Source organism: Ochotona princeps, chromosome 2, assembly GCF_030435755.1.
Source record: "Ochotona princeps isolate mOchPri1 chromosome 2, mOchPri1.hap1, whole genome shotgun sequence".
NCBI lineage: Eukaryota > Metazoa > Chordata > Mammalia > Lagomorpha > Ochotonidae > Ochotona > Ochotona princeps.
Window position 1 is genome coordinate 131,456,823 of NC_080833.1, and position 70,454 is coordinate 131,527,276.

General features: G+C 53.7%; 1 long non-coding RNA gene and 2 pseudogenes across 1 annotated transcript; all 3 read left to right on the forward strand.

The window, feature by feature from the left end:
- Positions 1 to 3,033: 3,033 nt before the first annotated feature.
- On the forward strand, positions 3,034 to 8,025 carry LOC131479625 (uncharacterized). The gene is made up of 3 exons (XR_009245015.1): positions 3,034 to 3,176; positions 6,386 to 6,499; positions 7,424 to 8,025. It is a non-coding gene; the product is annotated as an uncharacterized LOC131479625 (long non-coding RNA).
- Positions 8,026 to 22,939: 14,914 nt separating this feature from the next.
- LOC131478283 (SH2 domain-containing protein 5-like) lies at positions 22,940 to 27,632 on the forward strand (annotated as a pseudogene).
- Positions 27,633 to 29,984: 2,352 nt separating this feature from the next.
- On the forward strand, positions 29,985 to 53,652 carry LOC101533074 (kinesin-like protein KIF17; annotated as a pseudogene).
- Positions 53,653 to 70,454: the final 16,802 nt, after the last annotated feature.

Here is a 70,454-nt window from a genome sequence, read left to right on the forward strand (position 1 = left end):
AAGGATTCTTTTTTTTTTTTTTTTTCCTTTACAATCTTTACATAGGTAATTAGGGTAAGGTGGTTCAAGAGCTACAGGAAATTGGGTAAGACTATTATTTCCACTTGGTTTTCTTCATGTATCTGAGGTAAAGGGGACTATTGAGGGAGAAGCCCCACCCAGTCTCCCACCCATCCCATGTCCCTGATGTGAGGTGTGCTCCGAAGGTCTTGCTCAAGTGGTTTTGATAGTTCAACACTTATGAATTGCTGCCAGTCTCACCACTCCAAGCACGATGAGGTTGTTGAACTATTCACTGATTGACATAGTCCATCATATAGTCTCCATTTGTCCAGTTTTTCACTACCAACATATGGCTGATGTGGTTGGTTGATTAAGTTGTTCTCTCTTCTGTCTTTTCATGGCTAGGGTTCTGAGTCCAGTAGTTTGATTGGGCTGATCCCCAAAGAAACTTTGTCTGAGGTGTTCCCAGTGTAACTTTGATTTCCAAGAAAAATAAGTAGATCTTAAAAAAAAGTATAAAATTGTCCAAACAATACCCATAATTTTAGTGTCTACTTAGTAGAATTTGATTTTACTTTACTATGAAGATTTTTTTCAAGGATTTATATTTGAAAAAAGAGAGATCTTTCATCCACTGGTTTAGTCTCCAAATGGCTGCAGCAACCAGGGCTGAGACAGGATTAAGTCAGGAGCTTGGCGCTTGTTCTGAGGCTCACACATGGGTGTAGTGGCTCAGCATTTGAACCATCTTCCACTGCTTTCCTGGTGGCACTGGGAAAGAAACTGGTGCCCATATGGGGTACTGGTGCTGCAGGCAGCAGCCTCACATATTGCATCAAAAGTCCGGCTTTTCTTTTTTAAATGCTAAAGCACAGTTTAATTATGAGAACTGCACACCTGCCATCCCAGGCGAGAGCTTAGTGAAGCAGGGAGAGCCCTAGCTGTGTTCAGTTTGCAGTCCTTAGGGGTTTAGGTATGAGTCCCCTGGTGTCCTCCCGCCTCTCAGGTCTGGAATGTCTTTGCTAGGTAGAAGGGTTCCCTGGGGTGGGATAGTTACATTCCGTCCAGGAAGCCCCTACAGCCCTCTTGATGGTGCAGGGCAAGTGAGATTCCTCTGAGCTGCCTGGAAGACTGGGACCCGCCCAGCTGGGTTATTGAACTTGCTATATAAATGTAAAGCTGTTTCTGACACGTATGTTATTGTCATTTAGATAGATTCTGAGGTTCACAAAACCTCTTAACTAATGTATTTTTGCTTACTTTAGAATGTTTACCGAAACATCTAGTTTCACTTTGAAATCAAGTCAGTTTTAGACTGTATGCAATTTAGGTTATTGATTGAAGCTCTGAAACAAAATACTTCAGATAATCTTCAAAAAAAGGTAATTTTGAAGTCTTTTTACGTGTGTGCAATATGTATATTTTAATGTTTTAAAATAAATCGCTGTTATGTGTGAAGCCTGACACCAGGAAGGGGTCTGATGGAGGAATCTGAACAGTTCTTCTGACGGGACACTGACCCTACAAATAAATGCAGGAAGCATGGAGGTAAACAACCCAGAAGAGGCTTTGGAAAGTGACCTACTGTCATACATTTGGCTCGGGTTGGGGGCAGACCAGGCTGAGTCAGTTCACGTCATCCACTGGCAAGTCCGAGCGCTGGAACTGTGTGGGGGTCTGGCAGGTTCGGTTGCAATAAAAACAATACAAAACACAAAATAACAAGGCGAAATGGCTTGTGCCAGTAGGAATGCAGCACCCAACCAGCACACCTCCCACTGGTTTAGGTGAGGGACCAGTGTGATGGGCAGAGCCAGGAAGGACTGCAATACTCATTGGTTCCAATGGAGGTCGGGGCTGAGAATAGAACCAACCCAGGGGTTACAACCATCAGCTGATTGGGGTGATGGACTGTGGCGGGCACTGTGCTTACTAGTACATGTAGGAGCCTGGACTGGGAACACCTCATAGTTTCTTTGGGGATTCCCCTGAACAAAATGGAGGAATCAAAACATTGATCAAGAAAAGATGAAAGATAGAGTAGATCAATCAACCACCTCAGCTATATGTTGGCAGTGAAATACTGGACAAGGGGAAACTCTAAGATGGACTATGTCAATCAGTGGACTCTGCACCAGTCTCATCGTACCTGGATTGTTGCTGATGATATGTTGGAGCTTCTAATTGATCGGGGTGATGCTCTGCTGACTCTGCCTTCAAACCTGAGAGGGCCTCCCTAAGAGGCCGTTGAACTTGACTGGACAGTGGGATGCTGCACTCTATGTATGGTGTGTGCTTGTAATGAGGGAATCCCAATGGAACTTGAGCTGTGGTTATGCATCAAGGTGAAGGAATCCACCATGGGGGGAGGGTTTGGGGTGAAGGGGGGAGAATCCCAGTACCTATGAAATTGTGTCATGTAATACAATATAATCAATGAATAAATAAATAAATTGCTGCAAGAATTGCTATCTACTTTGCAAACTAGTTTATGTAAGATACATGCAAACCTGTGTATATATATATATTTAACGTTTGATTGTGCATGTAGCTCACTGTGGACTAGTTCATGAAATCTGTATTAACCAGATATTTTAAGAGATGAATTTGGATATTGGCCTTTCCAGGGTAGCTGGTTTTGAGACACTGTATCACCATTAAATATGCTTTTGATAAATGTATGTCTGAAAAAATTGGTGAGACCTTCAGAAGCCACAATATTTTTTGTTGGTGTATAAGGAGTTATATATGTTCATTTTTGTCAATGCTGTATGGCTCTCACACCTCTTTAAATGAGTGGAAGACAGCACTGATTTTGTGTCTTGTTAGCATGTGGTCCCTGAAGCTGTGTGGGCTGGTGTTTGCTCACATGGGAAATGAGAAGTGCATTCAGCAGCCTTCATTCTAATTTCACTATTTCCTAGTTTGTGGTCACTGAATTAATTTCCTTTGACTACGAAAGATTGACTTGGCATATGTCAGTTAATGTGAGAAGACAGAACTGGTTGAGAGAATGATTTAGCATGACTAGTTAGACAACGTTGTTCTATTTTTTGTTCAGTGCATTTGCTGAAGAAAACTCTACAGAAATGTGAAAAGAAGGGGTGAATGGAGCAGATCTCTGGAAAAGGATTCAGTGGCACCTTCCAGCTCTGTTTTCCCTATTACCCCAGGTAAGCACTTTTAATAGGAAGCATTGGCCATGGTGGATTTAAAGTCTGATTTTAGGTTATAGGATTGGTTTAATTTATTTTACCCTTATTGCTGTTACACACAACTGGAAGTGTATGACAATGAAGACTCATTCAGACAATATTGTTTTGAAGCAGAAGGTCTCCATATAAGGACAGGAGAGGGGACAGGTAACTGGACAGTGCGTTAAGCTGCTGCTTGGGATGCCCACATCACATCTGAGTTTCTGATTCAAGTCATGGCTTCTCTGCTTCTGATCCAACTTTGTGCTAATGCAGTCCTGAGCAGTAGCAGATGAACATTACACAAGTGCTTGAAACCCTGCCACCCCATGGTAGAACCAGATGGAGTTCCGTCTTGTTGCTTTGACCTGGCCCGCTCCTGCCGTTGAGAGCATTGGAATGAACCAGCAGACAGAAGGTCTCTGTATAAGCACATACAAGCATGTGTATACACATTCTTTATCCTGCCTTGTCTCCCTCTAAATGAATTTGAAACAAAGACTAAATTGGAGTTTTTGCTGTCCTATCGAGTTTACTAGCCAGTTGTTTTTCAAATGAAGCACTCGATTGTTGAGATTCTTGGGCAGTCATTTTGATACTCATATCTTTAAGTGATAATGACAGTAAGATATTGGAAAATTACATGTATGCTTCAGGGCCTGTACTGTGGCGTGTTACGCTAGGCTTTCACCTGAGATGCCAGCACCAGTGTAAGTCCCAGATGCTGCACTTCCCATCCAGCTCCCTGCTTATGGGAGAGCAGCATAGGATGGCCCAATTCCTTGGGCCCCTGCACCCATGTGGGGGGCCCAAAAGAAGCCCCAAGGTGCTGGCTTTGGGTTAGGTCATCTCCGCTATTGAGGCCATTTGAAGAGGGTACCAACAATGGGAGATCTCTCTCCCCCTGCCGCCTCCTTTGTGTATCTTTGCCTGTGTGATGGTTCATTGACTAAATCTTCATCTTGCAAGTGTCAATCCCATGTGAATGTCAGTTCATATATCAGCTGCTCCACTTCCCATCCAGCCCCCTGCTTGTGGCCTGGGAATGCAGTCGAGGATGGCCCAAGGCCTTGGGACCCTGCACCCACATGGGAGACCCAGAGGAAGCTCCTGGCTCCTGGCTTTGAATCAGCTCAACTCTGGCCACTGCGGCAACTTAGGGAGTGAACCAGTAGACATGAGGTCTTTGTCTCTGTCTCTGCTTGTTTCTACAAATCTGCGCTGCCTTTCCAGTAGAAATAAATAAATCTTAAAAAAAAAAAAAGAAAAGGACAGAAGGAAAGTGTCTTAATGTGACTACAGAATATTAACTCATACTTTAACGGGAGAAAAAAAAAGGATATTAGGGCACGGTGTGGTAACCTATTGGCTAAAGTCCTCACCTGGGATACACTGGGATCCCATATGGGCACCGGTTCTTATCCCTACTGCCCCACTTCTCATCCAACTCCAAAGCCTTGGGGGATCCTGCAACCACGTGGGAAACCTGGAAGAAGCACATGGTTCCTGTCTTCAGATTGGCACAGCTGTGGCTGTGGGAGTAAAGGCACTTGGGGAGTAAACCAGCATTTGTAATAAATCTTTTTTTAAATGAAATGATATATATGCTTTAAATGACTAATACCAACTGGGGAGAATGTTGACTGCTCCCAGGAAGCCTAGCTCTGCCTTCCTTAATACTGGAGAGGCTTCCTTGCTTCCCTCCCTCCCTCTCCCTCCCTCCTCCTCCCACCCTTCTTCCTCTCTTTCTTTGACCTTTCCTTCTCCCTTCCTCCTTCCCCCTCTTTCTCTGTCACTCTGCTTTTCAAAGATTAAAATTAAAAACACAAGTTCTTGGGCCCGACGGCGTGGCCTAGTAGCTAAAGTCCTCACCTTGAAAGCCCTGGGATTCCATATGGGCGCCGGTTCTAATCCCAGCAGCTCCACTTCCCATCCAGCTCCCTGCTTGTGGCCTGGGAAAGCAGTCGAGGATGGCCCAATGCATTGGGACCCTGCATCCGTGTGGGAGACCTGGAAGAGGTTCCTCGTTCCCGGCTTTGGATCCGCGCGCACCGGTCTGTTGCGGCTCACTTGGGGAGTGAATCATCGGATGGAAGATCTTCCTCTCTGTCTCTCCTCTCTGTATATCTGACTTTGTAATAAAAATAAATCTTAAAAAAAAAAAAAGAAGAAGTTCTTGCCAAATTGCTCTTGAGTATTTTTGGTGTATGAGGGACTCTTCAAAAAGTTCATGCCAAACTAATTGGGAAAAAAAAATTACCTTGTGAATTTCAGATTGTAAGAAATAAAGACTTTGAGGTCCTTACCCAGAATTGTGAAGGCAAAAACTGTATACTGAAGTGTCGACTGTTACCTGGCTTATATACCTTCCATGGTTATGTGCTCAGTGTCTCACAGTGTTGGACATGTCAGGAATTTGTAATTGGTTACTAATTAAATAGTAAATTACATGAAATGGTAGGAAGAAGACAATGAAGGCTAGTCTGCAACTTGTCAGGATTTGTCCTAAGTTTTAATGTGTGTTCAAAATAGGTGAAATTGGGGCCAGTGTTGTGCATACAACCACCACTTGTGCTGCCAGCATCCCATGGGAGATGGAGTGGCTAGTTTGAGCCCCGCTTTTCCTGCTTGCAGATGCTTGTGGAAGATTGCATTTGATGACCCAAGTGTTTTGGCTCCTTCTACCCAGATAGGAGACCAGGATGGAGTTCCTGGCTTCTGGTGGCTTCAGTCTGGCCCAGTCCTGGCTGGTGCCGGTATCTGGGGAGTCAGTCAATTATTGAAAGAGGTCTCTGCCTCTCCCTGTGACTCTGTCACTCTCCCTTTCATTTACTTTTTAAATTATTCATTTATGTATATCATTTTATGACACAGTTTCATAGGCTCTGGGATTCACCCAAACCCTCCCCCCACGTTGAGTTCCTCCACATTGTTACAGTTCATAACCAGTCATGATTCCTTCATTGTCGGCATGTAGCATGTGGAGTGTCACTCTCCCTTTTAAATAAATAAACAGATCTTTTTTTGGTGAAAAAAGTTGTTTATCGTTTGTAACATGGCATTTGTAACCTAACATGCTGTTTCAGAGGTAGCTGGGGTGGAGTGGGCTGTGTCCTGGGTGGGGCAGGTGAAGCCTACACTCTCCCCTGTGTGGACTGCTGGCTGTAATGGATTTTTGTTTATTTCAGCCCAGGGGTTCTGTTTCCAAAGAAAGAGCCAGAGGATTCTGAGGATTAGGATGAAGATGACGATGAGTCATCAGAGCATGACTCTGAGGATGAGCAGCCGCCACCTAAAAGAAGGTGTGGGTGTGTGGAAACCCTGCGTGGTGTGGGGAGGAGTATGGGGGCTGCAAAATGTTCATGGGAAATGACAAGTTTATTTGGATGCCAAAAAACATTGAAATCCATGTGTACATTTTTCATGATATATATGAACTTTCTGAAGTGCCACTGTGGAAAGGGTTCAGATAGAAAAGTGTTTTTTTTTTTTAATATTTTATTATTATTGGAAAGCCGGATATACAGACGGGAGGAGAGACAGAGAGGAAGATCTTCCATCCGATGATTGACTCCCCAAGTGAGCCGCAACGGGCCGGTGCGTGCCGATCCAAAGCCGGGAACCAGGAACCTCTTCCAGGTCTCCCACACGGTGCAGGGTCCCAAAACTTTGGGCCATCCTCGACTGCTTTCCCAGGCCACAAGCAGGGAGTTGGATGGGAAGTGGAGCTGCCGGGATTAGAACCGGTGCCCATATGGGATCCTGGGGCATTCAAGGCGAGGACTTTAGCTTCTAGGCCACGCCATCGGGCCCAAGATAGAAAAGTGTTTTAAGAGCTCAAAATTCTCAGGTTCTTTGTGTGACATTGAAATTTATCTTCTCTGAAAATACAGAGGCTCTGAGTATAATGAAACTCTCACTGTGTAATAAACCTTTCGGTTAAGCCTCTCTAGGAGTATACATTTGTGTATATACAAAATATGTTTGAATGTATATATTTATACTTTGTTGAAAGAAAAATAATCTGAAAATGAAATTTTGCATAGATTTCCATGAATTGGACTGAATTTTTAAACAGTTTTACTGAAGTCACTAGGAAGTATTTAAGTCACATTGCCATCATAGGTGCTGTCTACTGTGTTGTGTTTCTTCAGAGCACCTGGCTGTCCTGGCAGACTGAATTTCTGCTTTATTAAGTCATTATCTTTACTTTTTTGTTCCTGCAGATTGCAGAAGAAAACCCCAGCCAAGTCCCCAGGGAAGGCTGCAGCCATGAAACAAAGGGGGTCCAAGCCTGCACCTAAAGTTCCAGCTGCCGCATGGGCGCGAGTGAGGCCTCTGCCCAAGAAAGCCCCTCCAAAGGCCAAGACGCCAGCCAAGAAAGCCAGCCTCCCCCCCCCCCCAGTCACTAAGAAACCCGCTGGTGGCTCTTCAAAGAAGCCTGCAGCCAGAGCAAGAAAGGAAGTGAAACTGCCTACTAAAGGCAAATCTACCATGACGAAATCTTTCAGGACAAAAAAGTAAATTTTATAGGAAATAAGGGTATCATGATGGAATTCAAAATCTTATTTTCTAAGGTCAGTGTGCATTTGTTTTAGTTTTGGTGTTTTTAAAACTACATTTTCCCCCTCCTCTCTGAGCATTATGAGAAGGGGACTATACATAACACACGGAGGCATTGGCTAGCTTGAGGTGCTGTTCTCAGTGCCTGCTCTTGGAGTCATTTTAATTCCTGCAATAATCCTGGACTTTATTCAACCATGTAACCTATATTTGCCCTTTGTTGCTCCCCTTCCCCAGACTTTTTTTATGGGCAGCTTGGCGCTCTCCCCCCTGCCCCACCTTCTAGTTTTATGTAAACAGTTGCAACAGTTTTTATATTTGTAGAAAGCATCAAGATCAGATGCGAGCCTGTGCTAGAAGTAAAAACAGTATAGCACTGACAGGCCTGTTGACCCTCCTGCTGAGAAGGCTGTGTTAGAGCCATAGTGATCTTATTTATACAAACCACTCCACTCATCCTTCCTCTCCGGCCGTAAATACAGGACATGTTAGCTTTGGAAGTAAGCCAAAAGTGAAGTGATCTCATTTAATTTGAGGACTGGCGGCTCCTGGGGGCCACTCTTGACACTGATTTTCTAGGTGTTTTTCACAGAGCCTAGTGTTGTATTCCCTGAACAGCAGCACACAGTTTCTGTACCACTTGGTTTTCGACTGAAGGGGAAGTATAAGGCTGTATTGAATCTGTGATTTCTAGTGTCACTTGGTTACCAAAAATCAAAACATAGAAATCTTGATCAAATGTTTAAATATATCTTTTAATATTTGGAGCATGAATTGTCATTTCCTGTTCACCTTTTTTATAAGGAAGTGTTGGAGAGTTCCCTCAATGCTAATATAGAAATGTTAAATGGAAAAGCAAACAATTTGCTAAAATAAACTAGATTGGAGATTCATCTCTGGGTTTTTCCCCTGTCTTCTTTCCAAGGCATTTTTGATATTAAGCAAGTGGCTTCTTTTTTGAGATATTAAAATCAGATAAGTAAATGAAGCCCTACTACCTACCCCTTTCTTACTTGTATTTGTTTCAATATTGTGAAATTGTGTTAAGTAGTACTAGCTTTCTACCTGGAGAAATTCCAGTGTCTGGTTATCATTTATCCGCCCTGTGGCACTTACTATTTTAATTGTCTTAAACTTTTTACTGTACATCTTCTGGCCCCGTGAGTGCTACCAGAGACAAAAGGTGTTTGTTTCATTTTCATTCCACTTTCATTGTCTGCTGGGATCCCTTCTGCAGCCTAAACTGTGGGAAATGGACTGAAGAAGATTGGCTTAAATTCCATTGAAATCATGTGTGATCCCATCATGAATTATTGGAATTGTGTTGCACGTAGGCAATCTTTCCTGTTGTAAATCTTCCTTTTTTTAAATGTACATATATTTTGAAAAATATGAATAAACATGACATTTTAAAAGCTGCTGACCAGTAGCTTATGTTTTAAGGTTTCTAGTGTTTCCCCAGAAGTTGCTAATATTATTAACCTCACTTTAAGTTTTACATTCCTTGCGGTGGAATGTTTTGCTTTACTTTTTAAAATATAAACTCTGGTTTATTTGCTTTTTTAAAATCCACTTATTAAGACAGTGTTTCTTTACCTTTTTTTTTAAGAGTTATTTATTTTATTACAGTCAGATATACAGAGAGGAGGAGAGACAGAGAGGAAGATCTTCTCTCCGATGATTCACTTCCCAACTGAGCCGCAACGGGCCGGTGCACACATATCCGATGTTGGGAACCAGGAACCTCCTCCGGGTCTCCCACGCGGGTGCAGGGTCCCAAGGCACTGGGCCATCCTCGACTGCTTTCCCAGGCCACAAGCAAGGAGCTGGATGGGAAGCGGAGCTGCCGGGATTAGAACCGGCGTCCATATGGGATCCTGGGGCGTTCAAGGCAAGGACTTTAGCCACTAGGCCACGTCACCAGGCCCCACCTTCATTTTTAAGAAAAAATTTGTATTGGAGAAGCCGAGAGAGGATGGGTGGGAGGGAGGCCTGTCATCTGCTGGTTCACTCCGTAAGTGGTCACAATGGCCAGCCTGGTCTGAAGCAAAGCCAGGAGCTTAGAACGCCCTCGGGCTCCTCCCACACTTGGGTCATTTTCCACTACCTTCCTTGGCGTGTGAGCAGGGGGCTGGATTGGAGGCGGGCTGGGATCAAATTAGTGTACTCTGATATGGAATAGGTGTTGTTGAAAGGAGCAGCTTACTTTGTTTTATCACAATACCAGCCCTGCTTGTGATTTTATGTATGTGTTAACAAAGAGCAGGACTGGAAGTGGAACAGCAAAGGTGTGAAACCATTGTCATTATCTGATGCTGGCATTACCAGGATAAACAACCTGCTACACCACAATGCCAGTTCGGAGTCCTTTTTTTTTTTTTTTTTTTTTTTTTGATTTGTTTATTTTTAACTGTCAAGGCAGATTTACAGAGAGAAGGAGAGATTTTCCATTTGCTGGTTCACTGCCCAAGTGGCCACAAGCCAGAGCTGAGGTAGCCCTAAGCCAGCGGCCAGAAGCTTCTTCTGGGTCTCAAACGTGGGAGCAGGTTCGCAAGGCTTTGGGCCGTCCTCAGCTGCTTTTCCCAGGTCACAGCCAAGGAGCTGGAAGGGAGTGGAGCAGCCAGGGTAACGAACCGGTGCATATGGAATTCCAACGCGTGCAAGGTGACGACTTTAGCCACTAGGCTGCCACGCTGGGTCTAGAATTCGTTATTTTATTGGGAAATTATTTCTGATCTGTTGGATGCTGATTGCTTAATTGGAAGTTTTCAGAAATAGTTTTCTGGGGGCCCGGCGGCGTGGCCTAGTGGCTAGGGTCCTCACCTTGAGCGCACCGGGATCCCATATGGGCACCCGTTCTAATCCCGGCAGCTCCACTTCAAATCCAGCTCCCTGCTTGTGGCCTGGAAGGGCAGTCGAGGATGGCCCAAAGTCTTGGGACCTGGAGGAGGATCCTGGTTCCCGGCTTTGGATCGGTGCAGCACCGGCCCGTTGTGGTCACTTGGGGAGTGAATCATTGGACGGAAGATCTCCTCCCTGTCTTTCCTCCTCTCTGTATATCTGACTTTGTAATGAAAATAAACAAATCTTTAAAAAAAATAGTTTTCTGGGTTTTTAAAAGATTTACTTATTTGAAAATCTGAGTGACAGGAAGAAACAGATCTTTCTTCTGCTGATTCACTCCCCAGATAAGCACAACAGTTGGGCTGCGCCAGCTGAAGCCAAGAGCTAGTAACTTCCTTGGTCTCCCATGGGTGCAGACACCCACATACTTGAACCGTCCTCCACTGCCTTTCCTGGCACCGTCACAGTATGCTGGATTGAAAGCAGAATAGCTGGGACTAGCATCATCACTCCGATAGAGAATGGTGGCTGTGTAAGCCTTGGTTCAATCTACCTGCACAACACTGGCCCGTTTCATATTTTCTTCAAGGCTGATAAAAATCCTAAGTCCCGCTCTTGGACTGGCAAACACTGGAGCGCTATGGACAGTGGTTAGCAGTTTTCTCTTGAGCTGTGGACATTGTGTGAGGCGCTCATGACGCCCTCTTCTGGCCCAGCAGCCCTGTGACTAGTCCTGGGGAAGAGGAAGGGCATTGAAGCACAGATGGGGCAGGCACCCTACAGTGATGAAGCTGGCACCTGGGGCACTTCTTTCTGTGCTGGAGTCCCTGGGTTCCAGTTGCAGCTCTGCTTCTCATTACAGCTTCCTGTTGATACGCATCCTGGGAGCTTCAAGTCATGCCTTGGTTCGCTGATACCCAGGTGGGAGGCGAGTTGCAGGCCATTAGCTTTCGATTTGCCAGTTCTAGGCCATTGTGGTCTCTGGAATGAGCCAGTGGGTGTTCCTTTGTCTGCTTGTCTTGCTCTGCCTGCCTGCCTTTCTTTGAAATCAACAGTGAAAATACTTTATGAAAAAAAAGAAAGAAAAGCAAAGGACAAGCCTGGCGGGCACCGTAGCCTAATGGCTGAAATCTTCACCTTGCATCCACCAGGATCCTGTATGGTGCAGGTTCTTTATCCCACCTTCCCCATGTCCCTTCCAGCTCCCTGCTTGTAGCCTGGGAAGGCAGTGAAAGACAGTTCAGAGCCTTGGGACCCAGAACCCACGTGGGAGAGCTGGAAAAGGCTCCAGGCTCCTGGCTTTGCATCAGCTCAGCTCCGACTGTTGCAGTGACTTGGGGAGTGAGTCAGCAGATGGAAGATCATTGTCTCTCCTCTCTGTAAATCTGATTTTCCAGTGATAGATGAATGAATCTTAAAAATAAGTATGTATAAACAAGAAAAGGAAAGGACTTGGAAATGAAATTGCATACTCAAATTTATTAGTATGAGTGTCTTTTAAATTTTAACATATTTAAAAACACTGTCTTGACTGTGCTGTTGAAATTAGGTGTGAGATTACTGAGAAGTGTCTGGACTGCCCTTACTCCTGAAGGACATCGTCCAGATGCCACGGCTGCCCTCAAATCCTGTCCTCACAGTGGAGTCACCCTCAGCGTGGGAGGGGGCAAGTTTACGGGACGCCAGCACATGCATGATCTTGTCCCCCGCCCGGAGCCACGATGCGTGTCTCAGCTTTTATCATCCTACTCTGCACTGTGGACTTGGCGTTGCAAAAAAGGCCATGGGGAATTCCCAGTGAGGACTGTCAGATGAGTGGGTTGTTTGGACGTGCTGTTGCTTCGTCAGGATGAGCTGGAAGTTGGAAGTCCTGCTTGCACACTCACTCTGCAGGGAATCTTTTTTTTTTTTTTTGAAGATTTATTTATTTTATTACAAAGATACACAGAGAGTAGAGACAGAGAGGAAGATCCTCCGTCTGATGATTCACTCCCCAAGTGACTGCAATGACCAGTGCTGTGCCAATCCGAAGCCGGGAACCAGGAACCTCCTCCAGGGTCTCCCACGCGGGTGCAGGGTTCCAAAGCTTTGGGCCATCCTCAACTGCTCTCCCAGGCCACAAGCAGAGAGCTGGATGGCAAGTGGAGCTGCCGGGCATTAGAACTGGTGTCCATATGGGATCCCGGGACGCATTCAAGGCGAGGACTCTAGCTGCTAGGCCATGCCACCGGGCCCACTCTGCAGGGAATCTTACTCATCCAGTCTTTGAAGCTGTCCAGCAGCAGCAGAAACCAGGCTTTCCTGAGGCCCAGGCTGCATCATCCTCATGCGTCCATTTTCCTGATGGAGAGCTTTAGTTCCAATGAGGTTGTTTGCATAGCAGCATGACTCCTTTAGGTAACTTGGTGTGACTCAACCTCACTGAAATAGTGTGTCGAGTGAAAGCATTTTAAATTATGCAGAGACAGAATGAGTCCCTTTGCAGTGTTCACTCCTCAGATACCTGCAGCAGCTGGGATGGGCTGGGTGGAAGCTGGCCCTGGGGACATAATTCAGGTCACCTTGTGGTGACATTAGATGGCAAGATGGAGCCAGGAGTTGGAGCTGAGAATTGAAACGATTTGAGTGTGCTACGAGGGTATCCTACCTACTGGACCCCTAAAAGAGCAGCTTCCCTTCAATTCCCACGTTACAGTTGACGTAATTGTGGTACACCACTCAGCCGAGTATCCTAACGTCTCTGGTTGTGTGTGGTCCTACATGGTGGTCCATGGGATGTGTCATTCACCATCTGTGTAACTTTGGCTATCCACTTCATCACCCCAAGTCTTCACTTCCACATTTGAAAACAGTGGGCTCAAAATCCACAACCCTTGTTTGTTTGTTTTTCAGAATGATCACTTAGAAGCATTGTGATTATTTCAAGGAAAATTGAACTGTATTGGTAACATTGCAGTTACTAACACACTGTAGAATCCTAGCAAAGACTTAACTTGCTCCTTAAATCATTGGTGTTTTGGGCCAGCATGTTGGGTCAACTGGCCAATCCTCCAGCTCCAAGCAGAATCCCATATGGGTGCTATTGTGTGTCCTGGCTGATCCATTTCTGACCCAGCTCCCTGCTTGTGGTCTGGGAAAAGCATTAGAGGATGGCTCAAAACTGAGACATTGCATCTGCATGGGAGACCTGGAAGAAGCTCCTGACTCCTGGCTTTGGATCAGCTCCACTCTAGCTATTGCAGCCATTTTTGAAGTAAACCAATGGATGGATGATCTTTCTGTCTCTTCTCTCTGTAAATCTGCCTTTCCAGTAAAGTAAAATAATTCGGACAAAAAAAAGCAAGGTTCAGAGAGCATTCCCATAAGAAAAAAAGTTTCTCTGAAAGACTGAGTGGCAGAAACCTCCTGTCAGCTGGCGGGTGCCCCAGGTGCCCACAACAGCTGGGCCCTGTTGGAGCCGGGAGCTCAGACATCCATCCTGGTCTCCCACATGGGTGACGGAAATCAAGCCGCCATCCCCTGCTGCCTCTCAGGGTGTGTGTTCGTGGGAAGACAGGATCCTAAGCAGTGTGGGGATGAACCCCCAGTCATTCAAATGGGGAACACAGGTACCAACTAGCAGGGTCTTAGCCTCCAAACCACAGTGCTCTTGCTGTTATAGTTTCTTAATGCTACATGCTTTAAAGCATCTTATCAAATTCTCAAAGCTACCTCAGAGTTCAGCAGCAAGTGAATTTAGCTAAATTGTCCCACAGTTAAAGGTAATAAGTCATGGACAAACCCAGACCTGGCTAAAACTTAGTTACTGCTCATCTGTCCTTCACTCGCCTACCAGTTCTGTACACTAACAGTTGAAGCAATAAAACCTGGCAACAAAATACAAAAGGGCTGCGAGTTTTTTTATTCGGCGTGTTAAAAAATATTTTTTAGGGCCAGGCAGCGTGGCCTAGCGGCTAAAGTCCTCGCCTTGAATGTGCCGTGATTCCATATGGGCGCCAGTTCTAATCCCCTCAGCTCCACTTCCCATCCAACTCCCTGCTTGTGGCCTGGGAAAGCAGTCAAGGATGGCCCAAAGCCTTGGGACCCTACACTCACGTGGGAGACCTGGAGGAAGTTCCTGCATCCTGATTTCAGATGGGCACAGCACTGGACGTTGTGCTCACCAGGGGAGTGAATCATCAGATGGAAGATCTTCCTCTGTCTCTCCTCTCCTCTCTGTATATCTGACTTTGTAATGAAAATAAATAAATCTTTAATAATATTAATAATTTGTTTTTGCTTGAAAGAACCAGGGAGGGCCCGGCGGCGTGGCCTAGCGGCTAAAGTCCTCACCTTGAACGCCCCAGGATCCCATATGGACACTGGTTCTAATTCCGGCAGCTCCACTTCCCATCCAGCTCCCTGCTTGTGACCTGGGAAAGCAGTTGAGGACGGCCCAATGCATTGGAACACTGCACCCGCGTGGGAGACCTGGAAGGGGTTCCTGGTTTCTGGCTTCGGATCGGTGTGCACCGGCCATTGCGGCTCACTTGGGGAGTGAATCATCGGACGGAAGATCTTTCTCTCAATCTCCTCCTCTTTGTATATCTGACTTTGTAATAAAAATAAATCTTTAAAAAAAAAAAGAAAGAAAGAACCAGGGAGAGATCTTCATCCACTTTCACTCCTCAAATGACCGCAACAGCCAGAACTGAGCAAGAGAGGAGCCAGGAGCTGCTTCCGGGTCGCACAGATTGGACCATCTTCCACTGCCTTTCCAGGGCATTGCAGGGAGCTGGTTGGAGGTAGAACAATTGGGAGTCTAAGTGGGGCCCATTTGGAATGCTGGCATCCTGGTATGCTGTGCAACTTTGCCAGCTCCTACTCGGCATATTTTAAAATTAGATTTTTTAAAAGATTTATTTGTTTATGATTACAAAGTCAGATATACAGAGAGGAGGAGAGACAGAGAGGAAGATCTTCCATCCGATGATTCACTCCCAGAGTGAGCGCAACAGCCGGTGCACACCGATCCGAAGCCAGGAACCATTAACCTCTTCCAGGTCTCCCACAGGAGTGCAGGTTCCCAGTGCATTGGGCTGTCCTCGACTGCTTTCCCAGGCAACAAGCAGGGAGTTGGATGGGAAGAGGAGCTGCCGGGATTAGAACCGGTGCCCACATGGGATCTCAGGGTGTTCAAGGCAAGGACTTTAGCCACTAGGCCATGCCTCCAGGCTCAAAAATTAGATTTTTTTAAAGATTTATTTTTATTTCAAAGGTAAACGTAACAGAGATCTTCCATCCATGGTTCACTCCCCAAAATGGCCACAACGGCCAGATGTGAGCTGATCTGAAGCTGGAAGCTTCTTCTAGCTCTCCCACATGGGGTGCAGGGTCCTAAAGCCATAGCCCATCCTCCACTGCTTTCCCAGGCCATAAGCAGGGAGCTGGATCAGAGGTGGAGCAGCCCAGGCTCTCTAGCTGTCAGGGAGATACAAATGAAACCCACATGGAGGTTTCACCTAATTCCAGTGAGATTGGCCTACAGTCACAACTCTACTAATAACACCTGCTGGCGTGAATGTGGGGAGAATGGTACCCTTCTCCACTGTTGAGTGTAGATTATTACAACCACGATGGAAGTCAGTATGGACTGAAATAAGCCTGCCATATGACCCAGCTGTCCTAGGAATATATCCAAAGGAAATGAACTCTGCATATGCGAACAGGATCTGTGATTCTGTATTCACAGCAGCACAGTCTGCAATAGCAAAGACATGGAAGCAACCCAGATGTGCGTCCAAAGAAGAGAGATAAAGAAACTGGTACATCCACTTGGTGGAATATTACTCAACTATTAAAAAGAATGAAATTCTACTATTCGCGACCAAATTGTTCCAACTAGAGACCATTATGCTCAGTGAAATAAGTCAGTCCCAAAAGGACAAACATCGTATGTTCTCTGATATAAGGCAACTTTCATGCAAATTGTAAGATCAATAGCCTTTTTCAGTACTGTTTTTGCTGCAATCCATGTTTTGATATTTTTATTTTTCTTCAAAATAGTTCTTTTTATTAAATTCTTCACTGACTCATAGATCATACAGTAGCACCATTTTCTCCAAGAAGGGTTTTTTTTTTTTTTTTTGCATTTCTTCATCTACATATTGGTTATTCAGTGGCATGTTATTGGACTCCATGGTGTTGTAAATTTTTTTTTAACTTTATTCCTGTTGTTGATTTTGTTTTGTGGCTTTTCATTTATGTAACTATGTAATAGAAACTATCATATCCAGATGTGAAGATACAATGCAGTGTGCATCTCTACTTTCAAATCACAGATGGACTTCTAATAAAACTATTAAATATATCTTGACAATAGGATGGTGCACCTTTTGCCATTGTCCATGCCTGCAATACCAGGATACACTTAAATAGCAGAATAATGAACTTATGACTATATATGAAAAGCTGTAGTATTCTAATAATAGAAGGGCAAGCAGTGGAATGGGACAATATGAGGATACACTTAAACAGCAGAATGACGGACTATGACCTATTGCAAAGGACTATACTATTATAATAATATAGGAGAAACCATTGGGGGCAGGGAGAGGGATATTGGGAAGGGGCAAGGGAAATCCCAGGGCCTATAAAATTGTATCATAAAATAAAATAGCATCATAAAAAAAGAGGAGTAGCCAGGACATGAACTGGCCCCCTTATGGAATGCCAGAGCTGTGGGCAGCTGATTAGCTTGCTATGTCACCACACTGACCCGTAATATGAGGCTTTATGTTTTGTTTTGTTTTAATTGTTAAGGGCTTATTTGTTAAAAGAGGAGTGGAGAAAAAAAAGGAAATAGACCATCTTGAGTTTCCAAAGCCAGGCCCCAGAGAAGAGAAGCCAGGAGGGTAAGAGGTGTGGACGAAGAGCCAGGCCGCAGAGAGACGGAAGGCACTTGATGGGTGGTTTTGTTTTGTTTCCAGTCTTCATTCAAGTGCCAGGGGCCATTCTCTATTCCTCTGCCTCAGCTGGATTGCAGGCAGCGAGAGGCCACCTTCTGGGCCTTCAACCGTACAGATAGGGTGGGGCTTGGCATGCCATTCTGTGATGGCAAAGATGGGCATCCAGAAAGAGCACTAGGGTGCAAGGGCTGGTCCGAGGAAGCCCTGGGACGCTATCATCTGATCTCAGAGAGGGCACGTTCACTTGCAGAATAGGAGATGGTGCCCTTGGCCCTGACCCTTATGCAGGGAGAGGCCCTGCGGTCTGTGTCCCTGCTGAAATTGGCACTAATGGTGTGACCTTGGATAAGCACCTAGTCTGTTGGCCCACCGGGAAAGGCAGAGAGTTGAACTAGAGTCTGTGGCCTGCCCTCTGGCTTGGACACTTATTGACACTAACACGTATCTTGCGCCCACCAGTCTTTCAGGCTTGTTTATTGCAGACCAGATGTGTGCAGGCGCACAGCAAACCCTCACAAATGATCTTATTTGAATTTACCTCTTCAGGGGTGGACATTTAGACTGGCAGCTAAGACACTGGTCTGGATCATCTGCAGCCCACAGCGCCATGCCTGGGTTCGATTCCCAGCTCTGGCTCCGGACTGCAGTTTCCTGCTAATGACGTTGTGGGAGGCAGCAGTGACAGTTCCAGTACCTGAGCTTCCATGTTGGGGGGCACTTCAAGCTGCCAGCTTTGGCTGCAGCTCAGCCCTGGCCATTGTGAGCTAGGGGTGTGAAGCAGCAGACTGCAAAGACCCCCTGCAATTCTGGTTATGTTACAACGTTAGGATCCTAATGGGAAGGATTTCAAAACAGATTTGGTGAGGTGATGACACAATCCAGTCTGTAGCACTGACAATTTTTTTAAATCTCCATTCTAGGTCACTTATTGTGGGGGGCAGTGCTGGATGGATTGTAGGGACAGCCATGAGCACACTTATGAGGGATCAGCAAGGGGTGCTCAGGGACCGGATGGGGTGGGGCCGCAGGGGAAAAGGAGATGCCAGCGTGTGCGTGCGCGTGAGGAGCCGCTCGCGTGCCAGGCCTGCCTGAGCTCACCCCCTTGGCTCCAGGTTCAGCGCTCCACCGGTGTCGCTGCCCACTCACCGCTCAGTTGGCAACAACAGCGCCAGATTCTGGGATTTGGGAGAAAGGATGTGACAACAGGCTGACACCTGTGCAGTTCAGTAATTGTCACTGACTCACCGGCCCCGCCTGCCTCCGCTGCCATCCCTTCCCTGGCGGAACAAGGGCGGTTCCTTGGGGCTGCCTACACAAGTGAGTCATGAACCCCACAGCTGGCCGACCCTGCTCCCGGTGGCTCCTGAGGGCTGCTTTGGCATGCACAGGGGATAGGCATTGGGCAGCAGCTGCCAGGAGCTGGCTGACCCCCAAGGGCAGTGTGTACCTCCAATGAACTGTGAATGGGGCCACAGTCATGGTAGGGACTTGGAGTCACTGTGTGCCCCGGGAATTAGGTCCGCTGACTTCAGTCAGCCCAGGTAGTGGTAACATTGACACCTAAGTGACAATGAAGGAGTGAGCTTCAAAATGTCTACATGCACTTGGCTTGGAGATACCGTATTTCCAAGGAGGGGTGAAGGCCAGCGGAAGAAGCCCAGGGGTGGCAGCAAGGTCAGGGGGCAAGGTCACGTACTTGACCTCACACACAGTGTTCCAGATGTGGTTTGGTAGGCACTGTGTGTGTGTGTGTGTGTGTGTGTGTGTAGATTTCAATGTCTCTGAACCCCAGTGCATGCCCCCCTTGCAAGGTGGTCCTCTCTCCTTCAACCCATTGCAACAGAGGCACAGTGTCCCCTCTCAGCCTTCTCCGTCACATGCAAGTCCTTGGGCTTTTCTTATGTCGACCTGAAATTCCTGTCTGTTTTAAAATTCTATCAGAAATGTGTTCGAGTCAGTATTTAATTTTAATATTTGCTTGCTTAAAGATTTACGTATTTGAAAGGGTGAGTGACAGAGCAAGAGACAAGACTTTCATCTGCTGGTTCACTCCTCCCAAGGACCCCAACGGCCCTGGCTGGGCCAAGCCGAGGGTCCGAAAACTCCGCCTGGCAGTTCTAGCATCAGCTAGCATGTGGGCGCTCGGAGCCAGGCCTAGCATGACAGGTAAGACTCCCAAAGAATTGGGGCACAGGGTGACTGCCCCACGCGGCCCTAGCCACACACACCCCAGGCCCTTGGCCCCCTTGCCCCTCGGCCCTACACTCGCCTCTTGTGTGCTGGGCAGGTGCACGGGCAATCCGCTGGTTTTATCCACATGAGCAGCTTGGCCGACTCGGGTTTACTGTGTCATTTCTTGGCTCCCCCAGGGCACCTGGCTCACAGCACTGGTCGCCACTCCTACTACCTCTGCATTTTCAGGGAGGCGGGGTGGCACTGTCACCCCTCCTGCACAGAGCAGGCCCTGCACTGGGAGCCGCTGCAAGAGATGAGGATGGGTCCAAACAGCATCCCTGAAGGACCAGGGAGCAGGGCTCTGTCCCGCGAGTGCGGGGTGGGGACCCTGCTGTTCTGTGCCTCTTGCCAGGTTACATATAGGATGAGATGGGTAGCAAGCGAGGACTCACAAGGGTTCCACAGAGTGGTGGTATGGGAAGGCTTCTCGGAAGGAAGAGGAGCTATGCAAGGGACTGCAGGAGTCAGGGTTCCACAGGAGTGCCCCGGGAATGAGTCCTTGGGGGACTCAGGGCTTGCAGTCCAGCAACAGACTCCCCATTAGACCCTTTAAGGGGGAGTGTGGGGTGTGGTGGATGGGGATGGGCGGTGCCCAGGCCCCCAAGCGGCCGCTGACTGGGCAGCTCGGCCTAGCCTCTGCAAGGACACTGGGCTCCCAGGGCCCGCGCTAGGCGGGCTGCGGGGTGGAGGCATGGGCAGCCCACGCAGGGGACCCCGTGCGGCCTGGGGCCAGGCGAGCTTTGCACCCCGCAGCTCCGTGCACGCAACCCGTGCTCTTTTCTCAGTTGTGCGTTTTCTCCATCACTAACTCCGTCCCCAGCGCCCCTGCGCCCCTGCGCCCCTGCGCCCCCGCGCCGCTGCGCCCCTGTGCCCCGCGGAAGCGGGCACTTTGTGTTAGGGAGCAACCACGAGGCTGGCTGCTGCCACCCCAAGATCAGCGCACGGCAGAGAAACTGAGGCAGGGGGAATGACTCGCCTGGGGGGGTCCCACCTTGTCAGACCCCACCTCCAACTGCTGCGCCCGGCTGCGTGGACCTCGGTCTCAAAGCAGCTGCAGGTCCCCTGGCGAGGGAAGCGCCCCAGTGGGACCTGACCAGGCCAGGACACAGCCCACTGCCGCGGAGGACCCCTGTCCATGGGAGGAGAGCGCCAGCCACGGTGCCTGTCCCTCAGAGAAGAGCCCCAGGGCTCTGGTTTTACCGCCTGCTGCACCCCACCACCCCCACTTTTGCTGCCAGCAGGTGCCTTCCCATACCTGAGTCCCACCCCACCCTCGGCCCTAGGCTCGGCTGTGTGCAGCAGAGGGGCCTCCGTGCCTGACCCTGGAGGGGCGCCCCTCTGTCCCTGAGCCGGGCCACCTGGCAAAGCCCAACCCTGTCCAAGTGGTCCCAGCCCGTCCCAGCCGCCCCTCCCCTCCTCCCTCCCTCCCCTGCCCCCCAACTCCCCATGGAGCCATGGAAGGGAGGGGGTAAGGGAGAGGAAGAGCACCTGATTTCAGAGAAGGCTGAGGACCAGAGCTTCTGCAGGTGGGGAGCTAGGATCAGGTGAGGGTGCAGGGGGAGGGTGAGCCCCCCCCCCCCCGCCTGGACGCTGGAGCCACCCAGAGCTCCTGCTTGAGCCTGGCTGTAGGCAGGCTTTAACAGCCCTGGGCACACAGGGGCTGGTGGAGAGCAAGCCTACCAGTGTGCCTGGCTGGCTTGCACCCCCTTGCCCTCTCAGTGCCAGGGGTGGGGAGGGGTGTCAGCCTGAGGGTGTCCCCCCACTCGGCTTCCCACCCCTCCCTTCCCACCATCTCTCCCTTGTTCTCTGCTCCTTGTCTCTTTGGTGGTCTTGGTCTCTTTCGCCCATCCCAGCCCCCAGATGGGACTCAAGCCAGGGGGAGCCTGAAGCCCTAAGCCCCTTTTGTGCCAGCTGCACAGCTAACCAGTGCAGAAAGCGGGGGTACACTGGGATCTGCATCAGAGGTGCCAGAGAGCAGGGGGAGGCCTTGGGCTGGGAGGGCCCCCCAGAGCGCTTCCTGTCGCTGGGCAGCATAGTTCCCACCGTGACCCTGGCTGCCAAGACGCAAAGCAGCTGCCGCTCTTTGGAAGGCCCGTGCACCTGCACAAGCTCCCAGGCTGGCTAGTGTCATGGAGGGTCCCTGTCAGATGCAGCTAAGGGGACCTGGGGGGAGACTGAGGGGAGGTGATTCCTGGGCCGCTGGGAAGATGCACTGTGCCCCTCACTGATGGGTAGCCCACTGGTGTGAACACATTGGTTGCCCTGCCCTGACTCAGTGCTGGGGTGGCTGGAGGATGCTTGCGGAGGCCGCTTCTCTGCCCACAAGTGAATGTGTGTGAGGTTGACCACCTTCTCCTTACCCGGATGCTGGGTGACTGTAAGTTCAGTTCGGTTCGGATTTTATGGTCTGCATTGGGTTCTGGGAAGGGCCGGGGCCAGGCCACGCCAAATAAGCCAGGGTGCCTAAATCAGGCTCTCAGCCTTAGCTCTCCCATCCAGCTCGTGGCCACCCCATGGGCTGCCCTGCCCCAGAACCTGCTTTGGCTCCCCACTGCCCACAAAGCAGAGCTCCCCAGTTTGGCATTGAAGACTGATTACATACCAGATCAGACTGCCACGGGGTGGCTCTGCCTCAGTCCAGCTGCCCACCTGCCGCCTGCCTTTACAGGCCAAGCTTGAGGCCCTCACACCCCTCTGATGTCTTCCCAGGCAGGTGCTGCCTACAGTCTACCCACCACCACCAAAGCCACCACCCCCAGCGCTGGGAACAGAGGCCGTGTGGCATTAGGCTCTGAGCTCTGTGCGCGTTGGAGTTGCTGAACAAAGTGAGCAAGTGGCCCGTCCTCGCTCTGCTCCTGGCAGGGCCGGGCACGGTGCAGCCTATCATATCAAGCGGTGTGTAATGTGGTGTCTTTCTCCTCATCGTGATGTGAAATAGAGCGATCACTGCCTGCTAGTCTGTGTCCCCAGCGCCTGTGGCCTGGGGTATTGTTGGATGAGTGGACAAAGGACTGGGAAGGAGCAGAGGAGCTCCTGGGGGCCTCAGCAGGAGCTGCGCGGCTCGCCTGCCTGGAACCCACACTCCTCCCCTTCCCTCCCTCGCCCCCTACAGCCTTCATTCACGGGCATCTTGAAGCTGGGCATCCCAAGGCCATGCAGAGGGTGGGGGCAGGGGGCCGGAGGGCCTCTGACTGCGGGCCTGCCCTGTATCGGCCCAGGTGCATCACCAAGTTTGCCCAGGTGGGTGGGACTGCCCAGCCTGGGTGCCCTGGCATGTGGGTGGCCCTGTCTGGGTAGGGGAGGCTGAGGGTCAAGGAACTACTTCCGGGTCTCCCCTCAGTGACTTTGGAGTGGGATGTGTGTGTGTGTGTGTGTGTGTGTGTGTGTACAGGTGAGGGAGGGGATCCACAGGGACATGGCAGAGCCCACAGCTTGCCTGACTGAGCAGAGAGTATGTCTGGGTCGGGGAGATCTGGAGAAGGGTGGCCAGGGGCTTGCGTCTGACCCCTGCCACCTTCCTTGCTCCCTGCCACGCCACCACTGAGCAGTACGTGGGCTCCTTCCCAGTGGACGGCGTGGACTCCCAGGAGAGTGTGGCTGGTGCAGCAACAGCTGTGGCTGCTGAAGGTGGAGGTGCCCCCAGTGGGGGCCACGACTGGCGGGAGGATGGGCCCTTCCAAGGCCAGCTGTCCCCAGGGAATATAGCTCCTTTGGCCCGGGACCCCCTCCCTCGGGGCTGTGCGGGATCCCGCAGCTGGGAGACCACGGGAGATTCTCAGTGTGGCCCTGATGGGGATGGTCAGCGAGGAGCCACCCACTCTTCCCTGGCCCCTGGGGCTGGCAGAGTGGGTTCACGGCGCCCCGAGGCTGGGCTGGGCAGGTGATGCTAACTCCTCCTGCCAACGCTCCACCCAGGACTGTCCCCACCGCCGGGCCGTCATCCTCAAGTTCAGCCTCCAGGGACTCAAGATCTACAGTGGGGAGCGTGATGTAGGAGCTTCAGGGCTCCGGGAGGGGCATCTACCCTGGGGCTGTCCTCAAGCCCTGCCTCCTGGGGTGCACATGGGGGTGGGTTCAGGGAGTGCTCCCCCAGCCCTGCTGAGCCTGGGGTCAGAGATGCCCACTCCTCCTCCTGGCACCCTGGTGCTGGAGACGGCCCACTCTTTCTCCTGGTACAGAACGGACCCTGACCATGGGTCACACTGTGCTGTGCTCCCAGTGACTGTGGGCCTCAATCACCTAAGGTCCAGGCATGTCATGGGGCTCTGGCATCAAGCACTGAGCTGCCAGCGTGAGGTGAAACCCACCACCTGTTTGAGAGGGACTAGTGTCTCCTCACTTGAGCCATGTCACACCAAGGCATGTGGAGGAGGTATGGCAGGGCTAGGACTTGAACCCTTGGCATGTGCCTCAGAGGCCAGGCTGTAAGCCCGGGCCTGCGCCACTGCCTGTCTCTGACCCAGTGGTCCGTGCAAGTTCTGCCCTTGGGTCACAACCCCACCCACAGGCTAGCACATCCCAAGGCCACAGCCCCTAGCAAGATCCAGATGGCTAGAGCTGGCCTGATGGAGGCCATGAGCACCCCTGCCCCCCGACCCGCAGGTGCTTCTGATGGCGCACGCCCTGAGGCACATCCTCTATTCCACCTGGTGCCCAGCTGACTGCCAGTTTGCCTTCATCGCCCGGAACCCACGGAGCCCGGCCAGCAAGCTGTTCTGCCACCTCTTCGTGGGCAGGCAGCCAGGATAGGTGCCTGGGCCATAAGGCGGGCAGGTGGGGAGGTGATGCTAAGGATGGAGAAGGGGATGGGCCAGGCATCAGGTGGCCTTTCAGGCATGGCTGCCTGCAAGCACAGTGCCCCTGTCCACATATCACCTTGGAGGCTCTGGAGAGCAGTTCCGTGGCCTTAGTGGTCCCTGGCAGCCTGCAGGCCAGAGCCTGTGCTTGGCTTCGAGGAGTGCAGCCAGCACCAGGCCTCTGCTTGTGCCGTGGCCTCTGTCCTGTCTCTACACTGTCTGCCCTTGAAGCTCAGCCTCCGTGTTCCTGAGGCTCCTGCGGCACCCTCCCCATCCCCATCCCTCTATCCATTTGTCCCTAATGATAGTTGCCTGAGTTCTTGGAGAGCAGAGGCCGGACCAGGCTGGGCTGCGAGTGCTCCACTGGGGTGGTGGGGACAGGGCCATCTGAAAAGCTCTAGGCGAGACAGCTGCAGAGCCCCAGGACCCCAGGGTCGGCAGGCAGAAGCTGAGGCTGTTGCTCACTGCTGCCGTGTGCGTGCAGCTCCACGCTGGATCCAGGCTGACCCCTGCCCGCGACCTGGTGCTTAGTCTTCCAGTGTGTGGCATGTCTTGCAGTCGGCACACAAGTCTGGTGCCTCTGCTGGGCCACTTCATGAACTCCTCAAAGGATCATAGAGAAGGCCATGGTCACCCAGCTGTTCCTGAGGAATGGGGCCAGGATTGGAGCCCAGGGCCTGAACTCTTGGCGCCCTCTCCAGGGTGAAGGCAGGATCCCCAGGGCAGCTACCTCTGCTCCTGAGTGAGGGAGGCTGGGGTGGGGGCCTGGTGGTGAGGTTCCCGGGGCTGAGTGAGACAGCACTCCTGGTTGAGGTGCTGTGCACAACCGTGGTGATAACCGAGTGCCCCGTCCAATGGGAGCTGCTTCTGCCTGTCCTACATCCACATCCTGCACCTGTTACTCTGCCGCTCCTTCCAGCTCGCCTACCTCCTGCAGCACCCTGAGGAGAGGGCATGACCTGAGCCCTGCCAGGCCCCCACAGGGGATGAGCCCCGAAAGCCCGCAGCGGGCCCAACCGGACCTAGTGCGGGAACCCTTCAGCTGGGATCAGCTGTCACAGAACGTCCATGCCTTGGTCTCCTTCCGGCAGCTGCCAGCAGAGGGGCCGGTGGGCAGTGGGGTATGCAGTGCCCCTAGCCAAGGGCAGGCAGGAGGAGGGCAGAGAACTGGGGGAGTGTTGGGGGCTGCACCCGGGTAGCTGGGGCCAAGTCTGCCTTCCCACAGCCTCTCCCTGCGTGCCCTAGAAGGAGCTGTCAGAGTTGGAGGGCTGAGGGGGCACCCGCCACGGCCACCTGGGGAATCTCTACTGCTCCCCAACACTGGTCCACAAGAAGGCCATCCATAGCAAGGTGATCCTCTGTGGGGCCTACTGGGCCTGCACACATGAGGCTCAGCTGCAGCTGTCGGCACGTGAGGCCTGTGAGTTGCCCCAGCGCACTGGTGTCCATCGCAGGGCATGGCTGGCATGGGTTGTGCTGCAGGGCAGTGGCTGCACCTCAAGACAGGTGCCTCTGTGCAAATGTGGAAGTACCTGTGCCTGTGTACCCAGTCTGAGTGCCTGGGGCTTGCACAGGTGCCGCTGCACAGCGGGGTGTGCCTGCAAGTCAGGGCAGGGAGGCCCTGGGAGGAGACCCATCTGGGATGCTGGGGCCTGCATGGAGTGCGGGCCTAGCGTAGGAAGGGGGAGGCCCTATTTCCTCTGACCCTGAATGGTATCTCCACAGTTCCTGCTGCGTGGGAGGCATGGCCCCAGGGTCCTGGAGGCTCCTCATGCCTGGTGGAAAGCGAGGGCAGCCTGACGGAGACCATCTGGGCCTCCGCCGGCATCTCCAGGTTTGGGGAGGGGCGTGAGGTTTGGCCTGGTCTGATGCTTAGTTCTGTTGTGGGGATAGGGTGAGGGGACGGACTCTCCCTCCCCTTGGCGCTCTTACCAGCCCCATCTCTGTGCACAGACAAAGCTCCCCAGCCCCGCAGACCTTGGGCCACCTGAGTCTTCTTAAATGTGAAATGAGATAATGAGAAGACCTCCTTGGTGGCAGGGCTGTGGGGAGCTCCAGGACCCGTCCATTGCTCAGGGGGACTGCCTAAAGCTACCCCAAACTAGGGGTCCTGCCCACAGCCTCTCCCACCCTCCAGCCCCCAGGCCCAGTGCCCTGGCCCTGCTGCAGAGAGACATGCTTGGAGCCTTCCTGCTGTGGCCAGAGCCAGGCACCAGCAGCCAGTGGTGCCTGTTGGTGCTGACACAGTGTGGCGTGGTGCCTGACCAGGTCTTCTGCAACCGTGTGGGCTGCTATTGCCTGGAGGTGAGTGCAGGAGGGGCCTGGCTCTGCCCCATTGGTGGCCTAACACTCATCACAGTGCAAGCTGGCCCTGCTCCTTATCTCACCTCCCTTACCCTGCTCCCGATCCTTCCTCATTGGTCCAGGCCTGAGCAAAGAGCTCTTGGAGGAAAAGTTGGAGGGTTCGTGGTCACTGAGGGTCTCCAATCTAAAGGGTGCTCCCAGAGGGCACCCTGCATAGAGCTGGGCTGAGTGACACTTCACATTTCTGCTGGGATGTTGGCTCTTAGAAATCCTGCTTCCCCATACCCTAGCCGGTGGGTAGTCAAGCGGAGAACCCACACAGAGGGGCATGACCTTGCCTAAGCCTGCACAACCTGAGTCTCCCTTTGGGTGTCAGCCAGGGTCAGACTGGAGTGTTGGGGCTTTTCTGGACAGGTAGTGAGTGCAAGAGGAAGTGGTTTGTGGCCCTGCCCCAATCCCACATGCCGCCTGAGCCCTAGGGTGCTGCGCTGGGTGTAAGCCACAGGAAGGGGCCCCCATGCTGAAACCCCTTCCTTTGCCAGCACCTGCCAGCCGACTTCCCCAGCCTGGAGGCCCTGGTGGAGAGCCACTCAGGAGCCGAGCGCAGACTCTTCTGCCCCCTGGACATGGGCCACCTGAACCCCACCTACGAGGAACAGGACTTGGGCCATGAGGGCAGGCCGCCTCGGACTCTCCGGCCCCTCAGCCATGCCCAGTCGGAGGCAGAACTGCAGGGCCTGAGCTAGGAGGCTGCGGGGTCCAGGGCTGCTCCTCATTTGGGCTGCAACCTCCGCAGCCTTCTGCCCTTCTCATCTACACTGGCCAGGGGGTCCTCTGGTTGCTGTGTCCCTCGCGTGGGTCTTCTGTCACTTCCCAGCCCACGGTCTGTGTCCTGCTGACATGCTTCTGTGAGGGGGCAGAACGCAGCGCCCAGCCCTAGGGGCTTTGTCATCTTGTTGCCTCCGGCGTCCTGCTTGACTCCTGGCTTAGGAGCTTGCCAGGGTGGGTGGGGGGCCCTCCCTGACTGGGTTTTCCAGAATCCAGAATGTTCCTGACCAAGGCCTCCCTTCCCAGCTCACCCTGCTGTTGGAGAGGCATAGGCCAACCCATGCCTGTGGTTTGTGGCTGGCACGGCTGTCAGGACTCAGCACAGCTCACCAGGCCAGCCGCATGAGGTGGAGGAGATGGGTCTAGGTAGTGGTCCTGCTGATGACTGACAAATCTAGGTTACCCCCCTTTCTGCTTTGAGTGAACTTGGCAGGCCAGCACGGGTGTGCTGGTGAAGTTATGGAATACTTGGTTCCCGAGGCAGAGGCCCCACCACGCTAGCAAGCAGCAGGTGTGTCACCCTTCGGTGGCAGAGACAGCCACCACTCCCGCTCCGCTCAGGGCAGTCCTGGCCAGTGGCCTTGTCACTGTCTCACCAATCTAGTAACAAAAGGGAGCTGTCCACTGGGGTGTCCTCTGTTGGGACAGGCCATCCTGATCTGTGTCAAATGGGAGTGGGCAACTGGGCCTCTCTCCCAGCATCTCAACTGCAACTCCTCCCCTCCCTGGGCATGGGCAGTGGAGGACACCCTGTCCCCCTCCCCTCCATCCCTCTCTCCCTCCTTCCGCAGTCTCACATGCCTTTAGCAGGGAAAGGGTTTTTGCACTTTCCTGTGCCTGGGAAGACAGTTCATGAAACCTTGGAATTGGCCCAAGCACCCCCGTGGGAGGAATGGGTCTGGCTGCATGCTGGCAAGGTCTGGGGCCAGGTGCCCAGATGCCCTCCTGACAGCTTTTATTGGTTAGAAGTTACACCTAGGGAAAGAGTTTTGGCCCACAGGTGCTGACTTTTCAGTGTCCTAACATCAGAGCACAGTTGTGTGTGTGTGTGTGTGTGTGTGTGTGTGTGTGTGTGTGTGTGTGTGTGTTTCCAGCCTACATCGTGTGGGCAGCCCAGCTGTGTGGACACAAATAAAGTGCATTTCCTCCCCTCTTCCGATACAGGCTCCTTTGAAAGGTGGGGCCTCTGTCCAGCCACTTGGTGCTGAATGGCTCAGGATCTCCAGAAGGAATTGGGTAGGGGGTGTGATCAGCCAGGTCCAACTCCTTCATACCTTCAGGGGAAGGTGCTGTAGGAACAATGCTTGGTGCCTTGAGCGCTGGCTACTGGAGCTTGCTCTCTGCTCCTGTAACATGCCACAGGGCCTTGGCACAGCCCGGGTGGCCGCTGGGGCCTCCCCTTCCTCCTGGGCGGCCCTCATCCTCAGCCTTGGTGTTTCAGCTTGGTCCCAGGCTGCCTGTGGCCCCTCTGCGGGTCCAGGTAGGTGTGCTGGGTCCCTGGCGCTAACCGCTTTGTAGGATATTGGCTTCCAGGGACAGTCTTCTTTGCTGGGCTGCGGGTTGCAGGGTTATCGTCCAGTGGCTCCCCTGGCCAGCCCTTAGGGATGGGCCAGATTGCCTCTGCCTGCCCAAAGGGTTTGACTCCTAAAGCTTTGAAAAGTGATGAGGTTTAGGAAAAACGAGGTGACATCTGGGGAAGGAGGGCTCAGGCTCCGGGCTGCCTGGCACCGACTGAAGCACACCAGAGCTGAGCTGTCAGTAAAGGACAGCAGGCACTCTTGGTGTCTGGAAAAGGAAGTGGAGTCCAGCCTGCGGGTCCTGTCGTGGCGGGCCATCCTCGAGTCAGGTGCTGGACCTGGACCATTCCAGGCAATGACGAACGCGGGGTGGGGGGCTCAGGTCGCAGAGAACACGCTGCCTTTGCGCTGCATCCCCCTGTGACGCCACGGCCGTTGCCCGGCAACCGCACACGCGCGAGCCAGTGACTCAGGGGCTCTGGTCCTGTGGTGGCGCCTGCAGCACGGATCCCCCCGGCCCCGCACCCGCTTTCCCCGCTGGGCCCCAGGCCCAGGCACGGGCGAGCCCAGGCTCTGGAGGAGGCGGCGGCGGTGCCGGCTGGGACCCTGTGAGTGTCCCAAGCACCCCCTCCTCCTGCCGCTGCCCCGTTCCCGCCGCAAGCCCCTGCCCCGCGCGGGCACCGGCCGCGCGATGGCCGCGGAGGAGGTGAAGGTGGTCCTGCGTTGCCGGCCCATGAACCTGCGCGGCCATTGCTTCATCCAGAACCCGGTGCCGCTGATGAGCCCCTCAAGCAGTTCACCTTCAATGGCGCCTACCATGCGGACCACGTCATGGAGCAGATCTACAAGGAGATCACCTACCCGCTGGTGGAGGTGCGCCTAGGGAAGGCCCTGCCCCCAGGCGCTCGGGGTGGGCGAGGGGCGGGCAGCCGGGCACAGGTGGACAGCAACCAACATGTGTGCAGACAGGCGATGGCGTCCTGGGCTCCGCCATGCCCAATGCCCCTTCCTGTTCCTGCTGGCTGAGAACTCCCCCCAAGGGTACCCCTGCCTCGTGGGATCCCTGGAAGACCCATATGCTCCGCTCCGTGTCCAGCCTCCTGTGTCCCTCCTCCTACCCTAGGCCAGCCTCACCTTTGCCACTCTCCACCTCGGACTGTAGTGTGAGTGTAGCTGGCTTCTGGAGGCCCTGGCCCTAGCTCGGGGGCAGCCCCAAGGCTGTGAACAGGGGCTCTGCCTCTTGCTGCAAGGACCCTGGCATCTCACTCCTGGGGACAGCGTGGCCAGGCTCTCCCAGTGAGCTTGACTGGAGCTAACCTGCTTCATACCCTGTCCTCTGTTTAACACTGGCTCAGGTATTTGAAAGAGAGAGGGTAGGAGAGATGGTTTGCTCCAGTGGAGTAGCCAGGGCTGGGTCTGGACCAGCGCTCTGACATGGAATGCTGGTGTTGCCTGCAGCAGTTCCCTTGGCTCCCCATCGCTTGTGCCAGGAGTCAGTCCAAGCCTGGAATGAGCTGATATGGTCTGAAGCTCCCCCAGCCAGAGATGATGCCCCAGGCATGAGGGCCAGCTTCCTCCAGGCTTTGAGACTTAGCAAGGTTGTGCCTTGGCCCAACTCCACTCTCCAACTAGAAGGGACTCAGGGGGTCACCTGACCCAGTTCTTGTTCCCTATTGGGTTCTCAAAGGCCACCAAAGTGAGGACCAGCTCTCCCCAGCACATCTGCTCCACAGGTGCTCAGGCTTCCCAAAGCAGCCCCTTCTGCCTTGTGGGAACTTGGGTCCCCTCCTTGGCCTGGAGCATGGCCCTGGGCCAGCCATTTGTGGGGCCCAGAGAGCCCCAGCCCTTAGAGGGAGGCAGACAGGACAGCCCTTCAGGTCCCTCCTGCAGCTCCTGGACAAGGGGCAGCGTCTCTGTTCTTAGCAAGTTAATGAGGAGCAGCAGCAAGCTAACAGTTGAGATCCAGGGTGATGAGTTGGCAGGGGAAACCCTGGGGACTAGCAGCATGGGGATGCTCCCAAACCTGGATCTAGGTGGGGAGAGGTGTGGATGGGAGGAGCAGGAGGACATCCTGGGAGAGGTGTCACAGAGGCTGTGATCTGAAGGCTAAGTGGAGTCAGCCAGTTCCCAGAGCGGTCCTCTGCGTGGAATCGGGCTGGAGCCGGGTGGGTTTGGTCTTCAAAAGAGCTGGGGACCCTAAAGACTGAAGAAATATGGAAGGAATTAGGGCTGGTACTGAGCCTGGTGCCAATATCCCCTGCCCCGTCCGGCTGCCTCCTGTTAGCAGGGCAGCCAGCAAGCACTTACAGCCTAGGAGCAGTGGTACTGGGCAGGCCGGGCTGGCAGTCTTAGTGGCTCCGGGGTCCTGTGACAGCCTGGACAACCTCTGCTCAGGACACTCCCTCTGGGTCCTCCGTGCTCCTCCCCTCCATCAGATAGAGGCTCCCTTCCTGACCTTGCCACTGGGTGATGTGTCACCTCAACTGGAAGCTGCCCACCCAGGACCCTCCTTCCAGCTGATCCATCTCCCCACCACACCCCATCACCACCTGGTCAGCTCAAGGAGCCCAGTCCCAGGACAGCCCCGAGTTAAAGAGTTGCTTAACCCTTGATCTCCTGGATACTGTTTGGTCCCTAACTTCAGGGCTGTGGAGGAATGCTAGGTCTGACATGCGGACCTGCTCCATGGATGTACTTGTCCCATGGGGGTCTGTGGGGTCAGCTGGTGGGAGAGACGCTGTCTCCATGGAGATCTGGAGCTGAGCCGAGCGACCTTCTGTGACAGTGGTCGTGCTCAGTGGCTGCACTGTCCTGTGATAGCCATGAAGTACATGGCGCAAGTGAGATGCCACTGAGTGCCACCCGGGGGCTGTATGTTTATTGTTCTTTTTAATTTGTTTATTTGAAAGGCAGAGGGACAGAGAAGGAAGGAGAGAGGGAAGTTGGGGGAGGGTGGGCAGAGAAGATTTTCTCCATTCTCTGATTCAATGTCCCAAATAGCCACAACTGCCGGGACTGAACCAGGCTGAAGCCAGCATCCTGGAGATCCACCCACGTCTCCTACGTGGGTGGGAGGGGTGCAGGTGCTTGGGCCATCTGCTGCTGCCTTCCCAGGCCAAGTTAGCAGGGAGCTGGATAGGAAGTGGAGCAGCCGGGACTTGCACTGACATTGCAGGCAGCAGTTTAACGCACTGTGCTGTGATGATGGCCCTCTGAATGCTAATTTAACTAGAAGTTACGGTGTCTGAAAGATCAAATTAAAAAAAAAAATCAATTTATGTTTTATTAATTACATTGCATTATGTGACACAGTTTTATAGGCACTGAGTTCCCCCCCCCCATGGTGGATTCCTCCACCTTGTTGCATTACCACAGTTCAAATTCAGTTGAGATTCTTTCATTGCAAGTATCTACCAAGTGTAAAGTCCAGCATCTTGCTGTCCAGATAAGTTCAATGGTTTCTTGGGGAGACCATCTCTGGTCTGAAGGTTAAGCTGGCAGAGTATCATCCCAATCAATTAGAAGCCCAGACATTACATCAGTAACAATTTATAACATTATGGAATTAGTTGACATGGTATTGAGTAACCAATATGTTAAAAGAGAAAAAAAAAAGAATGCAAGTTCTGAATCACATCCTGTGACTTCTACATTGACATTTCAATTATTAGTTTATATACAGCCGGGTGCTATACACCTTAAAATAGGTATAGATTACTATTCAGCTGTCTCGTGTCTATTTTAATTTTAGTATTCAGCAGTTCATAGCGTTGAAGCATGATTTTGCTGAACCTGGCTGTTTTTTGGGTAGTCTAACTCCATAACTCTAACAAGACATATGTCAACAGTTTAGGTGAACAGTGTTAGGAGGGGTGTGCAGAGAAATCTTCACTACCCCAGTGAGGAGTGACTAATCTTTGTGTCCCACCCAGTGAGTTCTAAGTGCATCCCCGCTGACGATTTCCTGTCTGTTTCTAAGCTGAAAAATCAAATTTAACTAACCCCTTGTGGCTAGCAGCTGCTGTGCTGCCTGGCACAGCTCTCGAGCCAAGTTTTCCTGTACGAATGCCAAGTGAGCCACATTTTATGAAGTGAAAGGAAACAGATTCGACTATTTCAGCTCATATTAACAACATATTGCTTCCAGGGCCCAGCGGCGTGGTCTAGCGGCTAAAGTCCTCGCCTTGAAAGCCCCGGGATCCCATATGGGCACCGGTTCTAATCCCGGCAGCTCCACTTCCCATCCAGCTCCCTGCTTGTGGCCTGGGAAAGCAGTCGAGGACGGCCCAATGCATTGGGACCCTGCACCCGCATGGGAGACCCGGAAGAGGTTCCTGTTTCCCGGTTTCGGATTGGCGCGCACCGGCCTGTTGCGGCTCACTTGGGGAATGAGTCATCGGATGGAAGATCTTCCTCTCTGTCTCACCTCCACTCTCTGCATAGCTTACTTTGTAATAAAAATAAATAAATATTTTTTAAAAACCAATATATTGCTTCCCTTTGATGTAAATGGGTATTATTTTCATTGCACAATGTTAGTGAAATCTCTTACATCGTTTGTTCATACTATGTAAAATCCAGTGTATGTTTTATGCTAATGTCCCAGCAGTTGAATTGCAGGTGGGCGTTTGGTGTAGTAGTGAGGGTGCTGCTTGGCGTCACCATACCCGATATTGGCACTCCTTCCTGTTCCACTGCCTGCCGACGTGCTTTCTGGAAGGAGCAGGTGCCAGCCATCCTTTGTTATGTTTCTGGATCCTGGCTGTTGTGGCCCTCTGGGGAGCGGAGCAGTGGAGGGGAACTTGTATGATGTCTAACCCCCTCTCCCTCTGGGCCCTTCAGCTGAATTAAATACGTTAACACAGCAGTGAAACTGTGGCTCCTCGAAGGCTATTTGATAGTGCTTAGGCTTTAAAATCTAAATTAATTGAAAGTTCAGTTTCTTAGTAACATGGGTGTCCCCTAGTGGGGCCTGGGGTCTGCTTGAGTGGGTGGGGCAGCCTGGCAGTGCCACTAGGACCCCTAGCCATATGTGGGTGAGGCCACAGTCCTCCAGCTAAGTGTCAGGGCCACACGAGTTTCCTGGGATGAGGCTCCTGAGCTTCCAGTGCGCCTGCTCTGGCCACAGGGCTTTAGAAGTGTGCTTGTGGACAGGTGGTCTCCTGCTCCTGCCCTGCAGCTGTCCACTCCCGAGTCCCAGCTTCTGCGGGTAAGAGTGCATGCTTACCTATCTTGGGGACAGCTGGGAATGATGACCTTAGTCTCCTTGGGATGGCCACACCCCATTCTGTCCACATGATGGGCCTGGGGTGTCATAAGGGGCCCTGGTGCATGGCAGCAGCCCTCCAGGTCCACATTCCAACACTCTGTTCCATGGTAAATTCTAGAATGTGTGACCTCATGTGCTGTGTGAATGGCGGGTGGACAGATGCTGGCTAAGTAAAGAAAGTCCAGGAGATGGGCTGGTTCACCCCCATTTTCCTGGGCAGCCTTGTCCCCTCTCCATCCTTGCCCGCACCTGCTCTCAGTTTGCACCTCTCCATCCGTGCTCAGCTCCCCTGTGACCTGGTGTGAGTCTTGTACCTGCAGCCCTGTGGGAACCCATACCTCCCTTTTGGTTCCTGATGCCCCTGGGAGACTTTGCCAAGTTCTTGCCTCCCCTCTCCGCCCCCTTTCCCTCTTGGCCACCTCTCTTTGTGCAGTGCTTATCATTACTTGCAGCCACACTGCCTGCTACAGGTGTCAGTGGTGCTTGTCCTGCCCCCACAGTCCAGGGGGACACTGAGCGAATGCCTGTGTGCCTGCTCTTGGGTGGTGCTGCAGTGTGACTCAGTATGGTAGGCCCAAGAGCAGGTGTTCTCTGCACTTATTACAGATGGGCACACTGGGGCAGACCTGGCCATGGGCACAGGGCCAAAAATGCAGATGGGACATGAATGCCCTGGTCCATATCCCCCAGCAGGCTTGTCACCCTCCACAGGGGTCAGTTCCTCCCTCTCCTTCCCAGCACACCCCTGGCAGGGTAGAACCCAAATGCTTGCTTACTTTTTTTTTTTTTTTTTAAGATTTATTTGATTTATTTGAAAGGCAGAGTGAAAGAAACAAAGAGATCTTCCATGCACTGGTTCACTCCGCAGATGGTCAGCACGGCAAGGGCTGGGCTGTGTGCATTAGCAGGTAGGGGAGCCTCAGGCTTCAACTCTCTGAGCTCTCCTAGTCTCTACTGCAGCCAGGGCTGTTGTGCAGGAGGCCCAGGGAGGGCCCCAGTCTAGTGGGGGGAACCTCACCATCCACCTTGACCCTGCCCTGGACCCCTGCTGAGCACCAACTTGGGTTTCCTCCCATGTAGGGTGTCACCAAGGGCTACAATGGCACCATCTTTGCCTATGGCCTGAGGGGCAGCTGAAAGTCCTTCACTATGCAGGGCCTGCCAGACCCGACCTCCCAGCGGGTCATCATTCCCAGGGCCTTTGAGCACATGTTTGAGAGTGTACAGGTACAGCCTTGGGTGGAGGGCTTGGGAGGCTGCCCTGTCAGAGGCCCACCTTGCAGGCCCACAGCTGCAGGGTTGGCACTGTTTTCTGGCCAGCTGGTAGAGACAAGCTCACCCTAGGATATTGGTGATGTTGGTGCCAAACACCCGGTGGCCCTGGCTTGGACCTGTCTTGAGCTTCTGTTTGGATTAAGCCATTGCTACTGTCCAAGCCTTTGTGGGGAGTTCTTTGCCTAATGATGTCACCAAGCTTCGAGACAGACCCAGGGGGTAACTTAAAGCCCATTTCTGAGATGGGGGAGGCTGAGACTTGGAGACCCCGACGGCTGAGACAAGTCCTTCCCAGTGCCCGGGCTCTGGGGGGCCATGGGTGGCACTGGGTGGAAAGTCCCCCAATGGGAGATGGCAGAGCCTGGCCTGAGAGGGAGCAGCTGGGGGCTGGGGCTGGCTGACCCCAGGGAGGACTTTATTCTTGTCCCTGAGGCATATGGCTGGAACCTTGGGCATAGCAGGTGGATACAATGCAGCTTGGAGAGGCCTGGAGTCCCCGGGCTGGAGTGGCAAGGAGGGAGAGGCAGGATGGGGCCTTCTCCCAGCCTGGCCTCTCCCACTCCCTGGCTGCAGAGGACTGTAGTCCAGGGCGGGCTGGGCAGCCAGTGGCTTGGAGCTCAGTCCTGTCTGTGCTTCCCAACCCTGCAGTGCGCAGAGAACACCAAGTTCCTGGTGCGGGCCTCCTACCTGGAGATCTACAATGAGGACGTGCGGGATCTGCTAGGAGCAGACACCAAGCAGAAGCTGGAGGTGGGTGCACGGGTGACCGAAGGGGGGATGCTGCTCCTGCCCCAGGGCTCTCGTGCCAGTTCACACTAGGTGGGGACTTTGAACTTGCACTTTGGGGTGTTCTCAGTCAGATTTCACGGTGCAGGGGAAGTATAATGGGCCTCCCCGACCACTGGGCGACGAAGAGAAGACTGAATGTCTCCCAGGTGCACCTGCTCAAATACGGAGTTGGTGATAGGCGTCATTGGACTAAAGCCTTTCTCTGCTACACAGGAGTGTCAGGGAATCTCCAAAGGCCCCCTGTGCTGAACAAAAGGCCATAGCAATGGTCACCTGTTAAGCACTTCCTGTCTACCGGCTGTTGGCAGCACATCCTCCTGCCTCCTGCTCAGTCACCTGGTTGGTGGCTGAGATTCCATGCTGCCAGCATGGGGAGCGGGTACAGAAACCTCCAGACTGCCAGCATGGGGAGGGGACACGGAGATCCGGAACATCACACACCCCATTTTATAGAAGGGTTCAGATGTGGGACCTTATCCCTCTGGGCAGGAGTCCCGCGTGGACCCAGCTCTAGTGGCGGTGGCTGTGTTGAGAGTAGGATGGAGATCTGTGCTGGGGTGGCACTGCAGAGTGGAGCCTCAGGGGCACAGATCGCTCAGAGCAGCCAAGCTTAGGGCTGGCTCTGTGGGCGGTCACTGCACACTGCCTGTCTTTTGTCCCTGGCCTCTAAGTGGCCAGATGTAGGGAGCAGCAGAGGGAGGTGCGTTACCTTCTTCCTGTCACCATAGGTGGACCAGGCTGGTCCCTTGGGAACTCCAGTGAAGTGGAAAGACCTACCAGGACTGGGCAGCCAGTGAGTGGCCAGGCTGGCTCTGCTTGGGGTTGTTTGGCCTGCACTTTGGTGAGCAGCCTTGGTCATGTCTCTTATGTGGGGTGAGCCTGGAAGAATAGACCAGCAGTGGTGCGGGGAGGGGTGCTGATACAAATCCATGGCCAGAATTCTGGTGGGCTGTCCCTTTCCTGCAGCTCTGATGCTGCTTGTCTGGCCAGGCAACCGGGGGCCCCAGAGGCCTGTGGGTGGCCTAGGGCCAGCCCACCTCCGTGGGGAATCCTTAGTCCTCTAGGAGTAGCCAGCTGGGAGGGTGCTATGGAGACACTGGCTTTACCCAAGGGGAGCAGACTCAGAAAGAGGAGGCGACTTGCTGCGGCCACAGGGCTGGGAGCTAGACTCCACGCTGGACCTTGGCCATGATCCCCAGGCCATGCCCCGTCACTGCTGTGGGCTGGGGAGCCTGACTGGGGGTCCTGACTGGGAGGGTTCCCCATTCTGCAGTGACCCTCAGGGCCGCTCATGTCCTGCTCAGCTCACCCCTTGCTGCCTGCCAACCCAGACCATCCATGCCCTCACCCACCTCCTGTGGACCCAGGGCTGGGTGAGCTGGGCTGCCAGGAACTGCCCATGACCACTCCTCCAGGGGGCACCATGAGTCTGGCCCATGCCTTGTGGAGGACATGCAGGGGGACACAAAGGCACGGGTACTTTCTCATCCTTTGCCACAGAGAGGGGAACAGAGGTTCCATGCATGGCCTATACACGGCCAGCCGCTGCATAGCTGGTAGAACAAGGCTGTGCCTTTTGGGCCGTGTGCTCCCGGCGTGGGCCCTGAACCTGCTTGGCACAGACCTGCCTGCAAGAGATCGGGGAAGCAGAGTCTCATGTCTGCTGCAGCCACTAAAAACCTCCATCATACAACTCATGTCAAGGCAGAACAAGTCAATCATTCATCTCAGCTATATGTTGGCAGCGAAATATGGGGCAAACGGAGACTTTATGATGGACCATATCAATCAGTGGTCAACCTCATCGAGTGCAACTGGCAGCGATTCATAACTGGAGAACTATTAAAACCACTTGATCAAATATCTCAGAGCATGCCCCACATCCGGGACTTGGGGTGGGCGGGAAACCGGGTGGGGCTTCTCCCTCAATATCCCCCTTTACCTCAGATACATGATGGAAACAATATGGACATAATAGTATTACCCACTTCCCTATACCCCCTGAACCTGTTTTTTTTTTTAACCACAATTAACTATGTAAAGATTGTCAACAACAATAAAAGAAAAGAAAAAAGAAAAAAAAGTAAAAAAAAAAAAAAAAAAGAACTCATGTCAAGGACCTGCCTGCTCCCCCAACCTACAGATGTGGATCATGGTCCATCTCTGTCCCTGCCACTTCCCAGCTGGTTGTCATAGCAACCCTGCTCTGGCCCCAGCCCAGCTAGGATGAGCAGTCACTGAGGAGCTGTGCACTGTGGGTGGCCACTTCTCAGTGGAGCCCTGCCTGGGGGGTGGGGTTGCTGGGCAGGGCACTCCTTGGGGTCCCCTCAGGTGTGGGGGTGGGGAACAGAACCTCCTGCACCAATGATACAGCATCGAGAGCCCCACAACCCTGTACAGGGGTGCATCTTCTGGGGCTTCCCAGGCCTGTGTGACCTACCCCGACACAGGTGCACCAAACTGCTGTTTAGACCCACTGTTGGCCTCATGCGCAGGGCAGTCTCATGCAAGTAGAATGTGTCATTCCCATTTCACGGGCAAGGAGACTGAGGCATAGAGAGGCAGGTGGCACCACCAGGTTTCCAGTCTGAGTCTAAAACAGGGAACTGGTGCAGCTGGGAGCCCCTCTCACTGGACCTCTGTGCCAGGTGGGCTCCCAGCTTCTGGAGGTGGCAGGGATCGCACCAACCAGCCCTCCAGCAGCCCTTGAATGGTGTGGTTGCAGTTGGAGGGGCTGCCCTGCCCCCCACAACCCTGCTTCCTGCTTCTGTTGCCTGTGCATCTCCTCCCAGGTCAAGGTCAGCCTTTTGTCTTGCTGAGGCTTCAGCCTGTCTCCGCCCAGCCCCTGAAGTCTCCCACTGCTAGGGCCCCACCATAGCTATGACCTTCAGCAAGCTGTTCAGCCTTACTGTACCTCCCTGTTTGCCCTGTGCCCCAGGTCTACTCCTTGGGCTGGGCCCCTCAGATGGGAGGCTCTGAAGTGCCTGGAGTAAAGCATTGGCGTCTTCTGTGCTCAGGTTGGCACAGCTGTTGGCATCCCTGGCACTGTGGGCTATGGCAGCAAATGGCCAGTCACCTGTTAGGGTCCCAGGAGTGAGGGCAGCTGCCAGGCTAAAACCCACCTTTCCAGTGGTGACACTGCAGCTTCGGAATGGCAGCTGGCATTTAGGGGACACTTGTCCTATGCCAGAGGCACCATGCCAAACCAGCAACACCCCTTATTTCATTGGATTCTCACCATGTCTGGATGAGATGGTTCTCACACCTATTGTACAAATGTGGAAACTGAGGCCCACGCTGAGTCACAGACCCAACGTCCCACAAGAAGGAGGCAGGGATAGGACAGCCTGGAATGACTGCCCAGGGTCATGGGACGAGCCCACCGAGGCTGCAGGTGTGGTCTGGATGGAGCTGGGTGCAACTGCACCCCCCAGGCTGGAGGCCCCACTCCTGAACAGTCCCTCCTGCCCGCAGTTGAAGGAGCACCCGGAGAAGGGCGTGTATGTGAAGGGGCTGTCCATGCACACGGTGCACAGCGTGGCACAGTGCGAGCGCATCATGGAGAGGGGCTGGAAGAACCGCTCGGTGGGCTACACCCTCATGAACAAGGACTCCTCGCGCTCCCACTCCATCTTCACCATCAGCATGGAGATCTACGCTGTGGGTATGTGGCAGGGCAGGCCCTGAGCCAGTCCCACTCCTGGGGGTGGGTATGAGTGCAGTCAGGAGCTAGGAGGGGGCCCGCCAGAGGGCGCCCCCATGGCCATCACAGCAGCAGTCCCCTGGCTACTGTGAGCCCGCAGTCTGTGGTCATTGCCCCAGGGACATGACATTCGCCCCACTCCCTAAGGCAGACCACTGTCCACATCTTCCAGGGTGGAGTCGAGGTTGCACAGCCAGGGGGTGTCCAAGCTGGGCTTCCATCTGGGGGTTTCCCAGGCGTGTATCACTGAGACCCTACCCTTAGGCTGCCCCAGGCTAGAGTTGTGGGAACCTCAGTGAAAGGAAGGCTGATCTGGGGCCACCCGCAGGTGCAGGTGCTGTGCCCTGGGTCCCACCCCGCAGCCCTGGGCTGGGCAGGCCCCGTCTGTCTGCTTTTACAGTGGAAAAGCTGAGGCTCACAGCCACCCGGTGCACTGCTTGTCTCAGCTCCTCTAGCCCAGGTGGAGCCCACGTCTTCCTGACACCCCAGCTCCCCTGTGACCCCTGCTGCTGCTGTCCCCAAGGTGGCGGGAGACCCAGAGAGTTGGGAGCAGACACCTAGCAGAGTCAGCACCTGGGGCCCAGGCCACCCCCCTCCCTACAACTGCTGCTGGCTGAATGCTCCCCAGGGGTGTGCCTCTGGGGAGGGAAGGATCAACCTTGTCATAGCTGCCTGTGAGGTGGCTGGGGGAGGGACAGGGACGGAAGTGGGCAGGTGGGAGGGTGGTGTCCCTCTGGGGGTTTGTAGGAGAGGGTGACAGACCATTAACAGATGTAAAAGTGATTACTGTTTATTTTTAATTGGAAATGCAGATATACAGAGAGTAGGAGAGACAGAGAGAAAGATCTTCCATCCGCTGGTTCACTCCCCAAGTGACTACAACAGCCAGAGCTGAGCCGATCCAAAGCCAGAAGCCAGGAGCTTCCTCCAGGTCTCCCACACAGATGCAGGGTCCCAAGGCTTTGAACTGTCCTCTACCACTTTCCCAGGCCACAAGCAGGGAGCTGGATAGAAAATGGAACAACCAGGACAGGAACTGGCACCCATATGAGATCCTGGCACATGCAAGGCGAGGATTTAGCCACTAGGCTATTGCGCCGGGCCCAGCAGCTATTTTCATTATAAAATATCCAAGCTCCACAAAGATAGAAATCGGAGGGGAAATGAACCGGCACAGCCAGCTCTCACATCAGAGCACACTCTGCTTTGCTCTTTTTTTTTTTTTTTTTTAAGGTTTATGTATTTGAAAGACAGAGTCACAAACAGGGAGAGACAGAGAGACACTGAGGGAGAGACACGGAGCTCATCCATCTGCTAGTGTACTCCCCAAATGGTTCCAGCCAGCAGGAGACCCTGCCCCTGCCTCTCTGCCCCCACAGCTGGGGCTTTGGGCCTTCTTTGCTGAGTGGGACATGGGCGCTGTTGCCCTCCCTCACGTGGGGGCAGTTATAGGGCTGCCCAGGGACAGGGAGTGACAGAGCACTCGCCAGGTGATCACGGGCCCTGGGCAGGTCCAGACCTGGGCTTGGGGCACCTGTGCTGAGAGGAAGAGAGCAGGCTTTGAATCCAGTGGAGTTGCCCCTCCCCAAGTGTCACAGCTACTGAGGGACAGGGTCAGCATGGGACCCTTTAAGTCCACAGCCCCCCAAGCTACCTGGTGCAGCCCACCACGGCTGCTGTGCTACCGCTCTGCACGCCAGGGCTGTTGCACCCTGTGAATGTGCTGCTGCCCTAGCTGCTCCCGTCCCAGCCGCTGACCCTCAGGGGGAGCTAGAGCTGCTCTCCTTGGCTTGGTGTGCAGAACTGAGGACCACAGAGGTAGCCCGGCTACCTCCTCACCCTCCGCCTCAGTCCTGAAGGAAGATGAAGGAGCTACTAGGGGAGCCAGCAAGAACCTCTATCCCGAGAACAGCCTGTGCTCTGGGACCTGTTCCCCGGGATTGGGCCACCTTGCGTCTGATCTTGACCCTAATGAATCATGTGGCTTTGACCTTGGTGAATCATGTGTCCTCTCTGGGCCCGGTGTCCTCCTTTGTCACTTGGGCACCATGGTGGCACCTCCCAGGGACTCCTCTCTCACTGCGTGATGACCCCACCACACCTGGCCACTCTGTCTGCAGATGAGCAGGGCAAGGACCACCTCCACGCTGGCAAGCTGAATCTGGTGGACTTGGTGGGCAGCGAGCGGCAGTCCAAGACGGGAGCCACCAGGGAGCGGCTCAAGGAGGCCACCAAGATCAACCTGTTGCTGTCAGCGCTAGGCAACGTCATCTCGGCGCTGGTGGACAGGCGCTGCAAGCACATCCCGTACCGCGACTGGAAGCTCACCCGGCTGCTACAGGACTTGCTGGGCAGCAACACCAAGATGCTGATGGTGGCCTGCCTGTCGCCTGCTGACAACTACGACGAGGAGTCCCTGAGCACGCTGCGCTATGCCAACCGGGCCAAGAACATCAAGAACAAGCCGCGCATCAACGAGGACCCCAAGGACGCGCTCCTTCGCGAGTACCAGGAGGAAATCAAGAAGCTCAAGGCCATCTTGGCCCAGCAGATGGGCCCTGGCGGCCAGACAGGTAGGCTGCCGGGCTGTGGCAGCCGGCGGAGGAGGCGGGAGCTTGCCCCTGATTTTACTGCCCCCACTTCTCCTGATTCCATGTGGGCACAGCTTTCCCTGTTTGGTTGTTTTGTTCATTTTATTTGAAAGAGAGATCTTCCATCCATTGGTTTACTCCCCAAGTGTCAGCGACAGCTGGGCTTGGGTCAGGCCAAAGGCAGGAGCCCGGAACACAGTCTGGTTCTCCCTGCATAAGTACTTGAGCCATCACCTGCTGTCTCCCGGGGCAAGCATTAGCAGGAAGCTGGCATTGGGAAGATAACCAGATCTGGACCCAGGCACTCCAATACTGATGCAGACTTCCCAAGCTCCCACTGTCTTACCTGCTGTCCCGGAGGCTCACTCCTGGGCACAGCTTGGCAAGAGTCAGATGCAGCCCTGGCTGGAACAGTTACGTGGAATGTGTCAGTGATCTAAGGAAGTGGCCCTGCTCTGGTATGTCCCACCAGCCACAGGCCCTGTCACCCGCTGCCTGCCCCACTGCACCTCCATCATTCCCTCTGTGCTGGCTGTCCCCAGGGCAGTGTCGTGGTGCTGGGTTGCATGGCTGCTGGCAGGCTGACTCCCCCACGTCCCACCTTGCTCTGAGTAAGGAGGATGTTGCTGCCATGTGCACCCCAGGTGTGTGGGCTGCCATTGGGCAGAGGGATATCAGGCCATTGTGCTGAGCCGGGCCTGCCAAATGCACATGATCCACTAGGGTCAAGATCAGACGCAAGGTGGCCCAATCCCGCGGTACAGGGCCCAGAGCACAGGGCCCAGAGCACTGCCGGATCTGCTTCTCTGTCTCGGGGAAGCGAGTGTGCGAGAGCCGGGTCTGTCTGCCCATCTGTCAAGCCCCGTACCATCTCCATCGGCTGGTCTGCTCACATGTCCTCCTGCCTGCCTTCTCATCCACGCCATGGTTTGTCCATTTCCTTCCTTCACCACACACCCACCTGCTCCTCATTTGTTCCACCCATGCAGTTACCAGACCCCACTGCCCTCCCAGCCCACCCTGCAGTCCATATATCCAGTCCAACCTCCTCACTCCAGTCCAACCTCCTCCCCCATTCATTCATTCATCTATTCCCAGTTCCTGAGCTAAATGTTTTAGCAGGCCCTAGGGCAGACCCCCGCAGTGGGCAGAAAGGGGTGGGTGGCCAGGTCTGTGTGGGGTGGGGTGTGGTTAGTCCCAGCTGGCTTCACGGAGGAGACAGTGACTAAGCCTGTGAGGACGTGGGGCTGAAAGTAGCCGGTGTGCGTGCTTAGGGCTTCGAGGTTCCTCTGGGAAGACCCACAGGCTGCTAATGTCGGGTGGTGGGGAGGGACTGGCAGGGTGTGGAGAGGGGAGGGCCTTGAACCCTCCAGGAGGAATTCCACTCTGGCCACCTGCTTTCTTCTTCTTTCCTTTCTCCCCTTTGCCCAGCGCCCCCCCCCCCCAAGGGCAGTAAGTTGGAATGGTGAGAGGTCCCAGGAGTGGCTGGGGAGGCTGTGTCACTGGGTCCGCTAACACTGAGGCCTTCTAGGGTCGCTGCTCCGCGGCTACAGCGAGCATGGCAGTGAGCGCAGGTGGTGAGTGAGATAGCCAACACCAGCTCACTACCCCCCACTGGCTCCGCAGGCCCCTGGGGCGCCAGTCCCCCCCTGTGAAGCAGTGGAAAGCACTGCCCCAGGATGGCCGAGGCTCATGCTGCCCCAGTGTCCTGTTGCTATCCGCACCTGCTGGTGGCATTGCATGCCCATGGTTCTGGCACCTGCGGCTCTGGCACCCACCCTGTGTCCTGTCTTCGATGACCTCAGCCCTCATGGGCATATCCAAGCGAGCATGTGGTGACCCTTGCATGAGATCCTGCAAGCCGTGTGTGCCTCCCTCTCAGCTGCTCTCCCCTGTTCTCCCAGCCCTACTGTCTGGCCAGGAGCCCCAGAGTCGCGGCCAGGGTGAGGAGAAGCTGATCCCACCTGTGAGCCAGCATGACGCTGAGGCTGAGAAATAGCTCATCCGGGAGGTGAGGCCCGAGCAGGCACAGTGGGGAGAGGGATGGGGATTGGGAGACGCCGCCTCCTCTCCATAGGTAGCGTTCCTCCTTCACTATTGTGCTATCCTCTGCACCTGCAGGCCCACTGTGTGGATGAAGCTTCGAGATGCCATGACTTGTCCAAGCTCACGTGGCTAAGGAGGGCAGGTCCCAGGATTTGAACTTGGGGTCCTGAGTCCAGCCTGCAGGCCATGCCACTTCAGAGCCTGCATGGGAGAGAACAGCAGGGTGCGAGGCTCCTCCAGGAGCCCTGGGGATGGAAGCAGAGAGGGCCTCCTGGCTGTGGGAGAGGCCTGTGCACAGGCTGGGAAGTCCAACAGAGCAGCCTCTGGCCAGGGGATGAGGGCAGACTTAGCCTCTGGGGACCCAAGGGCCTCCCAGCCTCCCTGGGGAGCTGTGGGGCAGGGGTCACTGCCACAGCCTCTCGTCTCTGGCTTTCTGGACACCCCTCCCTTTTGAGGGCTGCCCCTGAGACCTTCATGTGGGGAACTGGGCACCACCCCTCCCCTGAGCACCCTGACTCTTGCAGGGACAGTTTGGCTCCTGACACTCAGCATGACCTCAGTTGGGGTCAACCCTCAGACCCTGAAGTCTTTCAGGCTGTAGGGGCCAGGGGCTCCCCTGGTTGGGGGAAGCACAGTAGGCGACGCTTAGGGGAGCTCGAGGTTCTGGGAGGCTGGCTCCTGGGGAGGGCTCCCAAGGAGGAGGCATGATGAGTGGCAGAAGTCCACAGACAGGAGAGGCGGGGCATGGCAGCAGCAGCCACTGTGGGACCTTGTTCCTGGGTCCAGGACCTTGTTCAGCCTTTTCCATGTAGAGCGGCTGGCGCCATCTTGTGGTCAGCTTGGAGAACAGCGCTGCTGCCAGTCCACTGCTAAGGAGAGAAGGGGCAGGAGGCCAGAGAGGGGAGGGCCTTGTGCCTTGGGCATGAACCAGGCCGCCTGCCATCCTCCAGCACAGCACGTTGATAGCAAGAGGCCCCCCGCCATTGCTGCCTCGCCACCAGGATTCAGTTGACTGCCCCAGGGTTCTTTCCTGGGAGCCCTAGTTGGAGGAGTCGGCGAGGGGACTTATTGGGGGCTGGGCTTTCCTGTCCATTACAATGTAAGCAGGAGGCACAGTCCTAGGAGGCAAGGGTCCAGGGAGGAGGCGCAGTCCCAGGGAGGAGGCCTCTCGGCAGGGAATGGTGTGGTCAGGAACCAGTCAGCTATGAGTTCCTGTGAGGGGTGCTCTGACCTGTAAGGACAGGATGGGGGAAGGGGCAATGAGAGTTGACCAGAATATTCCCATCTTGCTGTCTTGTTTTGTGGCCTGGCCCTGGCAGGCTCTGAGACCCTGGGCAGGCTGCTGGTGGGCTTGGCGCCTCTGGGCCCTCACCTGTAGCACACACAGGTGCCCGGCAGCTGTCCCACAGCTACATGGGGTGGGCAATGCGACATGTGGGACATCTCTTTTTGGGATGTGCAGTGAGGACCAAGCAGGAGGAGGGGCAGGTGTGCTGCAGCCCCTTCATCCTTAGCATGTTCTGAGCCTGCTTGGCATGAGGCCTGGAGGGGCGCATGGAGCCAGGAAGTTGACGTTTTGGTGCTGGAAGTGAGAAGTGGGCAGGTGGACGTGGTCTCAGGGAGAGAGGTTGAGGCGTGGGAGGCAGGTGGGAGATTGAGAGCATCTTGCCTTTGAGGCAGGCTGGACGCCAGACGGCTCATCCAAGGGGAGCGTGCGGGCGGTGGAGCTGCAGGTGGAGCTGAGGGGCTGTTATCTGTGCAGTAGCACACAGGAAATGTGAGGCAGTGAAGGTGCCAAGGCAGAGGAAGAGGGTGAGGGCTGGGGTGGGTCCTGTGATGGGAGCCCTGCCTGCAATCTGGGGCCTACGGTTAAAGGTGAGGAGGGATAGTGGTGCTGCTGTGTGTGCATGAATACATGTGTATTCGTGAGTATATGTGCATGTATGTTTGCATGCTAGCACGTGTTAGCATGCATTGCACACTTATTAGCATATGTGCACCATGCATGCATACACACATTGCCATAAGCATCGTGTGCTGATTACGTGTGTATGCGCAGGTGTTGTTCTGTATGCATCTGTGTCCATGTGTGCACCTGCCAGTATGCATGTGCAAGTGTGCATTTCTGTGAGTACTGATACATAAGTGTGTGGTCTTGCATGAATATGTGCTGACAGCCACGCACACCTCTGGGTCTTGCTAGGGTGCAGGTTGGGGTGGCTGAGCCTGGGTTACATGGGCTCATGGATTGAGGGGTGCCAGATCTTGCTGGGACAGGCAGGAAGTGAGGGGAGAGGCTTGGTGAGCCACCTGGGCCTCTGTGATGTGGCAGGTGTGACCACGAGGCTCAGATATGCCCGGTTCTGGCGTCCACCTGTCTGTCCCCTCTCTCCCTCCTGAGAACACAGCCATGCGGCCCGCTTGCTGAGGCTGTCCCCTCGGGAGGTGTGTCAGAGCCCATGTCTATGGCTCACCCCCTTCCTGGGCTGGGCATAGGACTGCCCTTGCCTGGGTGGGGCCTGGGTGTTGCGTTGGGGAGCCATTGATGGGCCTTAGGTAGGGAAGTGGTGGGGAGGGGACACGGTCTGCTGGACATGCAGGGCGGCTGTGGGGAGAAGGGTCTGGGGCAACAGCAGAGGCGGAAGCAGGGGCCCCAAAGGACTCCCTGGGCGAGAGCTGGTGATGGCGCAGTGGTGTGGAGGAAAGCAGGTGGACAAGAGCTGGTTTTGTCATGATGGGCTGAGTACCTTTGACCACAGCGTGCTCCTGTTCGTGTGGAAAGGCGCTCAAGGTGTGTTGGCGGGTGGGGAAGATGGTGAACCCGTCCCTGGACGGGGGGTTGTTCAGTGTTGGGTGGGGGATTGTGGCCTCCTGCTTGTGGCCGAGGGACAGGAGGGAGCACCGAGGGCTGCTCACAGGTCATCCACCCCCAGGAGTACGAGCAGCGCCTGGCCCAGCTGAAGGCCGACTACGAGGCAGAGCAGGAGTCCCAGGCCCGGCTGGAGGAGGACATCACGGCCATGCGCAACTCGTATGACATGAAGCTGTCTATGCTGGAGGAGAACCTGCGCAAGGAGACAGGTGGGTGCCCAGGGCCGGGCGGGGGGCTGACTGCACAGAGCCCTCCCTGGCCCAGGCCTCATCCTGCTGAAGCCTCGTGGCAGCCTGCCAGGTGGGTGCCATGGTGACCATGGCACAGACAGGGTGAGGGGCTCATGCAGGTCACACGGCGCCCTGGCCACCTGTTCCAGCGCCACAGTCTCACCCACAGTGCTGGTCCTGGCCCCCACTGGGCCTTGCTTGAGGCTGACATCAGGGTACAAAGTGTCACCTCCTTTCAGAGGCCAGTCCCAACCCGGGGTTTGCAAAGTCTCCTCTTGCTGCTTTGTTGTGACTTGAGAGGCAGGCAGACAGATGGAATTCTCATCCTTGGGTTCTCTCCCCAAGTGCTTGCAATGACTGGCCCCTGTGTGGGTAGCAGGGGCTCAGTTACTCAAGCTACCAACTATGCCCTCCCCCCCCACCAAGATTTGCACTGGCAGGAAATGAGTCAGGAGCCGGTCCCGGGACTCGAACCCAGACATCTTAACTACTAGGCCAAATTCCCACCCCTCCGCTCCTGTCTGTTACCAAAGCAACCACGTCCCATCATAAGGCTGTCAGCCCTGGTGAGAACTTGCACCTGGGTCCTCACACATCTGGTTAGTGCACCTTTGCCGCTAGGACACTGTCCGCCGGCTCTTGCCCACCTGCATTGAGCCTGGGGTGGTGGTGGTGACCCAGCCGCTCATGCTGTGCCACCCTCTGCTGGCACTGCTCAGTGCCTGGCACTGTGGGTGCTTTATATGCACCCCCTGCCCAGGGAGGTCAGACTCGGGGGTAGGGAGGAAAGGTCTCGGCGTGCAACCTGTTGACCAGGAGCTTCCAGCCTGGGAGGCGCTTGGACCCATGGGAGCCTGTAAGGTGGAAGAGTGGTCCCTAGTCAAGGCGGCTGGGGAAGTCCTGGGCTTGGAGGAACCTTGGGGCTGGTGGAAGGAAGGCTTCCTGGTGGAGGTGGCAGGTGACAGGCTGAGCTGGGATCGGGCAAAGGGCAATGGGGCAGGTGAGCAGGCCAGTCTTCTGGCCTGAGTGGCCTCTTGGGGGCAGTGAGCATGGCCCCCCTTTTAGCTGTCGCCTTCCCTTGGCCTGACGGGGACTCTCGGTTGCACAGAGGCCATGCTGAAGGCAGAAGTCCTCCACAAGGCTGAGGTCATGTCCAGGGCCGAGTTTGCCAGCCGGGCAGACTTCACTCCCGCCTTCCAGTATGAGCTGGTGGGCAGGCCCAAGGTGTTTTGCATGCCCTGTGAGCCGCCCCGGATGCCCACGCCACGGTGGAAGGCTCCGCCTCCTTCGAGGAGCTGCCCAAGGCGGAGGCCTCCAGGTCCGAGATGTCCTTCTGGTCCAACTAGTCGTCCACGTTTGAGGAAGAAGTCCTTCCTGGGCCCGTGGAGCCTGTGCACGGGGTGGAGTTCCCACCCGAGATGGAGCCCGGGAGCGAGTACTTCTCTCCCCAAAGACTAGGGGCTGGGCCATGCTCTGGTCGGAGGACACCTGCTTCCAGGAGGAGGAGCTGCCGCTCCTGTCCCTGCAGATGCTGCCTGACCCCTTTGCTGAGGTGGAAGCCAAGCTGGCCTGGCTCTCCTCGTTCACGGCCAGGACGGATGAGCCCCGGAGCACAGGCGCCCAGGTCCTTTCGCAGGTAGTGGCTGTTGGGCACCTGCTGAGTGGGCAGGCATGCTGGGGCAGCGGGGGCAGAGGCTGCCGTGCGCATGCGCAGAACTCGTGGCCTCTGCTGTCCAGCTGCACTGCCCCCGTGGATGCTGTGGCTTTGGCATTGCTTTCTGCCTCAGGGGCCCTGGCTTGGGCATGGTGGGGGTTGGGGGGAGCTGTTTCCTCTGCTGCTGTGTCAGTCAGCAGGGCAGGTGGGTGGAGACACCCGATCTGCCCGGAGGAGGGGCCTATGTCCCCTCAGCCATCCTGCACCTCTGGACTGGAGAGAACGAGGAGGGAGGCAGTGAGCTAGGTGGGCTCTGTGGGATCCAGTCCTTGCCAGGGACCCCGGCCCTGACCCACTGCTCTCCCAGCCTGTCCTCGTCCAAGGGCCTCTCCCTTGGCCACCTTCTTTCCTTTTGTGTCCTCTGCTGCCTTTGCTTCCCTGGGTTCTTGTGTGTGCACATCTGCTCATGCATGTGCACGTGTGTGTGTGTGTGTGTGTGTGTGTGTGTGTGTGTGTGTGCGCGTGTGTGTGTGAATGCAGGAGCAGTGGCTTTTGTATCATACCTGTGTGGATTCTGTCCCGCTCTGGCACTCACCTAGCTGTATGGCCTTGGACATGGCCCCCTGGGTTCCCCTCTCCCGCTCTCCCACTGCAGCTGTTGCTTCTCTGGACGGTGGCAGGTGCCAGGAGGCTGAGCAGCCTTGGGGAGCTGAGGCACGGGCAGGGCAGGGGATGGAGGCCGATTCTGACTCAGGCCACCCCTCCCCACTCCTTCCCACCCTCCCCCAGCTCCCCTCTCCAACAGAAGTGCCTGAGCCCAGTGACACCAGCTCCGAGCTGGCCAAGGACCCCCCGCCCAGGATGGTGAGTACCCCCAGGGCTAACCTCTGGGTGGGTGGCTCTGTGGGCAGTGACCTGGGCTTTCTCATCCTGGAGCGAGCCCAGACCCCTAGTCTGCCCGCACAGCCGCACAGCCGCACAGTGCACATCCGGGCATCTGTCGCTCCCCTGAGGACTGACATGGCCTAAGCCCCACTGTGCCCGAGTCCCAGTTTGAGCAATGTGGCCATGGGACCCACGCTTCCACTTCTGTTGGAGACAGCACAGCAGGCCACAGGGAGGGCAAGGAAAGCGGCGATGGTCTCATTTCTGGAGAAGGAAGTCTGCCAGCCTCTGGACTGCAGCCTAGTGTGTAGTTGGCACTCGGCATCTTCTGAGGGTAGATGGGATGTCCTGGCTAGGAAATGACACTCAGGGGGACCCAGGCAGCAAGCAAGGAGAGACAGCAAGTACCAAGGTCCTGTGGCCAGCAGGATCTTGATTTTCTCATTGAGAATACCCACAGTCAGGGTGGCAGTGTGCAGGGCTGCCTGGGGGTGGGTGGCAGCGGAAAGCTGGAGGGGGGAGCTGGTGTGGAGGGTGTGGCAGCCAGGGATGAAGCTGGATTTTCCTACAGGTGCAGAGGGAAGTGGCAGGTGTTCTGTTTTTAAGGGGGTGTGATTTTTTGTTAAGATTTATTTATTTTTATTGGAAAGTCAGATAGAGAGGAGGGGAGATAGAGAGGAAGATCTTCCCTCCAATGATTCACTCCCCAAACGGCTACAACGGTTGGGGCTGAGCCAGTCTGAAGCTAGGAACCTCTTCCGGATCTCCCATGCTGGTGCAGGGTCCCAGGGCTTTGGGCCATCCTGCTCTCCCTGGCTGCAAGTAGGGAGCTGGATGGGAAACAGGGTAGCCAGGATTAGAACCAGCACCCGTATGGGATTCTGGCGCATGCAAGGCAAGGACTTTAGCCACTAGGCTACCGCACCGGGCTCAAGGGGGTGTAATTTTAAGAAGAGTGTCCTGGCATGGGAGGTGAGAGATGAAGCTGGGAGGTTTGGAGAGACAGCTGAAGACACTGCTGCCTGGATACCTGTGTGCATCTGCTGATCAGGCCTCAAGAAGGACCTCGTCTCCTGGGCGTGAGTTTGTCCCCGAGTGGCCTCTCCTCCATCTCACTTCTTTGTGCTCAGGAGGCTGAGCTGGCCCTGTCCATGGCCGAGAACGTGGAAGAGGTGATGTCCATGGCAGGCCCTGGAGCTTGGCTGGAGGCTGAGTCGCAGGTGGCAGTGACGGCTCCAGCGCGACCCCTGCTGGCCACAGCAGGCACGACAAGGGAGAGTGCGGACGGGTTGGCAGTGCTCAGGGAGGACCTGCTGCTTGCCCATTGTGGATCAGCAGCAGGTGCTCGCCAGGTAAGCATGGTTCTCTGCTCCGGGCTGGTGTGGCCCGTGGCCGGGGGGGAGGAGGAGCCATCCCAGGACCAAACCCTTACACTCACCCTTCCTCCTCCCATGGCTCTGGTCACCTGGGGTCTCTCCCCAGGACATTGGGGGCTGGGAGTGGCTGGAGTTGCCCCCAGAACCTGGGCTGCCTCAGACTCCAGTCAGGCACCTGCTGGGCAAGAAGAGAACAGGCCAGTGCCCACCTGTTCCTGGTACAGCTCCTGGGTACAGTCAAACCCTCCTGAGCTGTTCCTGTGGGAGGACTTGCCCACCCTGAGACAGGCCACCCCCCTGGGGACTGCCAGGGGAGCTGGGCTTGCCCCTAGCCCCGTGGCTGCGCATAGGCTTAGCTGTCACTTCTCTAAGTGATGGTTTTGCTCACCTGGGGCGCCTCGGCCATTCACACATGAGCTGAGTGACTAAGTGCTGAAGCCTGCATGTATGGGTGGAGCAGGGGCCACCTGGGCCTTCAGGGGGCGCCAGGCTGGGACATTTGTGAACGGCCCATTTGGAAGGGTCCCGCCGTCCTCTGCTTGGGTTCTGCTGGCCTCTCCTGCCAGCAGCTCTGCCATCATGCGTTGACTCTGGGCCTTAGTGGGTCTCTCTGTCCCCTGGATGACATGAGCTGCAGCTGGGGAAGGTCGTAGCAGGTGTTCCATGTGGCTATAGTTGCTGAGGCGGCAGTCCAGGGACAGGCTCCCAGGGTGCACAGTGTGGCTATTTAAAGATCAGGAAGGGCTTCCTGGAAGTGGGGTCTTGAGTGAGGTTTGCAGAACATGGCTGAGTGAGGAAGTGCGAGACCAAGGGCCTGGAGCAGTGAGCGGAAGCTGCCGTGCACATGAAGTGGTGAGGGGTGGTCTGGGAGGGATAGAGGAGGCGTTAGGGGCCCTGTGTAGCCCCTCAGCACTTGGCCTCATCCCACCAGGGGCCACTGGAGGAGGGACTGGATGTGGCTTCTGCCCTGGCTGCTGCCCACTTCCACACCCATCTTTGAAGTTACTTAAAGCTTGTCCCTTGGAAGACAAAACTAAACAATGTGGCACATTTGGGATACAAAGACATTTAAGATGGATTTTCCCTGCTCCAGGTTGATTCCATTGTGCATTTTGCACAGTCTGGCTCTTAGTCTCCTCATGGCAGTGTGGTCTCCAGAGGCAGCCGTGAGCTCACAGTGGCAGGGCCCTCAGGCCTGGGAGTGATGGGGTCAGGGCTCCAGGGGTCAGCTGCGAGCCATGGGGGACAGAGATTGTGGCCAGCAGGGCTGGGCACACCTATCCAGCTGTTAAGCACACAGGCATGAAGTTGGGTGGATCTGGGTGGATCTGGGTGTGGCCCCCAAGCCAGCAGCATCCTGTCTGTGAATCTCAGTCTGCCTGTCTGTGAAGTGGGCCCACTGGGAGGATTTGGTGAGCACAGTGGGGTAGGCGAGCTCATGGAGTGGGGGTGGTGGTGACAGGTGCTGTACCGTTCCCCCCCCCCCCGTGGGCGGGCAGGCTGCAGCTGCTGGAGCAGCAGGTGGTGGGCGGGGAGCAAGCCAAGAACAAGGCCCTGAAGGAGAAGCACAAGGGGCACAAGCGCTAGGCAGATGAGCGCCGGAAGCAGCTGGTGGCCGCACTGCAGAGCACAGACGAGGACGGCGGCGACTGGGTATTGCTCAACGTCTATGATTCCATCCAGGAGGAAGTGAGGGCCAAGAGCAAGCTGCTGGAGAGGGTGAAGAGGAAGGTGAGGCTGCCCCCCTGCACGGGCATCTGTGAGGCACTTACTGTGCACACCCTGGAGCTGGCAGCCTGAGGCATGTCCCAGCTGTTAGGGCGCTTCTATCTTAGTGTGTGTATACATATGTGCATGCGTGTGCCTGTGCATGTGTGATGGGTGACATGACAGAGGACCAAGCTGAAGAATGGCGAAGAGTGAGGAGCATGGTGAAGGGGCTCAGGGCAGGAGACCAGATTTGTCTGCTTGTTTGCTGAAAGTGCCTGCAAGTCACACATGCACAGGGGATCCCAGCACCCACATCAAGAAGCTGGGGGCCCAAGGACCCCAGGGGTGTCCGCATGGAGGGGAGCCTGCACAAGGGACCCCAGGAGAGTCAGTACTGGGTGGACCCCGAGACAGGTGCAGGTGACAGGGCCAGCTCCAGGAGAACTAGGGAGGGGCCTGAGATGCCAGCGCCATGTGAGGATCTGAGGGCGGAGTGAGTGGCACTGCTGCCTGCATGCCTGCTCTGTGAGGTCTTGGCCTTCCCCCAATGCCAGCAAGCTGGGGATCATGCCACACAGGGAACTGTCTTCCCCTCTCCTTAAAAAAACAAAAAACAAAAAACAAAACAAAAAAATTTGAAAGGTAGTGAGAGAGAGTAAGCTCCCCAGATGACTGCAGCAGCTAGGGCAGGGGCTCCGGCCTGGTCTCCCATGCTGGCGGTAGGACACCAAGCACCAGCCAGGTCTCTGCTATGGGATGCTTGTGCTGCAAGCAGAGAAAGCCCACCGTACCGCACCGCCAGCCTGTGTTGCTTGTTCTCCCTGCGTGTTTGGTTCTGTGCCTTGTGCTTTGTGGTGGGAGGGGAGGTTCTCCTTAGGAATGTTGTGATTCCTCTCTTCTGGTGGGACGCATCTGCACATCCCTGGTGATTTTGTGAGCTCTGGCTTGGTAGCAGCAGAGGCAAGGCTTGGGCTGTTCCCTGGGGTTCAATAGAGCCTTCTTCTGGCTGTCTGGAAAAGTGTCATCTTTTATTTTTAAAAAGTATTTCAGGGCCCAGCACGGTAGCCTAGAAACCAAAGTCCTTGCCTTGCCGCGCCAGGATCCCATATGGGCACCGGTTCTAATCCTGGTGGCACTGCTTCCCATCCAGCTCCCTGCTTGAGGCCTGGGAAAGCAGTTGAGGATGGCCCAAAGCCTTGGGCCCTGCACCCACATGGAAAACCCGGAAGAGGCTCCTGGATCCTAGCTTTGGATTGGTGCAACACCGGCCATTGTAGCCTCTTGGGGAGTGAATCATCAGAGGGAAGATTTTCCTCTTTGTCTCTCCTCCTTTCTGTATGTCTGAATTTCCAGTAAAAATAAAATAATTTTTGCTACGTATTTGACAAGCAAAGAGACAGAGAAAGCCTCCTAAAACTACTTCTCTCCTCCAACATTGCAGCCTGTGGCTGAAGCCAGGAACTTGATCCAGATCTCCCTGTGGCAGCAGCGACCCAGTCACGTGGACTGTCACTGCCACCTCCCGGGGCAGGAAGCCAGAGTCAGGTGCACTGATGGACTCAGAGTGTGCTGACGGCGAGGCCGGTGCCTGCTCCTGGGAAGTGTCATTTGAAATGAAGCTCATGTTCCCTGTTGGTACCACGATGCCACCACAGCAGTGCGCTTGCATCACCTGTGGCTAGGTGTGGCTATAGTGGGGCCGGTCCCTCTGCTTGGAGCTCCCCAGGGCTTAGGGTACCAGGACCCTGCAGTGTTGCTGCTGGTCAGGGTACCCATCTCGCATGCCAGGGACCAGAGGCTGCTCCTGGCTCCAGCTCCTGACCCCAGTTTCTGCAGGGGCAGACCCCGGCAGGTGGCAGTGATGCCCCAAGGCCCTGGGTTCCTGCCACTCACAAGGGAGGCTTCGTTTGAGTTCCCGGCTGCAGGCTTGGACTGAACCCAGGCACAGCAGTTACAGGCATCTAAAGAATCAAACAGAAGCTTACTCTATCTCTACCTCTCAGATACATTTTTTATAAAGATGTATTTATTTTCTATAAAAAAGTCTGATTTGCGGAGAAGAGAGACAGAGAAAGATAGTCCACCCGCTGGCTCACTCCCCAAGTGGCCACAATGGCTGGAGTGGAGCTGATCCAAAGCCAGGAGCAAGGAACTTCCTCTGGGTTTCCCACATGGGTGCAGGATCCCAAGGCTTTGGCCTATCCTCAACTGCTTTCCCAGGCTACAAGCAGGGGGCTGGATGGGGAAGTGTAGCAGCCGGAACACAAATCAGTGCCCATGAAGGATACCAGCGTGTGCAAGGTGAGGATTTAGCCACTATGCCATCATGTCGTGTACCCAAGAACACTACATTCTGTGGGGCCAATGTTCCTTTGATAGCAAATCCAGATAAGACCTAGTAAGAAAAGTCCACACTGATAATTTTTCTGGCTCTACAAAATACCAGCAAACCAAATCCAACCACATGTAAAAAGGATTACACAGAAGCCTGCTGTCAGCAATTTTATTCCACACTGAAGTGCAGTTTCTAGAAGAGCAGCTAGGAAAGAAAATGAAATAAAAGACATCTGGATTGGGGACGGGCAGTGTGGCACAGCACGTTAAGCTGCTGCCTGGGGTGCTGGCATCACTTATGAGCATTGGTTGGGTCCCGGATGTTGTGTGGTTCCCTGCTAATACACCTGAGGAAGCAGAGGGAGACGGCCCCTGTCACCCGTGTGGGAGACGTGCATAGAATTCTTGGCTTCTGACTTCCATCTAGCCCAGCCCAGACCATGTGGCTGTCTGGGGATGAAACAGTGCATGTTGATGTTCTTTTTCAATCTATATACCTCAAAATAAGCATACAAATTGTTTTTTAAAATCCATGTTGAGATCATCTCTATTTGTGGATGGCATCATGCTTTATAGAGAATGTCCTAAGGGACTTAAAAATATTAGAATTAATAACAAAGTTTAAAGCTGGCACACTAAGTTAAGCTGCCACCTGCAGTGTTGGCATTTATATAAGCATTGGATTGAGTCCCAACTGCTTCACTTCTGATCCAGTTCCCTGGTAATATCTCCAAGAAAACAGCAATTCTATCCTGCAACTTGCCTAAACTTCGTCATTTTAAAAAAGATTTATTTGTTTGAAAAGTGTAGTCAAAGAGAGAAAAAAAATTTTCCATCTGCTGGCTCACCCCCAAAATAGCCACAATGTCTAGAGCTGGGCCAGGCTGAAGCCAGAAACCTGGAGCTCCATCCAGGTCTCCCATGTGGTTGCAGGGGTCCAAAGAATTGGCCCATCGTCAGATTTGCAGAGAGGAGAGACAGAAAGAAGGCTCTTCCATCTGCTGGTTCACTCCCCAAGCAGCAGCAATGGCCAGAGCTGAGCCGATTTGAAGCCAGGAGCCAGGAGCATGCAGGTACAGGGTCCCAAGGCTTTGGGTCATCCTCTACTGCTTTTCCAGATCACAAGCAGGGAGCTGGAAGAGAAGTAGATTAGCTGGGATAAGAACCAGCACCCGTATGGGATCCCAGCACATTAAAGGCAAGGACTTTAGCTACTAGGCTGCTATGCCAGGCCCAGAAAATGATTTTTTTTTTAAAAAAAAATACGTATTTATTTTTATTGGAAAGGCAGATTTACAAAAGGAGAGACAGAAAGATCTTCCATCTGCTGGTTCACTCTCCAAGTGGCCGCATTGGCCAGCACTCAGCTGATCCGAAGCCAGGAGCCAAGAGCTTCTCCCAGTTCTCCCACGTGGATGCAGGGTCCGAAGGGCTTGGGCCATCCTGCAGTGCTTTCCCAAACCACAAGCAGGGAGCTGAATAGGAAGTGGAGTAGCCTGGATGTGAACCAGTGCCCCCATATGGGATTGTGGCACGAGCAAGGTGAGGATGCAGCTACTAGGCAATCATGCCAGGCCCAGGAAGAGATTCTGAATGGTTTTAGATGTACAAAAATGTACAGGGAAAAATGTACAGGGGCTGGCCTTGTGGTATAGCAGGTAAGGCAGCACCACCTGTGACACCAGCACGTGGCACCTGTCAGGTCCTGGCTGCTCCACCTCTGATCCAGCTTCCTACTGATGGCCTGGGAAAAGCAGCAGAAGGCGGCTGAAGCGTTTGAGTCCCTGGGAGACCCGGATGAAGCGCCCGGCTTCTTGCTTTGGCTGTGGTGAAACTGTGAGGGCAGATCTCTATTTCTGTCTCTCCCACTCTCTCTAACTCTGACTTGCAAAATCAGTAAATCAGTAAATCGTTCAAAACATTCCAATCTGTAACAAGATGGGAACCCTGCGTGTATCACCTAGCATGGGCACTGGGGCATCTTTAGTTGGGCTGAAGCCAACCCTTCCACTTGAGGCCTAGAGTAGTTTCTGCCTATATAGCTGGCTCTCCCTGCCAGCCACCTGTCCGCTCCACTCCTGCTGAGGGAGTGTTCTTAGCCTGGTGACAGTCACTGCCTTGGGTTCAGTCATCCTTCTTAATCAGCCACACTGCACCTGCTGTTTGAGGGGCAGCCTGTGCATCTGGGTCATGGGGCAGCCTGTGCACAGGGTTGCACTTGGCATTGGCATTCACTGTGTTTAGGAGGGAAGGGAGGGTCAGTCTGGCAGACTTGGCAGGGGACCAAGAGTCTGGAGTCCATGGTCAAATCAGGTGGGCCTGTCAGGTGCAGGGTCTGTCTCTCCAGAACAGAGGGCTGTGGTGGGAGGAGGAGGAGGGCTGCGGAGTCTATGCGCTTGTGCCGGTGGCTCCCATAGTCGTGTCATTTGTGCAGCTCTCTGAGCTCTCCCAGGGCTGGGGCGACTGTGGGGGGCACGTCTGAAAGGCCCCTGAGTGATGTGGTTGAGTGTGAGCCAGTGGCCAGGAGCTGGTGGCAGCAGGTGGTGGTTGGGTTTTCCCTTTACATTTTTCAGGACTGTGGACAGCTGGGGGCTCATCTAAGCACTGGGTGGGATGGTGGGAGAGGGCACGAGGGAGGGACAGAAGGGTTGGCAGCTGGTTGGCTGGGGGAGATGGGGTAGATGGACTGTGATGGGGTCTACTGGTGGGGTGCAGGGGTGGGGGCGTGGCCCAGGGGAAGCCTCTGTCTTCACCCCACTTGCTCATTGCCTGTCATGCTTCGCTGGCAGCTGCGGGCTGCAAAGGTGGAGATCAAAGATCTGCAGTCAGAGTTTGAGCTGGAGAAGATCAATTACCTGGCCACCATCAGGCAGCAGGAGCGCGACGCTATGTTTTTCCAGCAGCTGCTGGAGCAGGTGCAGCCCCTGATCCAGTGGGATTGCAACTACAGCAACCTGGAGAGGATCCGGCGCGAGTCCTCCTGGGATGAGGATAACGGCTTCTGGAAGATTCCAGAGCCTGTCATCATGAGAACCAGCGTCCCAGTAGGTCAGAACACGCTACCCCCTGCCCTCCCGTCCCTCTCCTGTGGTTCTGCCCAAACCTGAGCCAGCTGCTCCCTGCAAGCTGTGGGTGCAGCGGGTGTGCGGCCCCAAAGTCACAGTCACTGGGGGAGGGGCTTGCACAGGCTTACACTAACTTCTGCCTGACCGCTGCCCTCCCACATGACCTTCTGAAGGTCACTGCCTCTCTTTGGGCTTCTCCGTCAGATAAAGTGACCTTGCTTATCCCCTGCCCCAGATGAGTCTCAGAGTGAAGCTGCCCTGCAGTGGTCCCGTGTCCCACTGAGGCCCGGCTCTGTCTGGGTAGCAGCAAGCTCTCTCCTCAGTAGCCCTGCAGCCAGCGTGGTCCTGTCCCTACCTCTCTGACACCTGTGAGTGGTACCTACCTAGCCCGCAAGACCCCAGCCAGCTCCACTTCCGGGCTCTGGGCTCGCTCTCTCTGCCCCGTGCCCCCTGCCTGCTGTCCATTTCACAGTCATCTCATGGCTAGGCTGGGCAGGGTCACACCCTGCGCCCCCCACCCCTGTGTCCGGCTGCAGTGACTGTAGCTGTTGTTTCCTCAGCAGTTCCCACCGGGCTGCAGAACAAATCACCGTGCAAAGCCTCTGCAGCCGACACTGGTGAGGCCAACCTGGTAAGACCCTGGCAGGGGAGGGGGAAGGGCACAAGGCAGAGGGGGGCTGGAACCCACTTATCTCACCCCAGCTGAGGATCCTCCCCCGTCTTTCCTGCCTTTTCCTTTTTAAGAATTATTTGAAAGGCACAGAGTGAGAGACATCTTTCACTTGCTAGTTCACTTCCCAAATGACTATAATAGCCAGGATTGGCCCAGGTTGAAGCCAGGAGCCAGGAGCCAGGAGCAACATCCAGGTCTCCTGGTGGGTGGCAGAGGCGCAAGCATTGGGGCCCTGTTCTGTTGCCTTTTTAGCCGTTAGCTGGCAGCTGGGCAGGAAGGAAAGCAGCTGGGACATCAACTGGCGCTGATATGGCATATTGGCCTTGCCATCCAGGGCTTAACTGGCTATGCCATTATGCTGCCCCAGGATTTCTTGCTTTTATATATTTGAGAGACAGCTCTCCCATCTACTGATCCACTTGGTAACTGCCCACAGGCAGCTGGGGCTTAGACTTGGGTTGGGGCTGGGCCAGGCCGAAGCTGGGAGCCAGGAACTCAGTGCACACCTGCCATGTGGGTGCCAGCTGCTCAGATGCTCGAGCCATCACCTGCTGCCTCCCAAGGTTGCGCAGCAGCAGCAGGAAGCTGGAATGGGGAACTTGAGCTGGGATGTAAATCCAGGCACTTCCATTTGGGATGGGGTGGTCCCAAGTGATGTCTTCATCCCTGGGCCAAACTAACCACCCCTACCTAAGGATGAAGGCTGGGGCCCAGTCTGGCTCCTCTGCTGCGTCCCTCCACTGGTACTGGGCCCTTGGCCTCCTCTGGCCCTGGCTCACAGGCACCTGTGGTCAGGAGGACAAGGAGAGGGAGGGCGGGCCTGGGGCCACTGGGTGCAGGGCAGGGATAGGGAGGGCACTGGGCTTCATTCCCTGCTGGCACAGGGCAGGGTTTTCAGGTTCAAGCCCAGAGGTCCATGGCCCAGTCTGGTTCTCTGGGCCCCAGCTAGTCCCTCAGACCAAAGGATCCTCCACGTGTCGACAGAACTATCATTGGGATTCTGTGGTCACTTTCTTTGCATGTTTTCCGCATTGTATGGGTATAAAGCAGGAGCTAGCCAACATCTGCTGTAAAGGACTTGACAGTAAATATATTTTCACAACTTTTGGGAAAGATTCGTGTACCTGCAAGGCACAATGACAGGGAGAAACACAAAGAGGTCTTCCACCTGCTTCCCAAGTGGCTGCACAGGCCAAGCCAGGAGCCAGGAACTCCACCTGGGGTCAGGGGCCCAGCTACTTGGACTGCTTTCTGTTGCCTTCCCAGGAGCATTTGTAGGGAGCTGGATTGGAAGTAGATTCGAACTGGTGCTAGGGCATGGGATATCAGCATTGCTCTGTACCCCACTGTTGTGGGCTGTGGAGCTGATTTACACTCCTTGAGCTGATCACCAGGAATCAGGCCTAAGGCAGTAGCATCTAGCCTTTGCTGATTCATTGGCGTCCTATTGTCCTGTTGATGGGCTTGGGGGAAAGAGGAGATAATATGGTAATAAAAAGGCTTGTGGAGGACGGCTCGAAGAGACGGCTCCCAGCACTTGTAACATCATCCTGGTCTCCGTGTGTCGGTGCTTTTCGCTCGGACATTCGCCGTGCCTACTACGCCGGCTCAGCTAGCCGCGACAAATGGCGCCGTAACGTGGGGCATGGCACAGCGCAAAGGACGTCCGAGGGACCCCTGGAACTATGAAGGTAAGGAATTAGGAATTAAGGAATTTTGAATTAAGAATTCGGAATTTGGGAATTCTGCAGGGGCATAACTGATTTAATCCCCAGACCCTCTCCCTGTGCTAGGGCACGAGGGACAATCTGAGGGACCCCTGGAACTCTGGAGGGGCAAATTAATCTCATCCCCAGACCTTCTCCCCGTTCAGGGGCACGAGGGACAATCTGAGGGACCCCGGAAATCCGGAGGCAAGTTTAGGATTTAACTCTAGAGGGGCATAATTAATTTCATCCCCAGACCTTCTCCCCGTCTTGGGGCACGAGGGACAATCTGAGGGACCCCAGAAATCTAGAGGCAGGTTTTATAATTTTTGCAGGGGCATAAGTAAAATTTATCTTGGGGCAAGAACTCTCTAAAATGCAGGTAATTAAGGGAATCCGAGATCTGCTCCAGTCACTAGGCACCGACACTAAGCTTAAGGCCTCGCAGAGTTTTTTGAAACTGTCTGCGACGTATTCCCATGGTTTGCTTTCATTGTAGTCATCTTTTTTCTCTGGCGCTTGCTAAATATTGCTTGGTCATCCCGTCAAGCAGTGGTGGAAGCCCGCCGTAAGAAATTGTCTGTTAAAAGTAGGAGACAGCTACAAACCAGGGTAAATAAGGAGAAGGAGCCCCAGACAAGACAAAGTCTGGAGAAAGTGCGCGAAGGAGATTTGTGGTCCTCTTCTGAGGAGGCTGAGAAGGAAAAGGATGGAAGTGAGTTTGCTGAGGATCCTCCACCTGTAGAGCGTGTGCCAAACAAAAGTCCCTCTTGGACAGGCACAGAGCTCTCTGCGCCGCCTGAGCCATTGGCGCCATCATGTCTGAGCACAGTTGTAAAAGGTTTACAGGAGCAACTTCAGCGCCTCTCCCTTCAGTTGAGGCAGGAGCAGAGTGGATGCACTGTTGGGGCTTGTGCTGGACCCCCGCTTTCAACTTCTCTTTCAGCTGTGGAACGTGCGGTAAAGCAAGCACAGGAGCAGGGAGACCCTGAGGCAGCTACCCTTGCTAGGCGCTTTACCTTCCCGGTAGTTGAGGTAGAGAATCAGCAGGGGCAGAGAATCAGACAGCACCTGGCACTGTCCTTTAAGGACATAAAGAATCTGAGGGACGCTGTTGCCACATATGGTCCATCGGCCCCCTTCACCGTTTCCATGATTGAAGCCTTAGCACCTAACAATTTGACTCCGGCCGATTGGAAACAGCTCTGTAAGGCTACTCTGGATGGGGGCGATTTTCTAATGTGGAAATCTCAGTTTTTTGAGCTTTGCCTTGACACAGCACGGCAAAATACCCAGGCAGGCTTTCCTGAGAGAAATCATGATATGTTGACAGGAGAGGGGAATTTTGCTAATGTACAGGATCAGATTAATTATGACCCAGGAGTTTATGCACAGATCGCTGCTGCTGCAGTGAGGGCCTGGAAGTCTTTATCACCTAAGGGCTCGCTACATTTACATCTCTCTAAAATTGTCCAAGGCCCGGACGAGCCTTACCAGGCATTTGTAGATCGCCTACTGGTAACTGCAGATAGGGTATTTGGTGATGCAGATCAAGCCATGCCTTTTGTAAAGCAACTAGCATATGAAAATGCCAACAAATGGTGTCAGGAAGCAATTAGACCTTGGAAGCGTGAGCCCCTTAACACGTATCTTAAACTTTGTAAGGACATTGGGAAAGGACAGATAATGGGTGCAGCCATTGCAGAGGCATTGCGTGGTGGCAAAACTGTGGGCTCAGGAGCTCGCCCAAAAATAGGATGTTTTAAATGTGGCCGGCTAGGGCATATCCGCCGGAACTGCCCACTCCAAGGTTGTGTACAGGCTGCTAATATGAACAGGCAGTCCCCAGGAGTTTGCCCTCGATGCCAACGTGGAAAACATTGGGCAAATGAATGCAGGTCCAAGACAGTCATCTCCAGGCAGCCATCTGTGCCGGGAAACGGGAGCAGGGGCCAGCTCCGGGCCCCTCAAGCACCGATGTACGGGTCAGCGATTCAGTTTGTTCCTCAGGGACAAAGGTCATTCATGACCTTGCCCGAGGGAGCACAGGCAGTGGAGGATGGGACCTCCATACCACCTCCTACATAGTATTGACACCCCAAATGGGGGTACAGGCTATTCCTACAGGAATTTATGGACCACTACCCCCTGACACTGTAGGGCTTCTGCTGGGATGTAGCAGCACGGCCTTGAAAGGAGTTCATATTACCCCAGGAGTGATTGATGCAGACTATAAAGGGGAAATTAAAGTTTTAGCCAGTGTTCATGCTGGGGTTGCAGTGTTGCCCCAAGGGGCACGAATAGCACAGTTAGTGCTGCTCCCCACAGTGAAGTCAGATAATGCTTGCAGGCTTGGACAGAAGAAAGCAGGGTTTGGTTCCAGTGGTGAAGCCTCTGTTTATTGGGTCGCTGATATGGCAAGCCGCCCTACTTTGGAGTTGAGTATAGAAGGAAAGAAATTTACTGGGCTTCTAGACACTGGTGCCGACACCACTCTTATTTCACAGAAATATTGGCCCCCAGGTTGGCCTGTTACACCCACCATGACCACTTTACAAGGTTTGGGGATTACCCAAAGCCCCCTAGCTAGCTCCAGGCCTCTAGCCTGGAGGGATAAGGAAGGAAATGGTGGCCATGTTACCCCCTATGTAGTACCAGGTCTGCCAGTTAATTTGTGGGGGAGAGATGTTTTGCAACAAATGGGAGCAGTATTAGTATCTGGTCAGGAATTAGCTATGCAGCAGATGGAGAGGTACGACTACATTCCTGGAAAAGGTATAGGAAGAAAGCTGCAAGGAATTACTCAACCAATCTCCGTGGAACATAAGAAGGATAAAGAAAGGGCTAGGGCATTTTCCCTAGGGGCCATTGTGATGGCGGCTGAGGTTACTCCACAGAAGATTACATGGAAAAGTTCTCAACCCGTTTGGATTGACCAATGGCCCCTTTCTACAGAAAAAATAGCCGCCGTTAAGGAAATAGTTCAAGAACAGCTAGCTGCTGGACATATTGTCCCTTCCACTTCACCTTGGAATACACCTATTTTTGTGATTAAAAAGAAATCAGGGAAGTGGAGACTTTTACAGGATCTCAGAGCAGTGAATGCTACCATGGAGATAATGGGATCACAGCAGCCAGGATTACCACTGCCTTCTGCCATTCCAAAAGATTTTAATATTGTTGTGATTGATTTAAAGGATTGTTTTTTTTCCATTCCTCTTCATCCAGAAGATTCACCTCGTTTTGCTTTCAGTGTGCCTTCTGTTAATTTGCAAGAACCATTTGAACGTTACCAATGGAAATTTTTACCCCAAGGAATGGCTAATAGTCCTACTATGTGTCAGATTTATGTGGCTGCCGCCTTAAAACCAGTGCGCGCCAGCTTTCCTTCTGTTATGATCGTTCATTATATGGATGATATTTTGCTGGCAGCTCTATCTACTCAGGTGTTGCAATCCTGTTTGTGTAAGTTACAGCAAGAGTTAGAAAAGGCAGGATTAGCTATAGCCCCAGATAAAATACAACTTGTTTCTCCATTTAATTATTTGGGATTTCAACTTTTTCAGAATTGTGTTAAACCCCAAAAAATTTCCATAGCCACAAAAAAGCTGCGAACTCTTAATGATTTTCAGAAATTGTTAGGGGATATAAATTGGATGAGGCCCAGTTTGAAACTTACTAATGCAGATTTGAAACCTTTGTTTGATATCTTAAAAGGTGACTCCTCTCCAACATCCCCTAGGGTAATGACTATGGAGGGACGTCACGCCCTACGCAAAGTTGAGATAGCGATTGAACAATCCCATTTGACCAAGATTGATTACAGTACTCCACTTTTATTTATTGTTAGAGCATCCTCATATACACCTACAGGGGTATTTTATCAGCAGGGATCTATTTTGTGGGAACATTTGCATGTCTCTCCTGCTAAGACAATTGTGCCTTACTATTTGGCCATAGCAGAGTTGATACAAAAGGCCACTAAAAGCAGCCTAAGACATTTTGGGAAGGTCCCAGATACCATTATTGTTCCATACACTCAGAAGCAGCTTTTGTGGTTGCAGAATATGGAAGAGACCTGGTCAATACTTTTGAGTACTTTAAATGTTAATTTTGACAACCACTATCCCAAGGACCCCATTGTACAGTTTTTTATTTTGCATCCTGTTGTTTTTCCACTTGTAACCTCTCTTCAACCATTGCCAGAAGCTTTAACTGTTTTCACTGATGGGTCGTCAAACGGTCAGGCAGCTTTTGTAGTAGATGGCCAGGTTACCACCATCCCCACATCTTTTGTCTCTGCACAGGTTGTAGAATTAGTGGCCGTTCTTGCCGTCTTTCAAACATCTTCCATGCAGCCCTTTAATTTGTATTCTGATAGTGGATATGTTGCCCATTCCCTTCCTGTGCTGGAGACTGCTGGCCAAATTTCTTCCCACTCTACAGCAGCATCTCTATTTGCTAAAATTCAGGCCTGTATTTGGGCCCGCAAAGATAAATTCTTTGTGACTCATATTCGAGCCCATACAGGTTTACCTGGGCCCTTGACATCAGGAAATGCGGCTGCAGATTCAGCCACCAAATTGGTAGCCTCAGCTCTTGAAGAAGCTCAAAAGGCACATGCTAGATTTCACTTGAATTCTAACACGCTTCGTTTGCGCTTTAGTCTGACTAAGGAACAAGCCAGAACCATCGTGAAGCAATGCTCAGTGTGCCCTCAATTTTTACCTGTTCCTCGTTATGGTGTAAATACCAGAGGACTGTTGCCCAATCATGTCTGGCAAATGGACGTGACACACATCCCAGAGTTTGGGACACTAAAGTATGTGCATGTCACTATCGATACTTGTTCTGGATTTATTTTAGCTACTCCTCAGACAGGAGAATAAGTCAGACATACTCTAGCCCATTGCTATGAATGTTTTTCCATCTTGGGAACTCCTAAAGTTATCAAAACTGATAATGGTCCTTGCTATACTAGCAGCAAGTTTCGTGATTTTGCTGCCTCCCACCATATACAATTAATTACAGGTATTCCTTATAATCCTCAAGGACAAGGTATTGTGGAACGTGCCAACCGTACTATTAAGGATTACCTTATTAAAACCAAAAAGGGGGAATATAGCACTCCCCGAGATCATTTGAATCTTGTATTATTTATTTTAAATTTTCTAACATTGGATGCTGAAGGACGGTCTGCTGCAGATCGTCATTGGAATCCGTCTCAGAAGCAGAAAGGTTATGTTATGTGGAAGGACCCCTTGACTGGTAAGTGGCTAGGCCCAGATCCCGTCCTCATTTGGGGGCGAGGATCAGTTTGTGTTTTCCCAGAAAATGAAAATGGTCCGAGGTGGATTCCTGAGAGGCCTGTCCGGCAAGCTTCTGCTGCAGAGTCTTGGGAAAGCTCGGATACTGGAAAACATGATGGCATTTGAGTCGGAAGATCAACGGGACAAGAGATGCCTCTGAAAGGAATGACACCAAGTTCCAGTACACCCTGACAGCATGCTGGAATGGCAATCGCGATTCTGCTGTTATCCTGCAGCTGCCCTGAATCCCGCCTGTGCCTGTTGGGACTGATGGAGAGGCCTATGTTGGCCTGATAAGAATAAAAGAGATTTTGGCATAACGGCGACCATCATAGCCAGTACATCAACAGCCGCCACCACCAGCTACCGTGGTGACAGTGAACAAGGTTGCAGAACAGACTGCCAGAGTTATGGAACAACAGGACTTTACTGATGAACATGAGCGGGTGGGCATACTGGACTATGCTGGACTATGGGTTGATTTGTTGGAAAAGAAATAGCAAATGCTGTTAGATTTGGTCTAGGCCTCCTGTACCCCATCGTATGCCTTTCTGTTGTATTGTATGCATTTCTGTTTTATCATCTGTGCAAGTGCTAATTGTTTTCCCAAGCCTGGGAACTGCTGTCTGCTCATTGTTACGAGCTAAGTTACTCCTAAGATCATGGCCTCTTGCCTCCAATTGTGCCTTTAATGTATGTTTCACCTGTGAAGTGCTTTGTTTTCCCAAGCCCGAAAACTGCTGTTTGCTCTTTGCTACTGAGCTGATATTCACTCCCAGCCTTGGAACAGGGTTACCAGCCTCCCCAAGTATGGTTGAGCAGCTGCAGCAGACAAGGCGTTGAATGGCAGCCAGTGACGGGTGAGATGGACCGGGAACTGACCAACCTAGGACAGGGTCTCCGTCATGCTACGGAGGTTCACGATGACGGGTAAGGCTGATAACCTGAGAGTCCACAACCTAAGACAGGCGCATTCAAGTCTGCTTTAATACAGAAGGCGGAATATGTTGTGGGCTGTGGAGCTGATTTACACTCCTTGAGCTGATCACTCAGGAATCAGGCCTAAGGCAGTAGCACCTAGCCTTTGCTGATTCATTGGCGTCCTATTGTCCTGTTGATGGGCTTGGGGGAAAGAGGAGATAATATGGTAATAAAGAGGCTTGTGGAGGACGGCTCGAGAGAGACAGCTCCCAGCACTTGTAACATCATCCTGGTCTCCGTGTGTCGGTGTTTTTCGCTCGGACATTCGCCGTGCCTACTACGTCGGCTCAGCTAGCCGCGACACCCCACAATGCCATTGCTGATAGTGAATTCTGTCGGTTCTTGGGCCAGATGGCTAGAGTCTCTCACATTTGCTATTGCAGCATAAAAACAGGGTGAAACTTTAATTTGGCAAGGTGGGTGTTTGGTCTCACAGTCGAGGTGCCCATGTCCTGTATCAGAACACCTGGTTTCAAGTCCCAGTACCTTGGGACGCAGTGAGTGATGGCTCAAGTAACTGGGTCCTTGGCACCTGCACAGGAGCCCTGGCCTGCGCTCCTGGCTTTGGCAGAGCCCAGTTCCGACTAATGTGGGCATTTGGAGAATGAAACGGTGGATGGCAGCTCTCTGTCTCAAATAAATCAATACAAAATAAAGATAAAAATAAAACACAGGAGCTAGTGTTGTGTTGTGCCATGGTGGGTAAAGTGCTGCCTGCAACCACTGCATCCCATTTGGGTTCCAGTTCACGTCCTGGCTGCTCCATTTCTGGTCCTTCTCTCTGCTAATGGACCTGAAAAAAGCAGATGACCCAAGTACCTGGGCGCCTTGCATCCATGTGAGAGACTGAGAAGAAGCAGAGCCAATCCAAAGCCAGGAGCCCAGAACCTGGAGCCTCGTCTGGGTCTCCCATGTGGGTGCAGGGTCCCAAGGCTCTGGGCCGTCCTCGACTGCTTTCCCAGGCCAAAATCAGGGAGCTGGATGGGGAAGAGGGGCTGCTAGGATTAGAACCAGTGCCCATATGGGATCCCAGTGTGTGCAAGGTGAGAACTTTAAGTGCTAGGCTACAGTTAGTGGGAACCTGAATTAGGAGTGAAGTAGCCAGGACTCAGAGCAGGCACTCTGGTATGGGGTGTGGGCAGCTTATCAGCCTCCACTACAGCACCTGCCCCAACTCTGGGCAAGATTTGGACTGGCCATGGGCCTACAGTGGACCACTTACTGTGTTCCAGAAGTTGTGGTTCTGTGATGGGTGCCTTGTGAACATATCTAGTCAAATGGGAGAAGGAAGGAGTTCAGAGTGAGGAGCCAAGGGCCTGGCTACAGTAACATCACTGTCCTCATGGTTGTGAGGTCAGGCTCCAGGCTGATGGGCACATGGGTAGCCGTGGGCTGAGTGCTCTGGGGACAGACTTGGGTGGGTGGGTAGAGTGGTGGCACCCTTGCCCCATCAGAGCATTGCATGAGGGAACACAGCCCAGGCTGTCCCAGGGAAGCGGGGTGCCATAGATTCCTGGCTGGAGACTGTGACTCATGATCCTGGGAGCCCCCAAAGTGGGCAGCGACTACCCTGGCCCCGAGAGGCAGTCCCCACCCCAGCAGGCTTCCAGAGGCCTCTGAGCTCTCGGCTAGGGGTTCGAGTCAGGACTGCAGCAGCAGGGGCTCTGCTGCTGAGTGTGTGGACTAATCCTGGCAGGAAGAAGACCGCTACCGGGTGATTCTATAGCTATTCCTTACACGCCCCTCCCCAGATACACAGATACACACATTTATGTCTTCAATGATTCATTTATTTGAAATACAGAGGTTGACAGAGGAAGAGAGAGACAGAGAGAATGATCTTCATTCTCTGATTCACTCTCCAAAGAACCAAATCTGACAGGGTTGGGTCACGAATCTTGGAAGTTGGTCTGGATATTCCATATAGGTGGGCTAACTGCTTTCCTAGGCACATTAGAGGGGAGGTAGATTGGAAGTGAAATAGCAGGACCCTAACCTGCGGCCATATGGGATGACAGCATGGTAGATAGGAGCTTAAAATGCCGTGCCACAGCAGTGTTCCTGGGATCAGTCTTTTTCTTTCCTTTCTTCTCCTTTGTTTGTTTGTTTGTTTGTTTGAGAAGTAATAATGCTTGAGTTTTGAGGCACCTGTTCTTAGCAAAAATCCATAGCCAGGGTCATGACTATGCTTGGTGCACTAGAAATCAAGTGTAAGAATCAGCAAGTAAGCTGTTTATATGGCTCATGTTAGAGGGGAACATAGAAAATGGAGAACCGGATTGTTAAAAAAAGAAAAAAAAGCAAGCAGATTTTTACAGAGATAGAAAGGGAGACAGAGATTATCCATCTTCTGGTTCACTCCCCGTATGGCCACTATGACTAAAGCTGAGCTGATCCTAAGCCAGGAGCTCAGAGCTTCTTCCAGGTCTCCCACAAGGATGCAAGGGTCCTAGGACTCAGGCAGGGAGCTAAATGGAAAGTGGAGCAGCCTGGACACACACCAGTGCCCATGTTGGGTGCCAGTGCTGCAAGGCAGAGATTAGCCTGTTGAGCCATCTCACTGACCTCTCAATTTTTATATTTGGTTTTGGAAAACAAAGTGGCAGAGAAATCTTCAGTCCTCTGGTTCACACCCCAGTCCCCCAACCCCCGGTAAGTGGCCTCAGCAGATAGGTTTGAAATAGGCCAAAGGCAGGAGCCAGGAATTCAATCTTTATGTCTCACAAGGATGGCAGGGCCCAAACACTTGAATCAA